Consider the following 72,089-nt stretch of genomic DNA (forward strand, 5'->3'; position numbering starts at 1 on the left):
GTAACTTTTACGCGACAAGAGTCACCTGAACTTCCCGTAAAACATTTTTTCAGCCAAATGTGAACTTCGGAGTTCCATCTTTAAGTAAAAACGCGACTATTGGTTGCTTGGGTACCCTTTTCCTCCTTGCGATAGCTCAAAACGGAGTTCGAACTGCGAATTCAAAACTTATCCCATTCGTGCTATTTTTGCTGAACCGCATTTTGGGTAGCTACGAATAAAGGCATAAAAAAAGTTCAAATTGGAATTCGGTTGTCTAACTTAGTTTTGAGTATGCTTGTCAGAACATAGTTTTTCGATTGCCCAGTCAAACTCAAAGTTGAGTGCTGCCACTGCAGTTCTGTTTTGACCGTGGTCAAATCATAGTTCGGTTGTATGAACTAAATTGAGTTCCAATTTTCCTTTTTGCGATGGTTCAAAACAGAGTTCTAATAGCGAACTAAAATTAATCCCATCCCTCTTTGTGTATGTTGAACTGAAAGTACTTAGCGAGTTCGGCTACCGAACTGTATTTTGAGTAGTAAGTTCAAATTGCAGATTGGCTGTCGAACTTAGGTTTGAGTATGCCAGTCAGAACTTAGGTTTTGCGATTGCGCAGTCGAACTCAAAGTTGAGACTGCAACTGAAGTGCTGTTTTGAACCAAAACAATTTAATTTTGAGTTTAAAAAGGAGCGTGTAACAATGTTGTCAATTGACGCGATATCAATTAAAAACCATCCCAAATGAAGAAGGTTCTAATCTGAGTATTTTTACATAAAATAAAAAATAGTGACAAAATCGGGTCAAAAATGGTGACAAAATCAAGGGCAGACATATTCGGTGCGTGACGAAATCGGGGATTCACTGTATTTGTTTTTATATTTTGACAATTTTTTTTTGTAATTTTTGAGTACTTTGTATTTTTACTTTTATTTTTTGTTTTTGCAGTTTATTTTATCACCATTTAAGAACGTTATATCATATTCATGATGTTTGTCTAAATTATATTGGTCCTGACATAGCGAAAATTATAAGGTCATGTTGTTTCTAAAAACCGTTCGATTTTGTCACCAGTGCCTAAAAACTAACGGGGTTTGACAAGCGTCCAAGCCAAGCGTGGTATTCGAAAGGTCAAATATGCTCCCTTAAACTCAGAACGGATCGTAACTTAAACTTCACAAACACTTGCAGTTACAATTTATTTTTCTAAAATTATAGACTTTTTTTTTTGTATGACTAAACTAAACTCTGGTACTGCATTCTTACTTGAAATTTTTTTTTTTTGAAATCTGTTTATCACTCTAGCATAACTCAACCCATATCGTGACCTGCATGATGAGCCATTCTGGCACCAAAAACAAAAACGCAAGTGTCAATAACCTCTCAACCTGCTGGGGATGCTAATTTCGGCATCCACCATAACCCGTCTTCCGTTTCGAGTTCCCTTAAAGCTGCCAATTTTCCTGACAGCATGCCACTCACAGGTCAAAGAAAAAAAAAATCCGTTCCAAGTTTACCGCACCACGATCTACCTGTCCGGTGGATTTTGGCTGCCGGGAGATTTTGACTCCTGAGCCAACTCACAGGATTTACTTCAAACTATGCGGTGGGTAAATCGGCAGGGTTTCACATGCCCACTGCACCCAAATTAAGTGTATTATCATTATTAACGTCCTCTTGGGAGGATTCCAAAGGAATACCGCTATTGCGTCACAGAGAGAAACAAAACGAACTCATTTCTGGAACTAGTTCACGCAACAGGATCATGCACTGAAAAAAAACAATTAAAACCATTTTGAAAATTCAATTCCTTTCAAAATGATCCCTAAGCTTTGAATGTTTAAAAAGAATAATTTTATTTACAAACCTGAGTTTGGAATTATTTAGATGAAATTATAACTTAAATATGTTTGAATGAGTTAAATGAATTCATTTTTTTCAGTGTATCCTTAACAGGGACGTTTCGACAACAAAAGTTAAGGAAATGAGACAGTTTTTCCGTCGGGCGGCCGCCGGGTTGCGTGCTGTCATTTCGCAAAGTGTTTTTCCATCTTTGGCACAAGCAGCCCCATCCGTTGTTTTGGTAATTGTTTGCAATTATGCTTGTGGTAGGAGAGGTATTGATTTTCTTACAAAAAATATTCAAGAAAACAACAATACTTCAGCCATAGACCATTGTTACGTCTTATCGAAGCAGGCTGCTTGCATGTTTTCCCCCGATGTACCAAAATAGGATAATTTGTAGCCGCCAAAGCGTCCAAAGGCGACTGCGATTGCTGATGCGAACTTTTTTCTTGGTTTTGTTTTTGTTTTGGGTTTTTTGACAGACGATGCCGCCCCGGACGAAAGACGAAGACGACGACTGTTCCGAAAATTGTAATTTGTTAAATTATTTTCACCTCGCCATCGAAGAATATTTTTTATGTTCCCACTTATGAGCCGAGATTTCGTCTGACTGAAGCGTTTGCTGGTCGCCTGCGGGGCTGGAATACAAAAAGCGTGCAATTGAGATGGTGTTTAAGACTCCTTCTTTTTTTTCTGGCTAGTCGGTATATCAAGGAAGGACTCATATCGGAATCAGATAAGCCATCCGGTGGGAAGCTACGGTTGACAGGGTTGAAATGTGGGAAAAAAAAAAGGGATTCATTTGGGGTTAAAAAGTGCTATTTTCAATACAAAAGAAACAGTTTTTAATTGATTTACGTAGAAAAAAAAACATTTGTCGAAAATTCTGTGCAAATAGCCGTTTTTCACCAAAACTTCTCGAAGTTTGAAGAATTCTATCTTGGGTCCATGGGTGCATTTGGTCGACTCTAGATAATATGTACCCCTACGTAATAAAGGCCACCTGGGGCCTCTGGCCATAATCCCATCCGGACCTGGAACTTTGGCTACACAAGTGATGCGCTTCTGCGCTTATTGGCTTTGCTTGGTTGCCACAACCATCGTGTGCTCCACCTCTTTTCGAGTCCACTGCTCGAAACCAGTGACCTCTCATCTATAGAATTGAGTTCTTGGCTGCGATTGGTTTGGCTAGAGACACTCTCCTTTTTGCCCGTCCGTGTGCTGATCTAGAGCAGCTTATTCTGGACACGCGCCTGTCACAGCACACGATGGGAACTTTACGAAACTTCTCGGATGATTCCCGATGAAGACCAACTCGATTGACTCACCTGCTGACGACAACGTGAAGTCACTCTATCCGAGAGTTTTCCGCTGCGTGAATACTCTTTTCCCTACGAGTACGATTGCGAGGAAGGTGTCTCAACTATGTCATCGCAGGTTGGGCAATATGGCGAAGCCACATGCCCAAACCCATGGTGATACTGCATGCAGAACTACATAATGCAGAAATCCACCTATTCATGTTTCCGATCCATTCAAATTCAACGTTAGGGATCAAATGATGAGTCCAGCGGCGACGTTTCGAGCTGTTTCACTGGTGCTGCCAGTTGAACATCGAGGCCTCCTTGGCATGTTTTCACACGTCAGACATGTGCCTATGTTCGTATCAGAAGATATCTTCCTCTAGCAAGATCGAAATCGGCATGACCCCCACCATAACATCAGTTGCTACCTGTTCAATATCCGCTGATAACCCGCAGGATCAGAGCATTTTCAGATTACACTGCCTGCTACAGGCAGCCTTCCAGGCTACCGCTCCGTAGCGGATCGCTGAGTTGTTCGACATAACCCATAGGTTGCTGTTGCCCTTGTCGCTCTTTTGCATGCGTAATCGACATGCCTTGTGAAGTTCAGCCAATCGTCGATCATCACCCCCAGATACTTAATCGTACGCTTGGACTCAATTGCACACGGTCCAGCTGGAATCGTCCATGTTTGTGCTGAATTCAGGTTTGCGATCAGCATTACCTCGGTCTTGTGGTTTGCCAGGCGCAAACTCTCAACTTTCCACTCGCCTCATCGCTACTGGTGGTGAGAAGCTGGACTTCCTCAGTTGATGGGCCCGATGCCGAACCACGTCGTCGGCTAAACTCACTAGTCTCACTCTCGTGGGGAGACGTAGTCCCAGCAGTTCGTCGTAGACGATGTTCAACAACACCGAGCCAAGTATCGATCCTTGTGGAACCCCTGCCTAGACGCTCACTGTTTCTAAACCCTCGCTGGCCAACACTCCACCATCCTGTAGATATATAAATGCCGGCATCCTAATATAAATACGCGACGACACAATTGCTGTTAAAGGCGTTCCGCGTGTCAAGGGTGACCACTGCGCGAAACCAGTCTCCTCTCTTCTTTATCAGCCTGGCTTCGTCTGCTTCTTCGATGACTGGCATCCACCGTGCTGCAGCTTTTCCGAAAACCAAACTGTTTATCGGAAAGGCCGTTCTCGCCCTCGATGAAGAGCTGTATCCGTCTCTGGACCACCTTTTTCAGCACATAGCCAGCCGTGTCCAAGAGATATATCGGACAATATACTATGGGGTTATGAGTCACCTGGTGGCTTTCCCGGTTTTGGCAGGAGCACTTATCGCTGCCGCTTCCACACATCTGGGAAGACCCTCTAATCCACGTACTGTTGCAGTGATGACCGGATCATTTCAGGGTGTTCCATGATCACAGCCTTCACTGCCACGTACGGGATGCCTGCCAGACTCGAATGGGGCTCTCCACCACCTGGTTTCCTCGAAAAAAGGGATTATTAAAAAAAAATCAATGATGATTTTTGTAAAAGAAATTTTTACAATTTTCCAAAAAAAAACCTATTTTGAGGAGTTTGAGGGTCGCCTTAGAGTTGTCCAGTCTAAGTGAAATTTTCTACAGACTGTTTTATTGATAAAAAAATAAATATTAGGGGTGGGAGCTATGAAATTTTGGCTTTCAAAATCCGTCCTGCAAAAGCGGGACACGTCCATTTTTTTTCAAAGTTTATATAAGACAAGATTTAATAAATCGTTCAGTTCTTAGCATTTAAGGCTCCTCCACAAATACCGGACGAACCCGGGCAATATTATTTTAAAACCAGGAAAAATCCGAGCATTTGATTTCTAAATTTTCAATCCAAAATCCGGGCAATATCCGAGCTAATTTGGTGATAATAACAGAATTATTGCAGATAAATTACACTTGAAAATGTATTTTTATATCAAAACATAACAGCAAATTTTCAATCTTATTAAGGCTTTTCAAAACTGTTCATGATTATTTAGATTAAACTTTCTAAAGAAAAATCGTTTTTGGACGCAAATATAAAATAACAAATTTAAGATTTTTTTATCAATTTTGGAATGAATCTGTGCAACATCCAGGCTTTTTTACTAGAGACGGGCAACAGGGCCGGACCAAACTTTTCCTAATTTTTGTTTCAAATATCCGGGCAAGTCCGTGTAAGACCCGGCAATCTGGCATCTTACCATCACCATAACAATTGGGTTCAGTTAAGCGTTTGTTTTGAGCACATTCCAGCTATGTTAATATTTTTCTATTGAAGAAAATATTCTATAAATTGCTTCCAAATGATGATGGCTCAGGATTTTTCTCAGGAAACCTAGCAGAATGCCCTGAATGTTAAGCTTAAGGAAAAAGTCTTATTCCAGATAAAATAGAACAGAACTACAAAGCGGAAAAATACATTTTGAATCAAGCAATGAATCAATGGATGAGCTTAATTAAATAAACTTGGATAATGATAAAAAACGGCTGCTTAAAAAAATAAAAACTTTCTTCAAATTTGGGATTTCAAATTACTCTGAACTGCAACATTTTCGACTGAAGTGTTTGAAGTTTACAAAAATGAAAGTTTTTATAAGAATGCAATTTTTTAAACAAATTTCATTTATCCATATTTTATTACTTTCTATGCACTATTTTAGCTGAAGGAACCTATACATATGTATGGCAATGATCATAAACTTTAGGTTGTTCAGAGTTTCCAATATGTCCCGCTTTTTTCGGCAATGTCCAGCTTTTATTTTGTAAAATGTCCCGCTTTTTTCTGAAAGTATCTGGTAAGCCTACCCTAATGGGCATATTACCCGAAAAAAGATAGCGCACTTAGAAACGCAGCATAAAAGGTGCAATTTTCTCTATGCACTGTTAAATTTGCGGGGAGGCGACTATCATTCTTGAATCTAGGAATTTCGAATATTTCCACAAATTTATTCTTCACCTAAACGAGTACCTACTTTTCGAACTGACGTACAACCAGTGATGCCACATTAAAAATGGTATTATCAAGCCCGAAAAAATCGGTATTCGGTATGAAAATTCCAAAAATCGGTTTTAATACCGATTTTTTTCGAAGGTTTCAAAAATTTATTAATAGTTTTGGTGCTATGGGGTGTGGAAATTTCAAATTTGTTCAGTTTTGGGTAAAATTGATCTTTGATAACTAATGAACTGGTAATCAAACCTGCATGAAAATTTAAAACTCATTTTGAATAAACTTACCATCCTTCACTGAATCATTATTTCATATTTTATATTATTATTATTTTATTATAAATATATAATATATTTTGCGCCTCAAAATCAATCAACACTAGTTCTTGCATTTTTTGTAACATAGACTTGTTGTTAACATAAGAAGTGTATTCGAAATAATATGCAACACTTTGTTTTATGAATAACTTTTGAATGCATGGATGGAAATTTATGAAATTTTTAGTGAAGTAATCTGATAACGTAATGATCACATATAAAAATGTTTGTGATATTCTGTCAAGTGATTTTTTATATAGCGTCCGATGAAAAAAAATTTCGACTTTCATTCTTGGGCAACTTGGCCATCTATAATGCATACCTACTATGAACCACATTTTTTTATAATCAAGGCTACTTTTGATTACGTTTGCTGTTTCCTGAAGCTTAACCATAAATCAAAATTTTGAATTTGGTCGAAGTTATAACAAGTTTAGCTGATTCTTCCCCTTCGGTATGAAAACAACATATTTTTCTTTTTATCACTCCTCCACAGTTTTGGCTTAAAAGTACGATTCCAGATCCAACTTAAACACTGTATTTTTACTGTGAAAACAAATGAAGTGCTTTGCAGAGAAAACGGTTGCAATCGTTATGAAAGATCGAGTAATTTCCGGTTTCCACAGATCTTTAGTCTTATCAAGTACTAGACATCATTTTTTTCAATTGTTCCTCCTTGTTAACAAGCGTAGTCTTGTCAACGAAAAATTTCTGGTTGGAAACCTGCCAGATGATTGCTAAAGAGTTGGTTTACCATTTCATTACGATATTTTTTTTTTTCAAAATATCTCGCCACAATCAGTTCAAATATTTAGCGCACGATTTGAACGCCGTAATTTGTTTATTTTACCGGTAGCAGATTTTCTACCTTATAGAAATGAAGTCAGGCCTATTTATAAGTCAGCTAGAAGAAATAGTCAGAAAAATTCGACTTTTTTATCACTTGCTCTATTCAGTTTTTTGGATTGAGCTTGAAAAAACCTCTAACAATCCTCTTGGTACTAGGTAGCTTCACTACAATTTTCATCAATTTCCAACGATACTTTCAAAAGTTATTCACAAATCAAAGTGTTGCATTGTTTTTTTTTTTGGAAAACACTCCTTATGCTTTGTATCACGAGCACGCACCTCACTTGGATCGTTAGTTACTTCAAGATTTGATTTATTAACGTCTTAAATTCTTAAACTGCTGTAATATTTAATCTATCTTGTTATTTGATGATCAAGATTCGATCTGAAGACAGTTAGCATAGGTGACAAAAATGCTTTCGACTACGCAGGCAGTGGTTCAAAATAAAAAAAAAATTAAAAAAAAAACTGGATTTTCTTTATAGGTGTTTTAAAAAAAAACGAATGTAGGATATTCATAAAAAAAATTTTGGCTGAAAGAATTTTTCAAAAATCGGTATGAAATCGGTTTGTTTTGCCAAAAATTAGTATTCGGTACAGTCCCCCCAAAATCATGGGTCACACACAATTATTAATCACCATACATTTTAATTTCTGATATCTGCTGAACTGAATGAAATGTAATCATTTTATTATTTTTAGATTATCGATCACAGCATCAAAATGAATTGAAAATATTGTGTGTGCGCTTGGTAACAGTAAAACTGCTATTTGAAAAGTTTTTATCATACGTTAACTACCTATTATGTGTTGAACTATCGCAAAAAAATTTCAATGTTATAAGGTTGACATCTTAAACCGTTAAGCCTCTTATGCGAGTGTTTCAAAGATTCCAGCAAAATAAATTGGTCTCATATAAGCACATAGGACGAGTTAACATTTTTAAAATGAAACTGAGCAAAAAAAAATGCAAAATTTCAATCATATTTAGCAAAACAAAAGTGACCCATAATTGTTACAGCACCCACCCAATTCCACACAATTATGGGTCACTTTTTTGCAAGCAAAACAAAACATTTCTTGGTTGCTATAGCTCAACACAAATGCGCCTTGAATGTATACTAGGAATGAATGCCCCTGAATGTTTGCCAGAATATTGATGATTTCCATGTTGATATTCGGGTGTTGCCATGGACTTCTATGTGACTAATAATGTGAACAATTTGACTAATAATTGTTACGGGTTACAATATTGAGTTTTGACCCATGATTGTGGTTTGGAAAAACGTTGATTGTTACGGTAAATTATGCTATTTTTCAACAAAATTGAAAACAAAATCATATTTGAAATCAAAGAAGGAATATTTAATGACTGAAATCCATGCAAAGCTTGATGTTTGGTCCACTAATACCCGAATAAACGAATATTTTGTGGTGGAATGATACGTGAAGTGACTAATGATTGTGGGGGACTGTATAAATCGATTCTTGTTGAAAAATTTCGCAAGAAATCGGTAGAAATACAGGAAATCGATATGTGTGGCATCGCTGCGTATAATATGAGATCCTTTTCTTCCTTGCACACTCGCAGTTTCCGCTCTCTTTCTTTCGTATGTTCTTTACTTTTCGCATCGCTCACGCTCTTCCGTTCAGTGAGAACGTCAATTTAAAAGTGTGATTAATGATTATATCAGTGCAGTTTTTTTATACGGTCAAACATAAATTTAAATCCGGGAATGTTGACCCGCCATTTGACAAAAAAGTTTTCTGGTGTTTTCAGAATCACATAAAAATTCAAAAGTATTTTTTTCCTGTATTTAATTCAAATCGCAAAATGTGAGTGTCAGCTTCAATTTTTATCGTTGAATTTTTTTTTTTCTATTTTCAGATTCAACCCTGAATCATTACCAAGCATAATTTACCGGAAAAATATAATTTCCACATTGCTTCGACAAAGCTGTCATCATTCGTCATAAATGGTCGCCACTTAAATTTCTCGGCCAAGAGTTTGGACGACAGCAGCTCATGGTGGTCCCTTGAAGCTATAAAAAAATTCTTTAGGACAGCCAGAAATATGATTTTTCGATCATGGGCCTCAGCCACCAAGTAGGTTCAACAACTTTTGCCGCCAAAGATCCCAATTGACCGCTCATTTAACACATTTGTGTTACCCCTAATGACGGTTAATTGCTCGCAGAAGAGAGTTTTTTTTTTTTCTTCTCTGAATTTAAATCCGAAAAGCTGAAACGCGTTTTTTTTTTCGATCTGTTGAATGAAGGAATAGCTTTATGAGACGTTCTGCCGGGTCGAGCCCGGCGTGATTTATTGGTTGATTCCCACGACTGGGGATCGATGTAGCTTTGCGTTTGTTTTCGCTTTTTGACCCACGTGGGAGGCTGCTCGGAAATAGAACAATGACGCATCCTCTGACTTAGATCTTGATGGTTTGGTTTAAGTCGTCTTTTAAAACCATCATCGAGGCTCCAAGAACAACGTGGCGCCGCGCCTGAAGGTGAGGGCAGATTTTATCATCCGGATAAGTTTTCTCCGGCCTTTTGTCACAAAACTGTCACGACGTTTTGCTTAGGTTGTTTTTGTTAGAAGTGGGATGGGGATAGTAAAGTGATACGCCGATGATCTTTGACAGATTGATTGTTTGTAAACTTGACAATGGGTGGGAATTTAGCTTATCTGTTGGAGGATAGAACCCAGTTATCGAGATTTGGACGTCCCGGAGGTATCGTTGCGAAAGGTTTTCGAACTCCAAAAGAATCGTTCCAATTCGATCGTTTACGTAACGGTTGATCACGATTAGTTTCGCACGGACATAAATCCAGATCTTGGCGGCAGTTCGTTTTTCCTTTTTTTTCTGTCTTATCTATCTCACTGCATTTAAAGTCACAGCGCCACAGCAACGTGACGCATATCAGTTTCATATCACACCATTCCGAAATCCATGAACCGCAGCAAGCGCGCCGAGATCGTCTGCTAGAGCAGTTAATCTGTAGCAATTTGAAAAATCGCGCGAAACGGCAAGATCACGCTTCGGCACTAAAGATAACGATCTCTGGTCCCGCGACCAAAGCAAGCAGAAGACGCGCTCTTCCTCGTTTGAAGCTTCGCAACAAATAAATCGCAGTAGGCTTTCGCTTTTCATTTCCCATACAAGAAGCAGGCCAAAGCGACAAATAACAAGCTCTCCTTCGTCTTCCTTCGTCTTCATTTCCACCAAGCTAGACTAGCCTAACCTCTTAAAGCTCAAAAGTCCCCATAATGATCACGGCCTACTGTGGCGAGTGAGCTTAGATCGAAATAGATTGCCCGTACACGTGTTATCCCGCTCATATGAGCAAAGCAAGTCTAGCTGGAAACGCCAAACAACGTGAGGCAAGTCCTGTGAGAACCCGCGAGCACTTACACTTAAGATGAGCACGGCTGCCTCCTATCTCTGACCGATCTCCATTGACCCATCGCTTCGGTGCCATGTTTGTAATCACACGTTCATACACACACATTCATACACATTCGAAGACAGGGAGGTCCCCCTTCAAGCCCAGTTGGTCTTAGCAAAAAACCCATCAACCATCGTCACTGGAGATCTAGTTTTAGGTTTTAGAGGACTCAAACCAGACACAGGCAGTCACAGAAATTGTGATTTATGAAGGCGAATTTTGCGGAGCATTGTGATGTTGAAACAATACCGGGGGCTTGTCACGTTGTGGCTTAGTTTGTTGTTTTTTCGTTGAAGCTGATGACAACAACAAAACGACACCAATCCCCCGATTTCGGTTAATGGAAACGGACCAAACCGAAGCGAAAACAGTCCCATTCCCTGCTGCTGGCTGCCGGTTCAGATTTGAGCGTGTTGCCGATTAGGAAACTACGTGAAACAGTACGTATTGTGCAATATGGTTCTGTTACGTAAGAGCGGGTTAACGATCGTCGTTGTTTGGGGTGCCTCCTGGTATCATCAATCAAAAACAAAGTTGGGGAAGTGTAACGGAAAACTAGTCATAGAACTTACCCTTTCTGTGACGCAATCAATGAACTGAACAATACATATGACATGAGTAAGGACTTTCAGATTGTTACAAATTCAGTTCTACAGAAGTTTTTTGTTGTTGTTATTGTATTAAAATCAACGGTGTAGATCCTAATGGGCTTGTGATATAGCTCAGTTGGCAAGTCTGTTGCTTCCTGAGCCGATGTCCGCGAGTTCGAGCCCAAGAGTAAATATCGAACACAGTTGTACTGGATATTTGTCCGCCAACTGCAACGTTGATAAAGTCACGAATGCCATAAAGATGGTAAAACGACTATAATCGAAACAAAAAAGATCCTAATGATTACTTAATTATAGGTTATTATAAATTAAAAATTTACATAAATCTACAGTTCTCTTGACTTGATCAATATTTTTCTACGGAAAATATTTCTGAGAACGCCAAAGGCAATGGTCTCCGAAAAACGGTTAAAGGTTTTAAAGATACCTATAAGAGCGCTGTTAACCCCATAGTTATTCAGCCAAAAGGGAACGTAGAGTTGCAGGTTCTGGTTTCTTAATCCTCGCGGTCAAACGTTGAGAGAAATATATTCCAGCAGCAAGGGACAGTCAATCCTCGATGTAAGGAGATCCGCAACGACCAAAGCAAGTTTAGCGTTTCTTCGGACTTGAAGCATGTACATTGTACAAGTCTATCAGGCGGAACCGATTCTTACAACTAAATAAACGAAAAGGATCTTGCCAGTTCAGGTGTCGGAGGAAATATCGCATGAAACGCCGCTGGATATCTTCGATTCGTTCAACTCCATTCTAGTAGAAAAAGCACCAGACAGTAGAAGCATACTCAAGAACGGGACGGACTATGCTGCAATATGAGCTTTTTAAGCAGTATACATCTTTAAATTCTTTAGTCACGCGAAACAAGAAACCAAGGATTTCTAGAGGCTTTGTCTACAATGTAGTTCGTGTATGTCTTAAACTCAAGCCGTTGATCGAGAATAACACCCAGATTATTGATTTGGTCGACTGTAGAGATTATTTCATCCACGAGAATGTACTCAATATAATGAAGGTGCCGCTTGCGAGAAAAAAAAATTAATCGAGCATGCGATTGAGCGGCAGGCAGTTGTTATCGCTCCAGTCAGCAAAAATGTGGAACTGCCTTTGCAGAAAACCGATGTCGTCTTTTCCATTAATGGTGCGTTACAGTTTCAAATCATCTGAATATGCGAGTTTTGGGCCATCGAAAAGCGAGAGAACATCATTAAAATAGATAATAGAAGGATTCCCCAGTATGAACGGACAACTTTCGTCTCGATAAGTAACTCCGAAACCACTCCAGTAAAGATCCACAGAAGCCCACACGGAGAAAAACAACAGTTGTTCTAATTATTTCAGTTGAATTAAGTACAAAAACGATAGATTCAATTGTAGTGGTATAATTGATTCAACTGTAAATATTATAAATTTAACTACAACTGTATGATTGATTTTAGTTATTCAACTATAAATATAATAGATTCAATTGTAGAGGTATAATTGATTGAACTGTAAATATGATAGATTCAACTGTAGCGGTATAATTGTTTCAATTGTAAGAATGATAGATCCAACTACATATGTATGATTGATTCAATATACTAAATTAAACTATATTTTTGTGATTCATTGTGTGCTACTCAGTTCCTTCTCAGCCTTTGGCAAGATCAGTCGCGTTTATTCGTATTCGATTCTCTCCTAAAAGACTAACACCCCCAAATTTGAATGTGTGCTGAAGTTTAACGCGAATTAGTCATGAGTCCGTCTCCCGGAGACCATCCGGATCGGACATTACTCGAATGGTTGGGCCCGCAGAACCTGCAAGGACGCCTCTATTACCTATTTTTAACAGCAAAGCAAGGACACAAACTACCTAACCCATTCGTCGTGGGTAAATCAATCGAAAAGTAGTCAGGTAAAGTTTATTACTGTAGCTATTTGTTTGTGAACATTATTAAGTAATAAATATGAAAGCCGTGAGTTGAGCACAACCAAATCTCGGATAAACAGAGTTCCCACTGTATTCTGAAAAAGCCAGAACTGAAAAACAAACAAGACTCTGTCATTTAACGACCCACTGCCAGCCGTCATGACACAAGCTAATCGCCACCATCTAACTTCCGTTTTATCAAAAGCCATCATTATCAGATGAAACCCCGAAAGTGCACACGCTCTTTTTTTTAAACTCAAATTTAAGTAGTTTTGGTTCAAAACAGCACTTCGATGGCTTCCCTCAACTTTGAGTTCGACTGGGCAATAGCAAAACTAAGTTCTGATAGGCATACTCAATACTAAGTTCGGCAGCCGAACTCGGATTTATCCTTTTTTTTTCGAGGGTAGCTGATTTTCAGGGAATTAAAGGATGATTAAAATTTGTTGTACTCGGATGTTGCTGTTCCGGTACATTGCAATTACAGAGCGGTGGAAAGTTTTGACATTCCCGGTCAAAGAAAACTTGCGGATGTTCACGGGAAGTAAACAACATCCGGAAGTTTCCGGACATTCCAAGCCGCTCACTATATGATGACAATGACGGACCGAATTTTACGCTGACACGGTGAACATGCATTACATTATGAAGTTCCTTCATAGTCTTCCGGTAATTGTTCCGGAACGACAAAATTTTGGGACGTGTTCGTTGGTTGCTGTTCCGGTTCGGACTGAACTCGCTAAGTGTTTTCAGTCCAACAAAGAGAGTTCAATTTTTAGTTCATAAGGTCGAACTCAGCTTTGATCCCTCGCCGAAGGAAAAAAAGGGATCAATTTTGAGTTCGCAGTTCGAACTCCGTTTTGATCCATCGCAAGGAGGAAAAAAGGGTACTTAACTTTAAGTTCATAGAATCGAACTATGTTTTGAACCTTGGTCATACTTAATTTTGAGTTAAAAAAAAAGAGCGTGCATGAGCCAATTCACGAGTGTTAAGTAAAGTGATCAAATTGTGGCCAGGTAAAGGAATACTCCGTGAAAGCGAACGGAATACTCAAAAGGCTAATTACATTTTAGCTCAATGCACAGGAAAAGGGCATCGTAAAGCGTACAGGCTGGCTATTAATCTCGAAAAGAGCCTGAAGGTAATGCAAACAAAAATGCCAAATCATGTTTCACGCACTACCACCAAATAATTGACAATTATAGATAACCATATCATCCGACCCAAGATCAAGCAGCTAGAAGGCAGCCGTATCACCGTAGAACGGATGCTTGCACCCTCGTACTGGTAAATGATCTGTAAAAATGTATCCTCACACATGCTAAAGCATTCACCCTTCCTTTAGTGACAGCCAAGTAGCGACACCGTCCCGCGCCAAGCAACTTGCCATAACACCAGCTCAGACAGGCCTCCAAAAAGGTAAAACCCCAGGAATGTAACATTTGAATGATACTTAGTTGACTCATATATGTATCTTCAAAAACCAGAAAAAGGTGAACCTGAAGATCGGCCGAGGTTGGAACCTTAGAAAGTGCAGCTTAAGTGGAAGAAGGGCTCTCCTGGAGGTACGCTCATTCATCTCACAAGATAGAATTGCACTTCAATTAAAGTCCTAACAAATTTTTAGGGCCTTTTAAATTGACGCACTCAAAGCCGATAAACCAAATGCGTTGGTGACGTCACACATAGTTCACCATCCATCCACGTGCGCATGAAGCTCGTCAAAGTGTCTTTATGGAACTGAGTGCCTCTTGAAAGCTCTCGTCGGCCAACATAGTGTGTGTGATTCCTTTCGCCACAGCAGAAACCAGTTCGAACTTATTGCCAACTGCGGAAGGTGGCTCGGATCGGTGTCGGCGTCGCCAGGAAAGTTACTGTTTCGCGGGCGTGGATGTTTAGTGAATCCGAATTGCGCATAGTAGCGGAAGAAGCAAAGTGTATCCCGAAATTGCGCCTGTGTCTTATCGTGCCGTATAGATCGAGTGTTGGAAAAAGGGTAGCAAGTGGGCTACGGCCATTCTGAATCCAGCAAAAGGCTGTATGATTCATGAGCTCAGTGTGCGTGAGAGCTAGATTCGGTTCACGAAAGTGTTGCATGTCATAATATGTGAGTGTTAGGCGATGTCACGGTAAATATTGTATCACCACCACTGCATCACTACAGAAATTTCCGATGCAATCAGCTGTATGCACCGGATTGTTTACATTGAAATAGATGACGTTGAGAACTAGGGTGGCTTGACGGGGCAGAAGAGTTTTAGTGGAGAAAACGAATGATTCGCGTGCATGTGGATGCGCCGGTAATGCATGAGTTCCAGAAACAACCCGGGGCCCCGTGAACACAACGGATGGAGTCGTTCCTGTTTGTTAGCAAGTAAGTCAAACTGTTGTTATTAGCTTTATGATTTAAAACGATGGTATCTATTTTTTATTATTATTATTTATTACAAATCAACGGAACACATATTGGTCCAAATGATGACTTAAAATTAATATAAAAAGAGTACTAAGTCTAATTACAGGGTTCTCAATACACTTAAAACTTTAGTACGGAAAACATCTCTCGAAACGTCGAAATCGAAGTGCTCAGAAAAACGGTTGAATGTTTTCATTACACCGATGATAGCGCTATTAGCTCCATAATTGTTCGAACGAATGGGAACATACAATCGAAGATCTTGATTTCTAAGCCCACGGGGTCGCACACTTAGAGGAATGGCTTCTAGGAGCGTGGGGCAGTCAACTCGCGATGTCAAGAGATCGGCGACGAAGGAAGCTCGTGTTGCGTTTCTGCGAGCTTGAAGAGTGTCAATATCTATGAGACGGCATCAATGTTCATAGCTTGGCAAGTGAAACGGGTCTTGCCAAGGCAGGTGTCTAAGGGCGAATCGCAGGAAGCGCCGCTGTATAGCCTCGATCCGTTCGGCCCCATTCTGGTAGTAGGGACACCAAACAGCTGATGCATTAGACTGAGTCGATTTGGGGTCATTTTTGAATTTCCCAAACCCTGGGGTCTTAAAAGCTTCGTCTTGGTCCAAAACTCATTCATGATTTTTTGCAGAATTTTTAAGTAACGTTTACATGAGCAAATTTGAACTTTTAGGTTTGTATGGGAAAATTGAATATTTTGTACTGAAAAATCAACATCGTTTTTGTTTCTTCTGTGGAGCCGAGCCAGCTGATGGCTTTTGTGCCAATTTATCAAATTCCTAAGGGAAATTCTCCGCTGAACAACTTTGTCGAAGATTGTAACTTCGTATCTTATAAGGCAAAAAAGTTATTAGCAGTTTAATAGGGGTATGTCTTTTCGCATTGATAAACCATAAATTCAATTGACATCACTGCTGGAGCCTCACGACATATAGCATGAAAAGTAGTCATGCAGTACCTCGATAGGTACCCTGCAGTGATGTCAATTGAATTTATGGTTTATCAATGCGAAAAGACATACCCCTATTAAACTGCTAATAACTTTTTTGCCTTATAAGATACGAAGTTACAATCTTCGACAAAGTTGTTCAGCGGAGAATTTCCCTTAGGAATTTGATAAATTGGCACAAAAGCCATCAGCTGGCTCGGCTCCACAGAAGAAACAAAAACGATGTTGATTTTTCAGTACAAAATATTCAATTTTCCCATACAAACCTAAAAGTTCAAATTTGCTCATGTAAACGTTACTTAAAAATTCTGCAAAAAATCATGAATGAGTTTTGGACCAAGACGAAGCTTTTAAGACCCCAGGGTTTGGGAAATTCAAAAATGACCCCAAATCGACTCAGTCTACTGATGCATACTCAAGGATAGAGCGAACAATACTGCAATACAAACTTTTCAGGCAATACACATCCTTGAAGTCCTTGGACACTCGAAATAAGAATCCAAGACTTCTCGAGGCTTTGTCGACAACGTAGTTTGTGTGTGTCCTGAATTCCAGCTTCCGGTCTAGAATTACACCCAGATCATTGATGTGTTCTACGCGTGCGATTGGCTCATCTCCGAGGAAGTACTCAGCGGAAAAAGGCTGCCGCTTTCTTGAAAAGCTGATGACTGCACATTTACTGCGATTCAAAGGCAGGTAGTTTATATCACACCAGTGTGCGAAGAGGTTAAATTGATTTTGTAGGAAATCAATATCGTTCTGGCCGTTGATGTTGTAAAATAGCTTTAGGTCATCAGCATAGCATAGCTTTGGACCGTCGAGGAGTGAGAGCGCATCGTTGAAGTAGATTAAGAAGATAATCGGCCCTAAATGGCTTCCCTGAGGCACACCAGAAGAAGCAGAGAATTGTCTGGAGAAAGAGTCCTCCGTGCGAACTGTTAATTTACGTCCTGATAGGTAGCTCCGGAACCAGTCAAGAAGAGTTCCACAGAAACCCAGGCGTTCGAGCTTTCCAATGGCAATATCGTGGTTGACTTTGTCGAATGCCGCAGACAAATCGGTGTAAATAGCGTCGGTTTGAGACTTCGCAGCAAAACTTTCATGCACGTAAGAAGTAAACGTCAGAAGGTTAGTTGTCGTGGAGCGCTTGGGAAAGAATCCGAGCGCTCCACGACAACTAACCTTCTGACGTTTACTTCTTACGTGCATGAAAGTTTTTATGTAATCAATGTTTCCCAGTATAAGTCAGCAATTAATGGTATATTTACGGGTGAAGAATTTAATTTAAAAAGCTAATTGTCTCGCTGCAATATTCTCTCCCATATGGTCAATTAATGAATAAAGCATTGATTCGAAATTTAGTAACAAGTTGAAGGTGCGTTTTTTTAATCATGTTCGGAAATGGTATGTGATCAAACTACGAAACAAAGACCAAGCAAGACATTTGGCTCAGCTGAATCAACTGCTGGACGGAGCAGAAGAAATAGGAAGACACCCAAATCTGAACCAACGCAAGTTTGTGGTAAGATGTCAAGAAGCTAGTGACATGACTGAAAAGGAATTGCTTGTTGAAGAAGCATCCTAAAAAATCACGGAAGTACGACGCATAACAAAGAAAACAGCAACAGGCATAAGCGGAACACCAACTCTGGTGTTGACAATAAATAGCACCGTAATCCCAGAGTATGTGAACTTTGGACTCTTGCGAGTCCGTACACGAGTGTATAATCCTCAACTTTACTGTGTGGACTTTGTTTCACATTCGGCCATCTGATAAAAAGTTGCCCAAACGAACGCAGATGTCGAATTTGCGGCAGCTCGAAACATGACAGCAGCGAATGTTCCGATACGAAATTCTGTCACACATGCAAAGCCTCCGATCACTCGCCATCCGAACGAACTTGTCCCAAATGGATAGAGGAATCTGCTGCTCTTCGTATAAGTGTTGAGCAAAATATTCTCGTCACTGCAGCCCGACAGCAAATCAAAACTACCAACAGACCGCAGAGCTACGCTAAGAATCACATCCCCTCAACGCCTCCCTTCAGACTTCTCAAGTGGAGCAGGAGTTGGAAATAGTTCGTCTGAGAAACCTTCCTCTGCCGCTCTTCGGCAAAATGAAACCACTCATAAACCCATCCTTCCCAAACCCTCTCCTTCATCCTCAAGCCTTTTCAAACCCCCTAGCAATAGTGCTGTTTTTAGGGCTCAGCCGGCATTCCCTGACTTCGGTGGCAAAGTGCAAGCGTTCTCCGGCGATGGGGAAACATTTTTCTTTACCAGTTCCTGGCAGCGCGCTGCAGCAATCGTGCAGTAGGCCGACAGTTCATGGAATTGGGTAGGGTACGAGGGAGGGGGGGGGGGGGGGGGGTAGGGGGGGTACAGTATTTTTTTTCTCCGTGCAAGCGACCTTTATCTTGTGGTTCACTTTATCAAATGCAGCTGACAAATCTATTCAAATAGCATCGGTGTGGGTCTTCCTGGCATAGCTTTCTTATACAAAAGATGTGAACGTCAGTAATTTTGTGGTAGTTGACCGTTTTAGCATGAAATTGTTCTGATCATTTTAAAATAGGTACCAACACAACCAGCTGAAACAATTTTGCAATAGCACACAGAACTGAGATACCACAGTAATTATTAATATCTTTCTTATCTCTCTTTTTGTGAACAGGAAACATATATGCTTCTTTCAACAAAGCAGGGAAGATTGCGCCGTCCAGCAATGCTTGAAAGATATGCCTGATAGGTGTTAGATGATGAGGCATAAACCGTTTAAAAAAAGTAGCTGGTATCCAATCCGGGCCCTTAGAAGTAGAGTTTTTGAGTTTGGCGGTTGCTTTTAAGATAGCTGCATCTTCGACGAGAATACCATTTAGAGAAGAGCCTAGAGGTAAGACATTATTCACAGCCCTAGTCAGTTGTTCTGCAGAAATGGACCCGCTTGTGAAAATGCTCGAAAGTTCCTCAGCGAACAGATTTCAGATTCCAGGGTCAGTGCTAGCAATATCGCCGTCCAGGTACATGTAGCAGAACGAATTCGTTTTTTACATTCTATCTACGATTTTTCACATACAACGAGCTCTGTTTGCTACCTGAAATTCACGTAGGTTCCACGTGATTTCACAATTAACACAGGACGTTTTACAGACAACGACACTTAGCGTTCTTACAAACGGAAAAAGAATTCAAATTTACTTTTTTTGTCAACCGGTTTCGGACTCGATGTTGCTCATCTACAGGACGATGTCCGACAGATCACACGAAGAAATTACTAGCAGGATCGTACTACGAGTGTCGTAGTATTTGTCAAAAGAGTGTTCCTTTATGAATTTTTCCTATTGGAGAAGGTGAAAAGCAGCGACATAATTGGTGGGTCATCTTCATTCATTAGCGGTTTCTCGGAAGTACTAATGAACATCGACTCCCATGTGTTCAAAAGTGAGGCTTTCCCAACACATTTCCTATAGATCCATTTTTCCCAGTTTATAGAGTGATGTATTTCCGCTGTGTGGGCGGCCACGCTAGATTCAATGACCCTGTTGTTGACTACAGCATTTCTTTGTTTTTTAAGTCGAACTTTAAATTTGCGACGAGTTTGGCCAATGTAAACAGCTGGCCAACTCTCACAGGGAACTTCATAGATCCCAGATCTCTCATCTTGTGGAATCTTATCCTTTAAGGAGACCAACCGACCCTTGAAGGTGTTGCCGTTTTTGTATGCTGTTTTCAGATCGTGTTGAGAAAGGATTTTTGACATCCCATTAGTTAGTTTAGGGTTGAACGGCAAGCTAACTCTATAGGGCTTTTCCTTCTCTGGCCTGAAAGGGATTGCATCACTTCGGTACTTTTTTCGGGCATGTTTTCGGAGAATTTTGAGGAAAAATTCGTTGTCGAAACCGTTCAAAAACCCTGCCTCAAGGATTTGGTGCTTTTCCTCTTCAAATTCTGCCTTTTCCACGTGATTTGCCACGTCATTTCCATGTACATTTTCACGTAACGTTCATGTGAAGAGTTCTTTCGGTGTACGAAACTCCGACTGTGTAACGGTATTCTCGCTTGCTTTGATGCTTACACATCACGCGCTTGTCAAGACTAATAGGTATGTGCGCTGCCTAACTATTCGATAGGCCCGACGTTTGTCGTAGCCGTAGGATGCGCCACCATCAGTTTTTCCATAACCTGTTGAATCTCATTCGCGACGACCAAACCACGACGATTTGATCCACGATGACGAAATTTCCTTTTGTAGTGACAGTTCGCAGGTCTTGTCTATAAAATTTTACGAACGAGAAATAGGGTGCGACGAAATTTTTCGTGTAGCTACACGGTCAAAAAATTTAACTCAGAACTCATTTTAAGGATAGCAAAAAACCAAGTCCCATTTTGTGAACTAATTTTAGCGCAGTTTTTGTATTCTTGGCGAAAACTTCTCCGGGAATGTACAGAAAGTTGAAAATTCTCAGAAAGTTCGAAAAGAAGGTTTGTTTATAGAAAGGTTTCCACATGTTTTTAAAACCTTTTTTTTAACATATTTCATCTGGATCAACCCTCATTGCGTTCAATATTCTAGGGCAGCGCTTCTACTTGAAATAGAAAATCCCTTCGATTGTCCAATTGTGGAAGCTTTTAAAGAATTCGAATTGGCCGAATCGAATATCCGAATGCTTCTTATGTAATTTTGACCGGAAGCTGTAATAAATTCACATACTAGTACGATGACACTATTCAGGGACAGAAGATGCAATATAGGAAAATTCTCAGGTAAACGTATTGAAAAAAAGGCTGAAATATTCTAAAATTTTAAGATATATTATTTCGTGGAATGAAAATTACGTCGTTAGTTTAGCTCTTAAATTAAAATCCATTTATTCCAATATTTCTGTTTTAAACTGGTTTAAGAAGTGTATTTGAAAAAAATTCAACACTTTGTGAATAACTTTTTAATTCATGGTTGAAAATTGATGAAATTGCCAGTAGAGCTGCCAGTAGAGTTATATATTGATTACATTTGCAAAATTTGATGACGTTTTGACAGGTGGTTTTTGAGATAGCGTCTTTTATTTTTGAGCATCACGGGTGCCATCTAAATCGTATACTATTAACCAAAAAAGCAACATATTTGAATTTTTATCACTTTCCCACAGTTTTCACGTAATGGCCCAATTCCAGATACGATCAAAACAAAATATCAACTTTGTTAAACTAACTGAAGTGCCAACCAGGGAAAATGGTTGATCATGAGAGTTTTGGTCAAAAACGTGATTTAAAGCTGGTTTGGGATCTTCCACTGGGACTTACCTGAATTTTCGACAATCCTGCCCAAACATTGAGCTTCAATGAGTTTCTTCATTCGGAGCTTTTTAAAACCCACTTGATATATCGTCTCAAAAATTTACACATATTGACATTACATAAAAAGGTGGCATCACTGAAAATTTCAATTATTTCCATCTATGCATTCAGAAGTTATTCACAAAACAAAGTCTTGCATTTTTTTTCGAATACTCTCCTTAATATTCTTTACTCTTACCAGTCTTCTCTTAATATATTTATATGCATTCTTCGACATTAGTTGAGCTTTATAGTTTTCTTTATAACGTAAATTTTACGAGAAACGAAAACAAAAATTTTAAGGAGTTTTCATTGCAATTTTAGAGCTTTTCTCGTTAGAAATTACGACGTTTAAAAGCAAAAAAAAAATCACCTGTTACTTATGATAAAAAACGGTCTTAACATCCATTAGATAACGGAAAATTACCTATTTAATTTATAATTTCTGTTATTCGCGCGATTTGTAATGTGAATGTCGTTTATACACAAACATGTTCCCTTTAATTTTATTTTTTTGTGATGAAAACTCCATCACAAACTTATAATTTTTTTTTTTGATGAATTGGAACAAATAACTTGAATATAAGCGGAAATATTAGATTTTATTGAATTACATAAGATTTTACGAACTATTTCCAAGAATGCTGCGGTGTATCTGGCAGCACTGTCCAGAAGAACACATTTTTGCATCTGTGAAGTAAAATGTTTTTACTTGGTATACACTTGCGGAGGCACTTTAATTATTGCTTTAAGTGTTCCTGTTTGTAAACTTCTGGTGAACAATCGTCTCCTTTCCAAATATATGCTCGAATTTATTGAATTGCATTTTTTGTTTAGAAATTATGAAAGATTCTTTCAAACGTGGGTGCACTACCCTCAGTTCCCCAATCTTGAATCAGTGTTAATAAAATATAAGATTTCAATGCCAGAGAAAAAAAAATCAAGAAGATTGCATGAAAATGTGCTAACGAACATTCAATTCATATCACATAAAATGTTTGAAAAAACTGTCAGAAGTAGTTGAAATAAGAAGGAAAAAAATATTTTTAATACATCTTCAACAACTCCATAAGAAAACATTCGTTTACACTCATACTTTGATGTTTGTATTAAATGTTGTAGGTGAACTTTATCATGGAAATTTAACCATACATTCCTGTTGAAGTAAAGAAGCTATATGAAATGTAAGGTTCAGCATATCATCCAACGTTGTTAGGCAGGTTAATGTGTTTTCAATTTTAGTTGCTCCACTTGCTTGACTGGGTGTTTTATCTTTTAGATAGAAAATGAAGAGCAGTTTTGAAGAAAGAAAAATAAAATTTCAAAAAACATAGCATCCATAACATTGTGCATAGGAACTGTAAAAAAAATTTAATTTTAGAAATAAGTTACAATTTATTCGCCTTTGAAAAAGACTTTACATTCATATTTGTATAACGAAGCTAATCGTACCAATATAATATCGATCCGAAACTAAAAAAGTCCTACCCCGCAGGGAAAGAATAATAATTGAATTATGCACCTTTTACGTGGCAGCGCTGTCTAAACACGAAATTAAACTGCTGCCGCCACATTTATCACTATTCAATTTATGCTGCAATCGCCCAAACCTGACACTAAAAATATCTGGAAAGTCAATAACACAGAGAAAAACTCCCTCCACCCTTTCCTGGGGCCTATCGGATTTCAATCTGAATTAGCACACCCCAATTATCGCCGACTTGGTAACAACGATCAACTCTAAGTATTTACTGTAAGTAGACCCGGCAAGTCCCTTCTAATTGGTTTGCTAGAAGTCAAATGGTTTGCTAGAAGACCTTTTCGGGGAGCAGCAGCTAGATAGTGGTGAGTAATCACCTACCGGAGGAAACCTACGCAGCGTTTCGAGCTTAATCATGCGCAGAACGAGACTCAGCCGGACCTACTAAATAATATTAGTCAATTCGGTTGGAATATTTTTCCAGCTTCCCTAGTGCAGCAAATAGATATCACGAAATGAAAAACATGACCTAAACACCTGCTTAGCTGCTCCGCGGACCCGATCCAGTACTTAATCAGCAGCGCGCGGCGTGTTTCGAGGTTCAAGAAACTTCAACTCCCACCATATTGTATGGAAACCCCTTACGAATAGTCCTACAAAAGTTCGGTTGATTAATTACTCTCATTACCCAACGGAGTAGTTACAGCGTGAATTCTACTCAGCTATCCTGCTTTACTCTAGAGATGGGCTTATTTCACTCAGTCTCACAAAACCCTTTTAGGAAGTTTCAATGAGCTCGGGACTTCACTATCTTCTCAAATTCAGGTTTGTTTTCTTCCTTCTCCTCATCTGGTTGTTTTTCCTCTTTTGATCTTTCTCAGTGTTTCACGAAGCTCTGGTAATCCGAGATAACCGGCGAAGGTTAAGTTTTGCCATTTTTGCCAGTGCGTCCATCAGTGAGTGCATATATGTATAAAAGCGCATTCGAGCAACCTGCTACAACATGCACTTTTGACAACTTTCGTTTCGGTTATGGAGAGTAGACCCTCGATTATACTTCCATCCACCATCCATGACAGATGTGGGAGAAAAATTGGGAAAGGGAAGAGGAGGTTGATTTAAATACCTCAAAGAATAGCAACTGCATCGAAGAAGAACGCACAAAGTACACGGGGAGAGGGGAAATATATCGAATTTCTCGTGTCCAGACAAAGTGATAAAATACTGTGCGAAATGTCTTGTTCGTCAAGCCTTGTATTACGCGCTAAAACAGATGAATTTATGTCAATCATCCCATCGAAGGTAGAAGCTGGACGGAAAACTTTTGATTTCCGTTTCATGTTTTCGACTGGAGGAAGGAAATGCTTAAAAGTCTCCATTGAAGTAGGCACTGGAACGAGTTTTCTCCATCGAAACAAGTAGGCGAACCGATTTATAATTCTGTAATCTTCGCATCGGCTCAAACAGACCTAAGCACTCCAAACATGAACAATACCGTTTGAAAAAAAAAATCAAACACCTCGATCCGGAAGGTTTTCCTCGTTAAGCTTGTGAGCATCCCATTGGGGTTTTTCGAAAATTTTTAAGCAGTACCCAGATGTGTTGGTCAGTTGCAACACACGTGTGGTACCGAACTTTTGTTGAATGATGAAGACACGTGTGATAGAGGAATTCAGTCTTCAAATCTTAACTGGCATGTGGTCATGTTTATTTATTAAAGTTAACGCCTACTGTTGGAATTCATTAGCAGCAACATTTGATTGAAGCAAAACATCAGTTCAGCCGTTTAAGTCTTCTGTTTGAAGCAGTAAGCGTTGATAGCATTTCGATCTAGATTTAATCCGTTTGTATGGACGTATTAAAACGTGTCTTTCTCGGAGCTATTTGAACGAAATAAAAATGCCTTTTACTGAAAATGTAGGTTTTTTATTACACTTTAAATGAAAAATAATAAAAAAAATTATCGCCATGTGGTTTTGATGAAATTTCGAACTTTAGGGATCTAAGGGACCATTTTGTCCCACCATCTCTTCATCCCGAGTCGTCCCACCATTCTTATTCATCTTCTGCTTGACAGTTGTCCAATATGTTTCGATAGGGTGAAATTGAGGGCAATTGGGTGGGTTAATGTCCTTTTCGATACCACTGTAGTACCTCTTTGCTGTAGTGGCAGCTTGCCAAATCTGGCCAAAACTTTAATGGTCCTTTGTCAGATTTTTGTACGGAAAAATGCGCTTTCTCCGGCACTCTTCATTGTAAATTTTAGAGTCCATGGGCTTATTTGTCTCAAAAATCTGGGTTTTTTCGTCCGCAGCAAACAAAACAATAACTACAGAAAAACAGAAAGAGAAGGAAAACACAGCTCTAGTTGAATACATAATAGAGAAAGTACACACTGTGAACATAGAGAAAACAAATAAAATAGACTCAAGTTTCAACAAACACATTATCAATATCCTCAAGATGTGCCGTATTTTCAATACTACAAAAACAAGCAACAAGAGAACTGATGCCCGATATCTCAATTCCATCTTTGCATCCGTTTTAGACATCTCACAATTACAATAAGACCGATAATAAACTTGTCAAAAATATCGATATCCAGAAAACAACGCAAGTATAAACTATTCTAATCAATTGCACGTAAATGTCCTTATTTTTGTTCAGTGTGAGAAATTTAAAATTTAAACTTGAATGTAAGTCGAACTTTTTATCATAAAAAGGCAACCAAAAACATAATTTTACCAATTCTCAGTAAAACTCCACCGCCTCACAAACGGACAATACGCTTTTACTAAAGCAATTAAGAATCAACTATTTTGTGAGTAACGCTACACAGCGAAAAATTTCAAACAGTATACGGAATCTTAAAGATTGTTGACCTATTTTTTCACAAGTGTTTTAAATTGAGAAAAGATGTAATTTTCAACTCCTTTTGATGTAGTTTTAATTGCCGAATTGCGAATAGAAATAAATTGTTTTGCTATAATTTTACATTGCGTGAGCGTCCAAAGAAATTTATATCACAACCAGTGTGAAATTATATCTGTTGGGTTTAATTCCTGTTGGGTGCCATTTGCCAGCCAAGTCATTATTCGGAAACCTACACAGCAAGAAAATTTTGTGAAATTTTGACCGAAAACGATGCACGAAAACGGAACATCGATTTTGATGTAAAATTCTATCCTGCTGTATTTTTTGTAAAAATACACAGGGATGTAATTTTTAAGATTTATTATCGTAAATATTAGAAATCTTTACTATGTATTCAGGTTTTTTCTGTTGTCTATGATTTAAAACCCCGATTTAGCAATTTAAATTTCGCATATGTTTCCAAAATTAACCTGAAAAAAAATACCCACCCTCACGGACAGCGTCAGTCTGGAATTTTTGTTTCATCCAATGATTCCCAGGACGATGGTGAGATTAGCGTCTCCAGGATCTTCAATTCCTCCCAGAACATCATTATTTTTCGGTTAATGTCACCTGTGCCTGACGAAAATTTCTCCGGAAAATCATTGCCGATGTAAAAATCTGATCTTTCTGCAATGGAGAGAAAACCGATTAATTTCAACAGCATTCTTTTTTCGATATCACATTTTATAAACCTGCCAGCTTTTGAAGGATTCCGGATGTGCTGGAGATCCTACGACTCGTTTTCGAATAATTTACTTATTTGTTTACACAGAAAAATCTTTTGACTATTACGTGTCACTGAAACTGCAACCTTTAAAATAAATCAACCTGTAATTAACAAAACCTGTAATTTTGAATTATTTTCTTCATCTTCCTTAAAGAATATTCATTTATTATTACAGCCAATGTCCAGTAAAAAAGTTGTACACGAAAAATTAAATGTCACGTAATTTGTTTTTCGACCTGTGAAATTACGGTAAATGTCCTGCTCCTTTTTGTTACAGGACATTTGCGTAATTTTAAAAGAAAAAAATTTTGCTATGTACTTAATATCCGACGCGCACAACACAAGTTAAACATTTCCATTTAAGTTTAAATCTAGCATACACAATTTTACACTGTTTGTGATATGCGCTTGTTCTCTACATCAAGAAATGTAAAATTGTAGCAAAACGATCTATTTCTATTGACTTTTTGAAAAAAGACTAGAATTACAGCAAAAGGAGTTTAAAATTACATCTTCTTCGATAAACACTAGTGAAAATCTACTCGTGTTTTAGGTTCCGTATAAGTTCAAAAATTTTTAGCTATCAAGGTGTATGCTTTTTCCTTATTGATTTTTTTAAATATTTTTTTTTATTTGTGGTTCTCCTAAGACGGCTAAGACCAGAAAGGTCCAACTTGCACAAATAAATGGTTCATAATAGTAAATCATGTATTTTTCTTTTCATAACACTCACAATATCTGAACATTTCATAAAACTGAAAATAACCTTAATTAAAAACTTAAATTTTACATCGCTGTATTTTTACACGACAATATGCTGTTTTCTCTCCGTGCATCGTTTTTTTTTATCTAAATTTACACGCCTGATTGTAACGATGATGTAATTTTAGATTAACAATGTTCCGTTTTCGTGCATCGTTTTCAATCTAAAATTACACTTATTTTTCTTGCTGTGTAGAAACTACAAAATAAACATACATTATATATTACACTTATTGTTGAAATAACGTATTAATTCTTCTATTTATAGAATTCCCAAAGAATAATATTACAACTTTTTCTAAAATCATTGAAGAAAGTCTTTGATAATTGGATATGAGGAATCGAAATTCATTCAACAACTTTGTTGAAGACCGTGAAATTATTTAACTTATGGTTTTAACAATATCAAAGATTCAATTTAGTTTAATTTTCCTTCAAATTTTCGAAAAAAAATTCGAGATTTTGAAACCATGCTCACCATCTCAATGCAGTGATTTCATAAAAAACTTCAAATAAAAAAACGCCGTTTATAGGCAAATAAAAGGCTTTACGACTAAATTTAAATAAATTTAGAAAAAAACTTTTCAAAAATTGGCACAGAAAACAGTCCATGAAACTTTTAAATGGAAGTGATGACAAAAAATACCATCGCATCGGTTCAAACGAAAAAGGGTTTTCTCAGAAAGCGATTCAAATCTTTCTACGATCCATAGAAAGACTTTCGAAAAATTTTGTTTTTAATAAATAAAAGGGAAGTGGATCATGTTTCCTTTTTGCAAAAAAAAAATAATAAATTCGCTAAATATTTAACATCAACTAAAACATTTAAATTATTGCTGAATCCCCATAACATCATAGTCCCAACCAGAGATGCCAATGTGCCTGATTTTTCAGGATTTGCCTGATTTCAAGAAGCTCAGCCTGACAACCTTATAAGCCATAGTTTTTTCCTGATACAGTAATACCTCGAAATAAAGCAACCTCTTTTTAAAGCAACCTCGATATAACGTAACCCAATATAAAGCAACTTTTGCCTCTATATTACGTAACTTTTAAAAATGTTTCTAATTTGAATAAATATGTTTAATTTCAATACTTTTTTGTCATAAAAATATAATAATGTTGTTTATGAGCCATGCGGTAAATTCTCAGAGGCATAAAGAGCGAATGAGCGCAAGCGTTGAAAATGTAACTCCAGTAGGTACTTTCAGTATTGTGATAGTCGCTTTTGTGCTTTTGAAAATCCAGCCTAGAACATGTATCTCCATTTGAAAACTTAAGGAACGGTAAGAAATCTAATGATGCGTGAAATTCAAGGTCGAGGTGGAGAGTTCGACGGAAACATAAATAAAAAAATAAACATTAAGGATGCAATCTATTGGGTTGCACTCTTTTGAATTCCCGCAGAAGCTATCCGGGAGTCTTGGAACTTGTTGTATAACCCTTCTGAAATTGAGAACGAGTTACCACTGTCTGGTCTCAGAGAAATGTGGAACTGAATTGCAGCGAAACTTGCTCAGACGGAAGATATCGACGAAGAAGATGCTGAATACGCGACGTTAAATGATGACGAAATCGTTTCTATCCCGCATCCTAATCATCCAGACGAGGATAACAATGTGGAGGGTTCGCAGTCAACAATAAACGATGCACCGCAGTCTTTAAGTTTTTAAAAATCTAATTTTTTTTAAACCTTGATATTGTTATTAACAATAATCGTAATTTACATCTCAAGATGTCATTTACAAGAAGATGACGATTATTCACGAGGGTCAGAGCAGTCTGCTTTAAACGGTTTTTATGTGGCTGTCAAATATGCAGAGCAGAACGGTTGGCTGCTTAAGATGCAATGTTCATTCCGGCAGATGCGGTATAAAGTTATGGACAGAATAGTAGAAGAACAGATTGAACGTAATTGTAGAAATGTGAAAAATATGAATGTTTGTTGGAATCTTCACACACACACACACACACACACACACACACACACACACACACACACACACACACACACACACACACACACACACACACACACACACACACACACACACACACACACACACACACACACACACACACACACACACACACACACACACACACACACACACACACACACACACACACACACACACACACACACACACACACACACACACACACACACACACACACACACACACACACACACACACACACACACACACACACACACACACACACACACACACACACACACACACACACACACACACACACACACACACACACACACACACACACACACACACACACACACAAACTTTTTCACATTTACGATCACTATCGATGCTCCAAAGGACCATTTTTAGTAGTGTTTCAATATAACGTAACTTCGTTATAAAGCAACGAAAAAAAAAAATTCGTTGCTTTATATCGAGGTATTACTGTATTTGAAAACTGCCCTGATTTTTTTTGTGTTTTTGTGAATGTGATGAAAATCGATGATATTGAACAGCATAAGATACCGCTGAAGGAGGTCAGAATGTGGAGCGCCGACCAAAAAAAGGTCCTCACAATGACAAAGATTTCCGTTTATCTGATGTACTCAGATTTTTATATCATACATTCCTAAAATCTGAAAAAAAGATATAGCTTTCATTTGACCGTAAGTAGCGGCAAACCCGAAGCAATCGACCGCTCGGCTGTAATCACGATTCGATGGGTAGTGATCAGTGATGACCACCTTCCAGACTTTGTCTGGATCTTCTAGACTTTTTGGACTATCGTCAAACATATTTTTGGGTTTCCAGACTTTTGAATTTGTTTATGAAATTTTTTACTCAAGAGTAAAAATTCAAAATTTTCGTGATAATATGATAGAAAATTGTTCGAATAAGTAATTGAAAAGTGAGGAGATCTCCGAAGATGAACGTTAAGCAGGGAATTTAGCATAGAACGTAGTACTTTCGATACTTCAGCATGTGATGGTGTTAGGCATAAATAATGTTTTAGGATATATTGACAGTTCTACACGAACATAAAAGGTTTTTACCAGATCAACAAATCAAAAAACACAGAGCCATTCAAATACAGAAAAAAAAACTTGGAAATCGGGATGAAAAAAAAACAAAGAAAATATTGACATGAAAACAGGTTGAAGAATTTGGCCGTCAATCATGATATAAAAATGTTTGAGTTAATTTTTTATGATTTTTTTTTAAATAATTCAATTTGTATGTTTTGAAGTTTCTAGTTTCAAGATTAATGGATGACAAATTATTGAAAGTAAAATTTGGTATCATTTTGGAACAATTTCAAAATTTGGATCTCATTTTTCATATACGGTTACTTTGATAGATACGAGTATAATTTCCATTGAAACCCTAATGATGCCTTGTGTTGAGGGCATAACGATGTCACTTTTAGGTATAGTTTACTGCCAAAATTTGGCATCGTTGTGCTTTAAAAATTTTGTCAAAAGGATGTATTAACAAGTACATATTAATTGTACAAAAAATTCGCCATCACTTTACTATCTTCCAATTTAAAACGAAACCAAAATTTTGGAACTGTGTCACCTTTATTCTTGCAAAATTATACCCCAAATTTAACATTCAGGACATGACTGCATTAGAACCTATTATTTTGCCAAGGATTATTTGAGCAAGCTGGTTCCTACAGTCGTATTGGATTATTTTTTGGGACGTTACATATACGATTGTAGCGAAAATTTTTAAGAGAATGGCAGGAATTTCGAGGGAAAGAACGTATTAGAAAGAATATGAATTCCGATTTCATTTTGACTGTGTTGTAAGGTCTCTATTTGATTATGTTATGACGTTTGTTGGTCCTTCAAAGATTACATTATGTATTTTTCCTATTGATTGCAGTATCATCTTGAAGCTAACACGGGCAAAATCTAAAACAAAAACAGCATTTAAAAGATCTAGCCAGGCAGTTATTGAGTGTTCAACTGATTGTCATGATTTTAATCTAATCGTTTTGCCATAAAGTTGCCAGAATTTTTTCAGCACTCATCTGGGCTGGTCAAATCCGGGCAGTTTCATCTAAAACCTGGCAAAATTCGGACATTTGGAAATTGTCGCCCAAAATTCCGGCAACATCTGGGCAAATTTCGAAAAAAATCTGAGAATTATTCAACAGAAATCAAGAAAAAAACTTCAAGAATTTTTTTTTTAAATGAACACGTATCAGCCGATTTTAAATCGTATTTTAAGCTTCCTAAAAATCTTTTTTTTTTTTTTTTACAATTCGTTTATTTGAAACGGCTCAAACCTTTTAGTTTCACGGAGCCGAGGAACCTTTTTTTTTTAAACACGAGTGCTTAAGTCTAATTCACAAAGTATTTTTTTTCACACTGTTTTTCATTTTAAACGGTCCAGATCAGCAATGACAAAATGTTAAGTTTTTGTATTTACAGTTCATTATTTAAAACTACGATAGACAAAAAAGAAGATAAACAAGGGAAAAGATAGTTAAAGACGGAGATCGATAGATTTAAGATAAAGGTATAATTCGAACATGTAGTCCAGGTCTACGGCAGCCAACACATCCCTCACTGGAACATTAGGTGGTTTACCTCGGGCCCGAAGGGAATCAATCAAATTCGCTCTGGCGATAAGATGGTCCTCACACGACCAAACAATATGCTCGATGTCATGGTAACCTTGGCCACATCTACATAAATTGCTGCTAGCGAGATTCACACGAAAGAGTAACGCGTCTAAGGAACAATGATTGGACATGAGACGGGAAAATGTTTTAATAAAATCTCGACTCAGGTCCAATCTATTGAACCAGGGTTTGAGGCTTACCTTTGGGATAATCGAGTAAAGCCACCGACCCAACTCATCTTCGTCCCATTTGCGCTGCCAGTTGACAAGAGAGTTCCTTCGGACCAAAAAGTAAAATTCGTTGAAGGCGATTTGCCGCTGATAAATGTCGCATTCAGCCGCGCCCACCTTTGCAAGTGAGTCTGCCCTCTCATTACCCACTATTGAGCAATGTGATGGCACCCAAACAAAGGTGATACAAAAACAGCGTCTAGATAAAGCACTCAACATAACTCGTATCTTCTCAAGGAAGAACGGTGAGTGCTTCCCAGGTCTTATTGAACGAATAGCCTCAACAGAGCTGAGACTATCCGTAACAATATAGTAGTGTTCAATGGGTCGTGCGGATATACTTTCCAGTGCCCAATGTATAGCTGCCAATTCGGCAATATACACGGAACATGGAGATTGCAGACTGTAAGATGCACTTGTAATTTGGTTGAACACTCCGAACCCGGTACATTCGTCTATCAGGGAACCATCAGTAAAGTACATTTTATCAGCATCGACGTGTCTATATTTTGCATCAAACATCTTCGGAACAATAAGAGAACGATGTTGTTCCGGAATCCCACGGATTCCATGCTGCATGGACAAATCAAACTGGACAGAGGAAGTGGCATAATCAGGGTGAAAAACACGAATGGGAGAGAACGATGAAGGGTTAACCTGCATAGACATGAATTCATGATATATAGTCATATATTTTGTTTGAAGATTTTGCTCTAGTAGCTTTTCAAAATTAGCAATCACCAATGGGTTCATGACTTCACACCTGATGAGAAACCGGAGAGATAATGAATAAAACCTATCTCTCAGAGGAAGTACGCCTGCCAAAACCTCGAGACTCATAGTATGCGTTGAGGACATACAACCCAATGCTATTCGAAGACACCGATATTGAATACGCTCGAGTTTAATGATATGTGTTTTAGCTGCTGATTGGAAACAAAAACTGCCGTATTCCATCACTGAAAGAATAGTTGTTCGATATAACTTGATCAGATCTTCCGGATGGGCTCCCCACCAGGTGCCGGTAATGGAACGGAGAAAATTGATTCTTTGCTGGCATTTTCCTTTCAAATACTCAATATGAGCTCTCCAGGTGCATTTGGAATCAAACCAAACCCCAAGATACTTGAAACATCTCGATTGAGTGATCGTTCTGCCTAGGAGCTGGAGTTTTGGTTGAGCTGGTCTATGTTTCTTAGTGAAAATCACTAACTCTGTTTTCTCTGAAGAGAACTCGATCCCAAGTCTCAATGCCCAGGATGACAATCTGTCTAAAGTATCTTGTAAAGGTCTGTGCAGATGAGACTCAGAAGATCCTGTGACAGACACCACGCCACCATCTGCAAGTTGTCTTAAAGTGCAGCCTTCAGAAAGGCAATTGTCGATGTCACTTACATAAAAGTTATACAAAAGAGGACTCAAGCATGAACCCTGAGGTAGGCCCATGTATGAAGTCCTTCTAATTGCAATATCTCCGTGAGCAAAGTTCAGATGTTTCTCACAAAGCAAGCTGTATAAGATGTTGTTCAATAGAGGAGGCAGACCTCGGGAATGCAATTTGTCTGACAACACCTCAATTGAAACTGCATCAAAAGCTCCCTTTATGTCAAGAAACACTGAAGCCATTTGCTCACGTTTTGCATATGCCATTTGTATCTCTGAAGACAGCAAACCAAGACAATCGTTTGTCCCTTTGCCCCTGCGAAACCCAAACTGAGTATCTGAAAGGAGGCCATTTGTTTCCACCCACTTATCTAAACGAAACAAGATCATTTTCTCCATCAACTTTCGTATACAAGACAACATCGCTATAGGGCGATAGGAATTGAAATCGGATGCTGGTTTTCCCGGCTTTTGGATAGCTATAACTCTAACCTGTCTCCAGTCTTCGGGAACAATGTTTTGCTCCAAGAATTGATTAAATAAATTTAACAAGCGAAACTTTGCAGCATCCGGTAGATTTTTCAACAAGTTAAATTTGATTTGATCAACTCCCGGAGCTGAGTTGTTGCAAGAGAGGAGAGCAAGTGAGAATTCAACCATCGAAAAGTTTGAGTCCATTTCACTTCTACCTGCTGGCACATTGCGAATAATTTTTTGCACAGGTGCTGAATCAGGACAGACTTTTCTTGCAAAACTGAAGATCCAACTATGGCTATATTCCTCGCTTTCATTAGTTGAAGTACGATTCCGCATGCGTCGTGCCACATTCCACAAAGTACTTAAGGACGTTTCGCGTGACAAACCTCCCACGAAATTGCGCCAATACGCCTGTTTTTTTCCTTTTATCAACTTTTTGAATTGATTTTCAAGGGAACAATACAATTGGAAGTTGTCGAGTGTACCATGCTTTCGGAAGGCTTTAAATGCTTTAGATTTTTCGGCATGCAATTTGGAACACTGGCTGTCCCACCATGCATTGGGGGGTGTTCGACGAACCGATGGGTCTGGGATGGGTTTCGTTTGAGATTGAACCGCACTTTCATGAATCAAGCGAGCAAGAAAGTTATATTCCTCCATGGGTGGTAAGCCATTTACTGAACCTAGGGCTGTAGTAATTGCATCCGCATATTTCTTCCAGTCGATGTGTCTTGTGAGGTCATATGTTATATTTATGGTATTCGAAAAGTTGACCCCATTGGTGATTGTAATTTCGATAGGCAAATGATCACTACCATTGGGATCGAAGATTACCTTCCACTGGCAATCCAATGATAGTGAATTTGAACAGAGTGAGAGGTCAATTGCACTTTGTCTTGCAGGAGGTTTGGGTACCCGTGTTTTTTCACCCGTGTTCAAAACTGTTAAATTGAAACTGTCGCAAATGTCATAGATAAGAGTAGAACGACTATCGTCAATTTGTTCTCCCCAGACAGTTCCATGCGAATTGAAATCACCCAGGATCAACCTTGGCTCAGGTAAAACTGAACACAGGTCCTCTAGATGACTCCGATCCACTGCAACCCTCTGAGGCCAGTACAAACTGACAATGCATAAGTCCTTACCTCTTATAGTTGTATGACAAGCAACAGCTTCAATTCCGCCTGATAATGGAAGATGAATTCTATAAAAGGAGTGGCGCTTATTGATCCCCAAAAGCACCCCTCCATAAGAATCGTCACGATCCAGACGGATAACATTAAAATCGTGGAATGAGATGTTAGATTGAGAAGAAAGCCAAGTTTCAGACAACGCAAAAATATCGCAATTAGTTCTATGAAGCAAAAAGTTGAACGCATCCAATTTTGGAATAAGACTACGACAATTCCACTGTAGAACAGTGATATCTCTGACCTCTCGTGCTAAATTAGCCATCGAGAGAGATAAACACTGAAAGAAGGGGCCAAGTTTGCATCAATTGCTGAAAAAATGTCTTAACAATGGGAAGCAAAGAGGTTACAATACTTCTGACAGAGTCAGAAACATCAAATGATGAGAATATTCCGTTTATAATTTCAGACAATTTGAAAATCCCCGATTGATTAGTTGGTAATGATGTTTCCACGTTGGATGTTGGTGTTTTTGATGTTCCCGCAATTACTGGTTCATTGGATTGTGAAATTTCCGCACGGAATCCAGGAGGAATTTCGCCTTGTTTATCTGATACGGTGGGTTTCTTACCAAATCGGAAGGCAGGGGTAACCGGAGGGATTTTTCTTCGGATTTTTGCGGAAGACGCCTTGGTGCGCTTCCTGGAGTTTCCTGTTAAAACGAATGAAAGCCCTTCATCGGCCGAATCTGTGTCCGCGACGTCAACTGGCAAAGCAGCAAAAACATTGTGAGATGTAAGTTGGGTCGGGGGAGAAGCGCTCTTCAAAATAGCGGCGTAAGAACGATTGGATCGTTCTTTCAAAGAGCGCCTCTCCTTATCCCAGCGACTCTTAAAAGCCTCGCACACAGAGATATCATGAGGTGAGCCCCCGCAATAGATACATTTCTGTTCTACTGCTGAGCACGCTCCTTCCTCATGATTATCTCCGCAACGAGAGCAGCGTGCCTTGTTGCAACAATGTGATTCAGTATGCCCAAATTTGATGCACTTTTTGCAACTCATTGGGCGAGGCACAAAGAGTCGCACGGGAAGCCTCAATATTCCGTCTATCGAAACGTAGTGAGGGAGAGCGGTACCCTCAAAGGTCACCCGAAATGAGGCTGACGGAGAATACTTTGTGACTCCCTGTTCGGTGGTGGCAAAAGAAAGTTGGCGGCAGTCCAGGATTTTGACCGAAGTCGAATCGAGGTTCTTAAATTTGCCCACCCCTTTAGACACAATGTATTCTTCCGTCAAACTCATTTCGGAGATCACGCCCTGAATCTCTACGTTTCGAGAGGGGATAAAGACTTGATACTCGAGCTTGAAAAAGTCGCTAGCAACAATTTCATTCGCAGCTTTTAGGTTAGCCACGACAGCCCGCAATTTGTTTGGTCGCACCCTGGTTACCTCGGTTACGGAGGACCATCTTGCCAAATCCTTAGTGATTTGAATCACATTAAGCGATTTACCATCAGTTTTAGGCCGAAAGTAAACCACCCACGGACCAGAAAAAGTTGGGCTCTCTGGGTAGACCCTGAGTCGGGTGGGTATCTTAGCAGCCTTGGTGGAGTTCTCGGCAACATCCATCAAAACTGCTGAGTTGTTCCCCCCGCCTTCGCTCATATTTTACTACGGAGACCAATCAGTCTACCGCAGTAAAATCTGAACGAAGCCACAAATGTACGATTATATTAAAGATAAAACAATAGATAAGAGAGAAAGAATAAAAATAGAAAAAGAATAAATAATGAACTAATAAAACAAAACTCAACTTAAGTCTCCTTCACTCGATTTATTGGGGCTCTGCCTTCTCCTCCGATGATCTCAGGCAGGAAACAATGGCGGCTGCCACGTGGTGCTGTTGGCTCTGCTTCTCGCGACGAAGACGCAAACGACCAATTCAACGTAGAGTTGGTATGCCTTAGGTACCCGCGGCAAACAAAACCGGAGCTCTGGGTTCCTGCCCCCACGGATTGCACAGCCGAATATATCGGAGGAACAAAAGACACTCAACCTTTGTTGATGGCCTTGGCGTGGATGGTGATGACTGTTAAAACTGTTGCACACCAGCGTTAGAAAATTGTTCTTCTCGTCACTGAAGGGATTCGGCAATGGACGACCGAATTAGCACAAAATCACTCCGGCTGACAAACTTTGTAGACCAACTCGTCAAAAGTTTGCAGCAATACTTTGCGAGAGGAAAAAACACACTCCGGATGGGCAGCGATAAAAAGCACATCCACACTTGCTGAACGTCTGATATGGAATGACCTAAAAATCTTCATAATTATAAAACTTGTTCCATAAACCTAGTATTGGACGCATAAATAAAAACTTTTCTCAACACAATTTGTTTCCTATTTGTATTGTTTCGAAAATAAAGGGAATAAACCCAAGCTAAATCCAGGCTTTATCCAATGAAATACGGGCAACCTGGCTGGATTTTTCCCAATTTTGGTATTTAATATCCGGGAAAACCAGGCCATTCGGCAACCTTAGTTTACCATATACAATTCTTATGCAGAACAAAAATGCAACTAGAAGATTGGCTTCGTTTGACAATGTTACCTTTTGATTACTTTTTTGTAATAAGGAGCTAGAACTTAACCAACTTTAACATTTTCATGGAAGATTTTGAACTAACTCTTAACTTTGGAAAATTTGAATTGGGAAAATCAACTATTTTGTCAAGCTTCCATAGTCTTTTTTTTTATAGAAAATTAATCGAAAATCAAACTTTTTAATACCGATCTTGAAGAACAAGAACACTTTTAGAATAAAATTCCAGCAGATTCTTCGAATAATCAACGAAAAAGGGAAAATTTCCAAGTAAATAAATAGACTATCGTGAATAGGAAGTCAGTATTCTAGAGATATGCTGAGAATAAACTTAACAAAACCGAGCAATCTAGAATGCAAAAACTATGCAAAATCTACATTAGCTTTTCGGTCACCATTTTTGAAGTTTGCGTTGTTTTATTCACTCTTAACCTTTTTCCTTCCTTTTTTTGAAAAAAATCCAAAATTCCAAATTTTAAAAAAAAACTTGTGCTGCTTTAATTGAACCACAATCGGCATAACTGAGTTTCTCTATAGAATTTCCATTCCAATTTCAGTCTTAGAATTGGAAATTGAATTGAAACATTTACATCTGATTTACTCGAAGTTTAAAGCACATCTCTTTTAGAACTAACCGCTACTGAAGTAAATATCCTAAACTCAGCACATCATTTTCCAATCAATTGAATTATTTTTATCATAAAAACGGTCTCAAAGTTCAATTTTGAATTCTATTGAGTGATTCTCTAAACATGAAAATTTCTAAGATTTTCATCTTATCTTTTTTCCAGATTCAATTCATTGTTAAAATTTCCAGCCTTGTGTTTTTTCTTCAGTAACTCAAGTTCAATTTCATGATTTTGCTGACTTTGAGAACCCTTTCCTTGTTTTTTTCCTTTGATTACTGTTTTGAACATTTAATCTACATTTTGAATTTATGATTTCAAATATAACTTTTGTTACATTTATAAGAAAAATTTGACAAAATTGTCTGTTTTTTTCTGACGAAAATCATAAGCTTAATTTAATATTGTAATCCGTTTTTCATTTTTCAATTTTATGTTCTAATTTTTTTTTTAATTCAAACAAATATTTGGATTATGAATTATAAACTCCCTCCTCTGGATCTGATTATAACTTCGAGTTTCAATGTTGAATTTGTATTTTTTTCACAAAACTTGATTTGAATACATGATTTTGATTCGAGACACTGAATGGTAGCTCTGAATAAAATCTGATTTTTGGTTTATTATTTAAATTTGTATTCTTGTCTGAAATCTTAATGAAGCTTCCCAATTGTCCTGACGAAAATAGATATTTATTCTACTTTCGATGACGCGAATACCAAGCGATCAATGATGAAATGAAAAACATTTTAAATGCTAATTTGAAGGCAATATACTGAACGGATTTCAAGTTCCGTTTTTCAAGTTCAAGTTTTTTTTTTCGTTGGGGTGGCATATGAAAAAAAATATCGTATCATAGGGGCCCCCGAGAAAAAATGCAAAAATTGAGAAAATTTGATTCATTGGTTATTTAGAAGGTCAAATGCCAAGTTTTAGCATGATCTCACTACAGGAGAAGGTTGCATTGAGTCTTCATTGTGCATGGGATTTGGAGGCATTTTGCTTGCAAAAAGAAAAACAAACTGGAATTCAGTGAATAAATTTCTTCTTCGCCGACCAATTGCTTTTATTGATTAATTTTCATTAAGCTCGAGTTAACCCGTGGACCACATCATGATTGTAGATATGATAGAAAAGTTACTGCGGTTTAAAGGGTAAATCTTGGTCGTTTTTTTTAGTTTTGTAAGTAAACAAGTGTAATTTGTTAACAACAGTTTTGAGATAAATTACCAACAAGCTGTTACCTTCGTCGATTGAATGTTCAAATTAAACGGACACTTAACAAGATTTGATAAACGCAAACGGATCAACGGTTTACGATTTCTACCAGCAAACCAATTTTCATTTCCTGATCTAAACCGACTCTACCGGCGCGACCTTTAACGTTTCCTCTAGTCGTTGAAGTCTCTCGCTAAACAGCGACGACGAACCTGTTTAGGTCAACCAAACAGGCACTCACCAGACCCGCAATCGTGTTAGGTCAACCGACAGGACTCTCGCGAGTGCCACCCGGTTTGATCGGTGGCTCTCACCTAACGGTGGGTGACCATTTTCAAGAGAAAGAAAAACTACGAGAAAGATGCTTTTACAGAGAGAAAGAGAAAAATTTCCACCCGATCTCACCGCACCGGATCGTGTTTTTTTAGCTCATTCCTTTTGGTAGCTAGTTTTTCTCGCGATGCCGATCGTTCGTCCGTCCGTGTAAATCTCTTCGCCTAACGATCCCCGCGCATAATCGGCCAACTAAGCAGAACCAACAAAGCCGGATTAGAAGGAGGAAAACCAACGGTTCTTGTTGTAAGCTCGTCTCGGAATCAGAAACAAACAACGAATAGCAGCAACAACAAAAACGACATCAACACGGAATCACCGCAGCAAAGGCTAAGCAAGCGGGCAACATTTCATCCGTGCGTTTTCTCCCTAGCAACGACGGCAAACGAAGACGACGACGATTAGGTAAACGACGAGGAGATTCATTGATCTTTGGAAGGCTGTGGAGTTTCGTTTGCTGTTTGGTTGATGTTTGTGTTGTTTACTGGAGCGACTTCTAGAGTTCCTCCTAAGCAGCCTTGGCGATTTAGCAAAGGCAGCGGTGAAGCACTTGGTGATATTGCGCTGTTTTTTCGGTGTTGTTGTTGTTCGGATTCTTGCCGGTTTGCACACAACCGGTTGACCATCGTCGGGATGATGCTCTTCGGGAATGGATCGGGAGAGACCTTTAGTCGAGCGCTGTTTAGAGGAAAGCTATTATCTGTTGCTGTTGATGCTGTTATTGATAAAGAGTTCTAGCGCTTGGCCGCTTTCCATTGCTGGTCCAGAGCTAGTTTTGTAGTTTGTGCCAGTGACATAGAGAAAATCTCGAGGAACCGGTTGTGGCTAGCGTGTATTTGCTGCGGTTTGTGGAGGCGGTCTGATCGTCTGAGTGTTGTGTAGAACATGTGGAGTTTGAGCATCGTGTTGGGATAAAATGTTGCTGCTTCTACTCTTCCCGAGTTCGGTGCGGGTGTATTTTGATATGCATTGTGGATATTTGTGGTGTGTATCGGGATAACGGAAAATGAAATTTAGCCGGTCATCGTTTGATTGACGGTGTTGTCAATCAAGTGGGGTCGTCTCAAGGCGATGGCAAACGATGATATAACTGTAAAATGAAATTCAAAATATAATGCTGTCTTGGTTCTGTCAATAATCAATTTTCTCTGTCAATCTGTCAAAGCGAAAGTTGTTGGTAGGTGTGTTCTTATTTCGGAAACAAGAACTTTGATGCAGGATTCTATAAATAAAAAAGCAAAGGGGAGATACGGGCATAATGGCCACCTTAAGGAAAACGCTAATTGATAGCTTTTATCTATGACGACACATTGCAATTGTTCAGATACTGTGCCAGTCATGGATGTGAACTTTCACACTTATTCCGCAAAATCTTTTGGAAGAGATTATTTCAAAAGATTTTGTGGTGGTACTATTTTTTTCTCTGTGCTTTCAATTTCAAGAGCGAGGAAAGGCGCTATATTCATATTGAACGACCAGATATGATAATGAAACATGTAGTTTGATTAAACGTCCAGTGAAGTAATTAAAAAATACAATTTGTCAACTGAATCAATTTATACTGCATTTTTTTATTTCTGTGCAGAAAAACCTCATTTCCACCCATAGAAGGACGAACTAACAAGGACCAACGTCAAGGAGCACAGTTAATTTTAGCAAATTTGCATCCAACGTGAATATTTCAAACGTTTTATAATCATTGAAACGTATGGTACTGTTGTCCACGTTTCTTCCTCCCTGTGTTCTAGTTGTCTCTGCGTCCAATACTGCACAGTGAGCCCGGCTGACTTAAGATGAGTAGTAAATGTACTTTTACTAATCACCGCGATAGATCATGACTGATCAGAGATGACATTGAAAAGAAAAATTGATGACGCAACTTTTTACCTTTTAAATACTTTGTTTTGAATTCAGTTTCTAAAAACCATCAAAGTCTTTTTCGAATTTCTCTGTAAAACTGATTCGATTTCAAAATGGTTTCTTTTTCTTCCCCTTCTTCTTTTTCTTTTTAATAATGCCAAAACTTGTAAGTATCCTGGAAAATGAAAAACTTGCGTTCTTCATTTTTCTTTTCAACATAACATCTGATACAAAAAACATGCATTGCAGATACGATTACGGCCAGGCCAACCATGTGATGAATACGCTAAAGATACATGAGCAAGGGAGGAGTGAAGGGTGGAGTTCCGTGCCAAACGCTTCATATATTCATATAGGATTTTTGTAATTTCATAATAACTAGCTGACCCGGTAAACTTCGTTTAACCCGTTACTGAATAAATCGTTGGAAAATGTTTACAGTTCTGTAACTCCTTCGTGCTCGTGAATCAGTTTTCATGAAAATCGTCTTCAAGTTGTTCGAGTTTTGTCCTGATTCTAGTTGATTTTGTATAGAAGCCCCCCTACTATAAAAAGTAACAATCTCGAAATTATTATACAAACCATCTCTGGCCCGAAAAACTCTAGGAAATCAAATTTCACTTAATTCCGACCGACCCTGTTACAAAGAAAACGCCTCCATTTTATATATAAGAAGATGTGGAAAAGAGATAATTTTCTCTGGAGACCCCCCTTCCATTAAAAGTGAGATTCTTGAAACTATTATTCAAACGACCTTTGGCCCGAAAAACCCTCGGATGCCAAATTTCACTTCATTACGACCGACTATTCATACGTGACGATGGTTTTTTTGTATGGGGACCCCCCTTTCATAAAAAGTGAGATTCTTTAAACTATTATACAAACCATCTCTGACTCGAAAAACCCTTGAATATAAAATTTCATTTCATAACGACCGACTATTCATACGTGATGGTGTTTCAAAGAAAACGCCTCCATTTTAATATATAAGATGTGGAAAAGAGATAATTTTGTGTGGGGGGCCCCCTCCCATAAAAAGTGAGATTCTTGAAACTATTATTCAAACGACCTTTGGCCCGAAAAACCCTCGGATACCAAATTTCACTTCATTACGACCGACCATTCATACGTGATGATGGTTTTTTGTATGAGGACCCCCCTTCCATAAAAAGTGAGATTCTTGTAACTATTATACAGACCATCTCTGACCCGAAAAACCATCGAATACCAAATTTTTCTTCATTCCGACCGACAGTTTATTCGTGATGGCGTTACAAAGAAAACGCCTCCATTTTTATATTTAAGACTAGCTGATCCCGTACGAACTTCGTTTCGCAAGCAATCATAAAAATGTGATGGAATAAGATTATGTTTCTCATACAAAGTAAAATATTCTCTATACTGAACAAAAATTACCTTTTCAGTATCAGTATTCTAATTGAAAAGTTGGAAAACCACCCCCCTTAACAACGTATCTGTTTTTTCCAAAATCCGCTTTTCAATTCGTAGGTTTACCCGTATAATTTCCATAAATGTCGCGAAAACTGTTGCTGATTCATGGAAATGACACTTTGCCGTTGCCTAATTATCCGAAATTGAATACCCAAAATTCTCAATATATAACTTTGCATAAACTTATCGATCCTATGCATGAACTTTGTACTCACAATTCCATACGGATCAGTTCGTCTGACCTCAAAAAACCCCCGTGCATTAATTTTTACATTCACATGATCGCCTGTTACTTTCAACCACAAGTTAATATGGACGACCCCTTCTGCAGACCCTTGACACCAATATTGCCGATCCCTGCCCCGTTTGCTGACCCCTGCTAATTTTCATCTCATCTCGTGTGCTAATTTTCATCTCAATAACGTAAATATTGCAAAAAAAAAAACAGTGAACAGGTAATATGGACGCTCCCTTTGACCGACTCTTTTTACAAAATTTGATATCTGAAATCGATTATCCATCTCTGAAAAATTCCGTGTGCCAATTTTCATCTTAATCCAATGTATAATTACGTCAATATCGTAAAAAGATTCAGCAGGTAAAATATGGACGACCCCTTTTTTCGACCTCTGCATCAAAATTGGATGCTTGGAATCAATTGTTCATTCCTTAAAACTCCCGTGGCCCAATTTTCATCTCAATCCGATGCATAATAACGTCCATATCGCGAAAACAGTGAACAGTTAATATGGACGACCCTTTTGGCCGACCCTGTCCAATATTTGAATACATCATTGGAATCAATTGTTTGTCCTTAATAATTCCTATGTGCAAATTTTCATCACAAGCCGATGTATAATAACGTAAATATCACAAATATATTGAAAAGTAATATGGACGACCCCTTTTGACGGTCCCTTTCACTAAATTCGTTACCTAAAATCGATTGCCCGTCCCTCAAAACTCTTGTGTACCAATTTCCATCTCAATCCGATGCATAACAACGTCAATATTGCAAAAACAGCGAATGATTTATATGGACGACCCCTTTGGCTGGCCTCTGACTCCGCATTTTCTACCTGGTATCGATTGCTTGTCACTCAAAATTCCTATGTGCAAATTTTCATCTCAATCTGATTTATAATAACGCCGATATCACAAAAATATTAAACAGTTTATATAGACGACTTCTTTTGCCGACCCCTGACCCAAAATTGAATACCTGAAACCAATTGGTCATCTCTCACAACCCTCATGTGCAAATTTTCATCACAATCCGACGAAAAATAACGTCATTAGAACGAAAACAATATTTGCCTTGTATGGACGACCCCCTTCAGAAGGGGTCATCAGAAAATCTGAAAACATTTTTCATCATTCCTGGTCCTAATGAGCATTCATGCCAAATTTCAGCTCTCTAGCTCTTAAGACGGCTGAGTCTATAGAGGACAAACAAACAAACAAACAAACCCACTGAAATTGCTTTTTATGTATATAGATGATTAATTTATGAAGTTAAAATCAGAAGATGGAAAAAATGGATTGATCTCACCCGAATCTTTCAGTGTTTGACGCTTATTGAAACAGGAAATCCAATCTTGTTAACAATTAAGCATTTTGCAGCCGGCTGGGATTTGTAGGCAGCTTTTCTCTTGCAGATATTTTGTTGATCACAGTCTTTAACCTTTCTTTTATTATTATTTTTTTATTAGAGAGAATCTTCAAACTGTCCAATTTCATGGAGAGTTCACTTTCCAACACAATCTTTTACTTTCCCTAGGCTCCACCCTTTCATCTGTGATGTATTTACTTCTGATGTATTTAAAAATAATAGTTTTTTTTATTTGACGCACTCTTTACAGAACTCAAGTTTACAAAAAAAAAATTCTTAAAACAGACACGCATCTTAGCAACCTAGAATTAGATTCCAACAAATTCGCCCCGAGCAAACTGTTTTACTCAACTTCTACGACGCACCTCTATAAAAAACCGTTTGCGAACAAGGACCGATCGGATACACTTTCTTAAAATCTGATTTTACCGCATTAAATCAGATTTCCTCGGCCGATTTAATACCTTCCCTCATTCAGAAGACTTTACCTGACACTTTTCACATTTAGCACGTTCCTCCTCAAGAACCCAAATTTTACCAGGCAACAAAACATTAATTTTTCACGCGCTTACGCAGCCACCCGGTTAACAACCCAGACAACCATTTGGTGGGTATTTCAAATTTTCAACGAAAATATACGTGCAAATATACGTGTAAACATATCGTATATAATGTAGCAAAACCATATAAAATATATAAATTCAAGGGGATTTGCTTCAAAGGCATTAAACCAAAAGCAAATCGTATATTTCTATAACTTGAATCTTTTAAATCGTAGATCACGTTATCGATGATCTGAAAATAGACCAACATTTTGAAGCCTCCTTTAATACGATTCCAAACATCGATGTTCCATTATCATAAACAATATTATTGAATTTTTTTGTATTCTTTTACGATTGCCAGCAAATACGTTTTACGAAAATCAGACATGCGAATTAATTTGCAAAGGTATACGATTGCATGCACATTATTACGAATCAATGCAGTTATATACGTTTTTATTTCGAATTATTTTATGCATAGCACGACAAAATCTCTCAGTCACGGTTGATCACCGTATATCGGTCGTTTCAAGGATTTATTGCGAATTGTCGTACACAAAGGTCGAGTTCATATGTACATAAATACGAGTCTCTTTTCTTGTCGTAATAAAATCATGCAATGCTTTTAAATACGATAAAGAATATGCATGGACCGCACATTGTAGGTGCAGATATACGAAAATGAGTATAAATAACATTCTATACGTTGTAATCTGTAAAAGAAAATACGACTTCTGGTTGTCTGGGAACTGCTTTTATTAAATTGTACTTATTTCAACGAGAATTCACCGATAATTCGATATACACTTAAAAATAGCCATCACTTCAAAACACTCTTTGACATATTCTAATCGTTTTTACAATGTAATATTCAACATTTTTTAAATTTTTCGCTGACGAACAGAAAAACGCGTGCGATTGACAAAAAACATCGCCTACTCTTCTTGGAACTACGTAGAAACGTTTAATCACAAAACTCAGAGATGCAGCACGACTACAAGTTGTTTTCAAACGTCCGCTTGAAAGAATTGTATTTTTTTTTATTTTCGCAAAATAAATTTGCACCATTGCTTTCTGAGTGACTCTATTTTTTTTATCAAGTTTCAAAACAGCAGAAAAAAAAACTTTTCAAAAAATACACTTTTTTGTTGAAAACGCAGGTTTCAGAGGTGGAATAGAGTTAATCTTTATTCTCATTCCTCGTCTACTTGTTTCAATGTTACTTGTATCGTTAGCGATAACTTATTTGTCACTATTCACACTTAGATTCCCTGACCGGAAAAGTACTCATTTCTCAATGAATAAAATTATACTTCTACCCAGAATAACTGGAAACGTTCTTGTGTTACCTCGAGCCTAATTTGGGTAGTCTCGCTTAACCGTGTTAAGATCAGTGTCATCACAGTCACTATTCTGTTGTTCGGCAATCATCAATTGCGAACTGCCCAAAGCATGCGGTGAACCAAATCAAACAATGTTTTGTTTTGCCGACGCAGTGGAAGATTTCTTCTGCTGATCTGGAAGAACGTATTTCCTGGAGGATCTGAAAACCGTAAGTTCAACACTTTTAAATATCTGTATAGAAACATATTTTTAAGCAATAATACCCAATGGTTAATTTTGTGTAGCGTTTAGAAAATTAAACAATTATTTTAAGGAAATCAGATGATACCATTTGATAAACATATAAACAGTTCGAAGAGAAACACATACAGGATCTCAATGAAACTTAATATTTCCTTTTTCCTAACTCTAAACGTACATCTTTCTAGGGTATGATGGCTAGCATCTTACAAATGCTAAAATCGCCAAGCCACAGAAAGTGTACTATGTATGCCGTGATCGGGATTTAATCTCATTCCCGCTGCCTTAGAATACTTGAAAACAATCCTCTATGCCACGGGCTGTGGCGAAATATATGGATTGATGCATATAAAATGGACTGCTTGCATCAGTCGTCGAGTTGTTCCAATATTTTCAAACATAAGTGACTAACATTTTTCGTTATGAAATTATCCGCTTCAATATTGTAAAAAAAATCCGGTTTCTTTATAACTAAAATGCACCATACAATAACCATTTCGAAAAGCTTTTTAATGAAATAGAAATCGCAGGTACTACTTTTTTGACAAAAAGTTCGTTTAATTTCAACAGCATCAACGATCATGAGAACTAAGCCAAGTAGTCGGTATACTTTTTTGTACCATCAAATACTTGTGGTGTGGAATGGTCGATAAAAAACGATCATTGATTAAAAATTTAGAGACAAGCTTTTCGTGATGATGCTTGTCTCTAAATTACTATTAAAAATATTTGATGTGTATTCTACAGGTTTGGGTCAGGTCAAGGTTCTGCTTAACTATCGCCCAATATTTTTCGATTGGGCGAAATTTTGGTGTGTTAGACGGGTTCTTATCTTTGGGCACAACCTGAATGTTGTTAGCGTCATACAACTACATGACATTTTTTCCATACTGGCAGGATGCCAAATCTGGCCAAAACAGCCCAGATAAGTCATGTATCTTCAGAAAAGGCAGAAAACACCTTTGAAGATACTTTTTGACGTTAATTTGCTGGTTGACGGTCTCGGTCTATCGAAGAGGTTTTGATATACAAAGAAGTTAAAGAAAATGAAAAAAAATTTGGAACATGTCGAAAAAATTACTGATTGCACTGCATAACCCACTATGCTACAGGAATAAGTATTCAGTATACTCAGTGAATTCGGGCAAAATGTCAATCTTGCTCAGACAAACAGAATTGTTTCACAATTGCTGATCTGATCCTTTTTCTCAAGTCTTCCTATGATCTCTACAATGAAATGGTAAGTTTTAGAGTTAAGTAAGATTTTTCAGCATACAATCATGATTTATTCATCCTCTAGTTATACATATGTGAAGAACTTGAAGCCAGAGGGGTATGAAGGGTGATACGGTCAAAATTTGGTCAATATTAACTTGATGTATTTATTTCAATTTTGCATTTAAAAAACCTGATCACCCCTCATTTTGAAGGTGTGTGTGTGTGTGTGTGTGTGTAGAATGTTGCTCCTGTTTTGATTTTGGAATTCACTCTTCAGTCGTCAAAATGCCGTCCAAGAAAGAAGAGAAGCGTATCAAAATTTTGCTCGCGCATCGCGAAAATCCGAGCTATTCGCACGCAAAGCTGGCAAAATCGCTAAAAGTTGCCAAATCAACTGTTACAAATGTTATTAAAGTGTTTGGGGAACGTTTGTCGATAGCCAGGAAGTCTGGATCGGAGGGAAGTCGAAAACCGGAAGCCGCTGAGATGACAAAGAGAATTGCCGGTAGTGTCAAGCGAAATCCTAACCTCTCTCTCCGAGATGCCGTAAATAAGCTGGGTGTAACGTCTTCAACCGTGCATCGAGCCAAAAAACGAGCAGGACTATCGACTTACAAGAAGGTAGTGACTCCAAATCACGATGATTAACAAAATACGACGGCCAAAGCGCGATCCCAGAGGCTGTACACGACGATGCTGACAAAGTTTGACTGCGTGGTAATGGACGACGAAACCTACGTCAAAGCCGACTACAAGCAGCTTCCGGGACAGGAGTTTTATACGGCAAAAGGAAGGGGAATAGTAGCAGATATTTCCAAGCACATGAAACTGTCAAAGTTCGCGAAGAAATATCTGGTTTGGCAAGCCATCTGTACTTGTGGCTTGAAAAGCAGCATTTTCATAGCTTCCGGGACTGTCAACCAAGAAATTTACGTGAAAAAGTGTTTGAATAAACGTCTGCTGCCTGTCCTGAAGAAACACGGTTGTTCCGTACTGTTTTGGCCGGATTTGGCATCTTGCCATTACGGTAAAAAGGCCATGGAGTAGTACGCCGCCAACAACGTGCAGGTGGTACCCAAGGACAAGAACCCTCCCAACACGCAGAGCTCCGCCCAATTGAGATATACTGGGCTATTGTCAAGCGGAACCTTAAGAAGACCAAAAAAACTGCTAAGGACGAGCAGCAGTTCAAGGCAAACTGGCTTTCTGCGGCGAAGAAGGTGGATAAGGTGGCTATACAAAATCTGATAGCAGGGGTTAAGCGTAAGGCCCGGCAATTCGGATTTGGAAAAGCGGAAGCCTAACTGAATATTTTTCCTGAATTTTATACAAATTAAACTTGAAAAAGAAATTTAATTTGATTTTTCAAATAAACGATTTCACCGATTTACACGCGTTTTCCCTTGACCAAATTTTGACCGTATCACCCTTTTAGTGCATAAAAATTAATTTAGAGAAAAAAGCACTTGAGCCTCGTTGTGTTCCAGTAAATTCCATAGATTTTTTTTTCTTACCTGTTTTCATTAGAATGATCTTTTTAAATGGAAACAAAGCATTCTAAAATACTTTCCCAAAAAACAAAGTTTATTAGACGTTAATTGAGGAAACACATATTTTTTTTATTTTTGCACTTGTACCCCTTTACCACCAAATAAATTCATTTATACCCCTTTTCCACCAACAAATTTTCACATTCAGGTTTTTGATCTTGTTGATATGGATTAGAAAATATTAATATTTATTCCTGCAAGAGTCAATTAATTTTTGTTTAAGTTAATTTTTTGCTGTTTGGATGGGAAATATACTACGGTACAGTAAGTAAGAGATTTTATGTCTGAAGATCGACCTGGCCTTGTCAACTTCTAGTCAATCACTTCAGAATACGATTTTTCATCAAGATTAATTTAATAATAATTCGTGTAACGTATTTTTCCTCTGAATTTTAATCACAGCATGTTTTGTGCACCTTTGCCTGATCAATTGGGCATTGGAAAGGGATTTGCAGTCACTACGAGTTGATTTACATTACATTTGTTGTACTTTTCAAGCTTTTGTTTAAGCCTTAAATCCGTGAAACATCCCATATACCCAGAAATCAGAAATTTGTGATCTACTCATTGGTGGTTAAAATAGAAGTAATAGATAATTAAATTTAATAATATTTTGTCCACCACAATTTTCACTTAATGCAATCAGATGAATCACAGTTGATAGTTAATTTTTTTTTTAATTTTTTGAACCGGGAGAAAAAACACTTCTTTCTGGAAATCACGTTAGGGTTGGTGGCAAGGGGTATAAGTACATAACTTAGAGGCACTTTGGAGGCAAAGGGGTATAAGTGCTGCACTTATACCCCTTTGCTTCCAAACAAAACGTGGCTTTCAGTTAGTTGGTTTTTTTTCACTGAGATCAAACATGTGAAAATAGTTGAATAAAATTATGATTTAAGTGGGATATGATGTTTGGCGGTCATGGATTCGTTCTAGATGCTTATCTCAGTTTTTTTTTCAATTTTGTGAATTATACCCCTTTAACTCCAAGGGCCTCATATGTAGGAAGTAAGGTTAACAATAGAGAGATGAATTACAGATCTCCGCTCAATTATCATCAACTATTAATTAATTATATGAAGTACACTTTGAGACTCATCATTTTGTAAATGTGTGAATTTTTACATCTTTAACATAGAGTTTACTCAAATATTGTTGAGATAGTATGAGCGTGTAAGATAGGAAAAAAGGTCATTCAGTAAGGTAATGTTGTGAATGATAGTCGCGTTCGTTCTCTTTGTAAATTGAATGGTCATTAAAATTGTGATAACTGTGAATTGTGATTTCGGGTGATTGCAACTCTAAACGCAGTCACTACAATGGCGCAGTCAGACAACCGGAACGCTCTAGAAATGTAAGTAGGAACAAACAAATTTATGCAACGAAGCTGATGAAAAACTGAAGAAGCTTCACAATTAATCAAGATGGCGATATTAGAAAAAGCGAAGAATGATAAAACACGATTGTGAGAGTATTACAAGAACAGGTAAACGATGTTAAATCATGTGGTGAAAGTAGTAGTAGTATGGTTATAAAGTAAATTAATACCGTATTAAATACGTTTGAAATAATTTTGTTATCTCCCCTCGGTCAGTTTTGCGTTCAACCCGATAAAAATAAACACAAATTGTCATCAATGTATTGCTACCTAATTCACTCCCACGCGCATCCGCAACACGGATAGAATTTACAGTGTTCTACCGTCCACTTTTTGGTGTACCCCCAGAGCAAAACTGAACGTATACATAAAAACGAAAACATCACTAAATGCACAACTGGTAGTGACTTAGTGCAAAACTGAACATCCAGAACAAGAGGTTAAAAAAAATAATAATAATAATAAAAAAAAAAAAAAATGACACGTATCTTGCGAGAGGACTTGATACTGTTAAAAACTCGAGCGAGAGGTCTCGAAATAAAAAACAAATCTCGAGCGGGAGGTCTCGATCTATAGATATTTGAAAAAAAACTACGTATCTTGCGAGAGGACTCGATACTATTTAAAACTTGAGCGAGAGGTCTCAGATGAAATCATTAAACCGAGCGAGAGGTCTCGATCATTGATGTATAACAAATGCCACGTATCTTGCGAGAGGACTTGATACTGTTAAAAATTCGAGCGAGAGGTCTCGAAATGAAATAATATTCTCGAGCGAGAGGTCTCGATTTATTGATGTTTTGGAAATCCACGTATCTTGCGAGAGAACTCGATACTATTTAAAAATTGAGCAATAGGTCTCAAATAAAATGATAAAACCAAGCGTAAGGTCTCAAAATGCGATAAGGTCTCGATATTTGATATTTTAAAAAAAAACCAAGTATCTTGCGAGAGGACTTAATACTGCTTAAAACTCGAGCGAGAGGTCTCGATCCAAAAATAAAAATAATAATAATAGCTAAAAATAATAATAATATATAGAATTGAGTGACATGTCCCGTTAACAAGAGTCAAACAAGAATTCTCGATCTAGAATAAATAAACAAATAGAGGCGAAAGGTACAACAAAATTCTGAAATAGAAGAAATGGAAGGGTTTTCTATCAAAAAAAAAAAAACGAATGCATTGATGCTTTGATGGAAAACTGTTTGATTGATAACATTTATTTGGGGGATACAACTTAAATTCTTCAAACTTTTTGTAACAGAGAAAAGTGGAACGTTTGCCCTTTTCCTCGAGTACTTCTTATACAAAACACTATTTGATGTCTCGAGAAATTATGCTTAAATAATAATTATTAATCGAAGAAAAATATGTTATATGCGTCATGATTAAAATGCTTCATTCAAAGCTGTGTTTTATAAAATTCAATTTAAATACCTACATGGTTTGATTAAAAAGAAGAAAAAAACATTGCATGAACTGAAAATATTGAATTTGAACTTTATTATTAAAATTCTAACTCTGATTTTACGACCAGATCTGCTGTAAAAATTGGAGTCTTAAATAAAATAAAATGACATCAACATCTGGAAATTGTAGATGAAATAATCATTTGAATTCTAAAATTGATTTAGAAAAACTAAAATCTGGCATGATCAACATAAACTCAAGGTTTAAGCGAGCAAACTCCAATTAAAAAATTGCATATTCACAGTAAGAATTTTGTTCATAGGGAAAGTATTGATTAGGCAACTTTTTTTATTTGAACTCTGAAGAAGCAATCGACCCAATAACTGAAGTCCAAGACTATAGTTTGGAATCCATTAATTGAAAACTCAATGTGAGTCTGCATTCTAAAAGTGTCTTAAGCTAGATTTTGAATGTAATAATTGTGGGTCGTGGCTGTAATCTTATAGTTGAAGTAGTAAAGTTCCAAAAAAAAAAAGAAAAGAATAACAAAAATCTGATATAAATTTTAGTTCAGTTTGAGAATAGAATCGCTTATTATAGTGTGATTTTGAATTAAATTCTACATCTTATAGGAGCTTTGAATCTTAAAATGAAGTGCACTTGAAATTTCGATCTGAGATCATGAGAATTGAGAATAGACGGAAGAACGAGAAATTAGAAATATGATAGACAGAGAGCATATTTACTGGAACCTGTTAATTCCGAACCTAACCTAATTAAAAAAATGGAAATTGTGTCTAGTAATATGTTATTTAAGCTCTAAAGCTAGCTTGAATTGGCGCCGGATATATGAGTCCGAAACCTCACAACTTTCGACTCTTAAAACAAAATTTGAAACCTAAACTTGACTTCAAACCTGAGAGCAGATTAATTCAAATATTTAATCCGCACATTTGATTTTGAACGAAAACCTAACGCTTTTCGAAAGAATTAGAAACGAAATTGAAGTGTTTCTACGGGTTTAATTAGAATTTTGTTAACAAATTACAAATCTAGAGTTGTTACCGAATTTGCACATATTATCCCAAAATCTTGGATCGTAATCTGATCGAAATGTCAACATTACAAATCCTAGTCTAAAAAAAAAAAAAAATAATCATCGGTAACGAATATCTAAGAAGTCGAACATACTATCGTTGCATTTTAAATTTAAATATGAGGTCTTACATGGGACGTGAAAATAGAGTTGAGACAAAATAAGAAAACATTAGCCTGAGGTACTAGAGTTTGAATCTATGTTTGACGAGAGAATTCCGAATGAATCCAAGTCTCAACAAAAGTTATAAACTATGAAGTATGAGGTGGTGAATTTTGATATTTAGAAAAGGGATCTGATCATGTAACTTGGTACTATTTTAAGCTTGGTATTATCTGAAATCTGTTCTAATATCCAGAGGCGAGGGTGAAATTTGTCGGAATGCTGATGATGAGTTATAAATAGCATATAAATTCTGAATTTGAGATTTTAACAACAGGAGAGGCTCGATTTGCAAAAATGGAGTTAAAATTATGTGGGTTTTTTCAAATAAATCTTAAACTGAATGAAGAGCTAATCTGGTAGCCTAATATTATCCTGAAGCATTCGACATTTTTCGTGAATTTGCGTCACAAGGACTTTAAATTGGATTTTTGGAAACTGGAATTTTGTGGTGGAAACTTTAATACAACTAGCGAAGTTCTGCATGGACAAAGTTGTGGACGTAGATGTAGAAACGTATAGTCTTATTTGGTCCCTAGGAAGTACGAAAACTTCAATCAAATATAGAAAAGAAAAAGTGTACTAGCTTGATCAAATCTTAGCTGTTGTAAAAAGTAGTAATGAAGACTTCAGATTGTCAGGGAAGTTAATTCTTATTTCTGGGTTTACCTGTACTGACTTGATTTCCGATGTTAATTAGCAATAAATGTTTCGTACGATGTGCTCCGGTGAAGACAGTTCAGGTACTGGGTCCAGGAATGAAAGGCAACATCCTTCGGAAGGCATGTTGAATCGATGCTGATAAGAAGATTCGTATGTGAAAAGGCCTCGTAGACTGTAAGTTGCAGTTTCTCCGGGATTGAGAGTTGGTCAGCGATTATGGGGAAGTTCGAAATCATTCTACGAATTTCGTGGTCACAAATTCTGAAATGAACATCCTAATAACAGGATATTTTTTTCGACTGCTTTCCCTCTGGTAAATTTGTTTTCTGGTGTTTTTTTGTTTCACATTTGACTAATGCAAATCCAGGGCAGCATTGAAGGGGAAATGTTTCGGCTAAACAATAAATACACGCTCGAATAATTTTACCCAAATCGTCACTTCTTTCAAAGTTGAAAAATACTCACATTTAGTGTAAGACATGCTAGTAGAACAAAGCTACTCAGAACAGTAGCACAAGCGATTACATAAAATCTCAAATGCAATTGAATTGTTCTGAAATTACTCAGGTACACTTGCTCGCGTGTTCGGATGAAAACGGTATAAAAAAAACTGCCTCCAGAATTTCAGTGCAGGAAGCGGAGAGCAGTCAGACGAATATGGTCGTTTCGATGTTGATAATTCCAAAAGCCAGAATTTTGTTACTCATATTACCAGCAGCATATAGGACTATTCGGGTGAGTTTAAGTGGCATACTGACATGCACATACAGAAAGATTCCCTTCGCGTACATAAGGTCGATGTATTCGAGTTTTCATAATCGAAAGTTGGTTTTTGCGTTGATTATCACTGACCACGTGAAGTTTAGGAATATGTTTATGTTGAGTTTATGTATGGATATGTATGAGCGCGTTATTATACCAACAAATTGTAGTCGATTAGTTAGGCTAAGCGGTGGACAATTATTATTCGCTCTTGAGAAGCGTATTGAAATTAAAAAAAAAAGAGATGTAAGCCAGAACAAGTAGTGTGAAATTATAATAATTCAATTAACTAAAATTTGAAACATTTGGTAAAGTTAAAAAAAAAACCGATAAACTATAGAGAAGAGGGATAATGTAGGAAGTAAGGTTAACAATAGAGAGATGAATTACAGATCTCCGCTCAATTATCATCAACTATTAATTAATTATATGAAGTACACTTTGAGACTCATCATTTTGTAAATGTGTGAATTTTTACATCTTTAACATAGAGTTTACTCAAATATTGTTGAGATAGTATGAGCGTGTAAGATAGGAAAAAAGGTCATTCAGTAAGGTAATGTTGTGAATGATAGTCGCGTTCGTTCTCTTTGTAAATTGAATGGTCATTAAAATTGTGATAACTGTGAATTGTGATTTCGGGTGATTGCAACTCTAAACGCAGTCACTACATCATATATGATAATATATGGCCCTTGGAGTAAAAGGGGTTAAAGGGGCCTTCACTACTTAGAAATTTGAAGTAGTGAAGAAGAAAATAAATTGAGATATATTGGGGTAACTTTTGAAAAATCCAACTCGTTTATTTCTTAACGAAGCCGTTTTGTTTCCTTCAACATTTTAAATAAGCGTTTTGAAAAAATTTTATAATATTTTGCATAAAAAACGCCATTTGTTTACAATAAGGACTTAAAATTGTTGCTTGGGAAAATTCATCATTCAAGCTCATATTCATTATTTGGATAGCAGGTAAAAAAACTTGAACAATCGAACATTAAAAAAGTTATGCGTTCATTCTGTGTATACACATATCTTAGAATATCGTAACAGATAGATTAAAGTCCATTAAAAATGTTTAATGAATATAGAATTATTGTTAGGAAACAAAAAAAAAAAAGAAAAAAATTCTACAAATTATGTAAATTCCGTTTAATGATGTGAAAGTAAAATTGACAACTCATCCAAATACAATGTATAGTTTTAATTTTCGGAATGTGGCCTGCCATACCGATTTCAGTGATAAAAATCCAAGATAACAGCGTGATATAAAATTAACCTGCCTAATAAGTAATACGTTCCGGCATCCAAGATCGTAGGCCAACGAAATCACGGCTGCACCGATAACATCTCACGGTTCAATTAGAGTATATTCATAATTTTACTTCCCTCGGAAAATTCATAAATTTCTTCCGGGTGGTCCAACCGGGAGCGGCATGACAGTTGTGTTCTTAACTCAACGAGGGTCTCAAACAAACAAACAAATAAACAAACCACCAAACGAACCGCACCAAAATGCAAACAAAAACGCACAAAATCTCGGACACCACAGAAAAGCGCAACTGTCCCCCTTGATAAATCGCAGTCATAATTTTATCGGCTTTCCGTGCTCTGGTCCAAGTAGTTATTTTCAGTTTTCTGAGTTGTTGAGGTGGTGGCAAATTGTGACCACATTTGCATCCGAAGAAGTCCTCAACCGAGTTTTTTTTATTTCGGTACAGTGTACAGTTCGGAAGCCAACAACAAATAATCAAATGAAAGAACGAACGCCGGTTGACAATCTGCGAACGATATTTGTCAAATGCATTGTTAAAACGTCATCGGGGTGCCACATGGTCGAAAAAAAAGTAACCAGACAGCTTCTGGCGAGGCCTGCTGAGATTGATTTTTTCCTTCGTTTTTTTTTCAAATCTTCAATGCTGCGATTTTTCTGCTGAATAAGAGTTAAATCATTTAACCGGGAATGATCGATGATTGACCATTTGTAAGAACCGTCTTACCACTTCCGCCGGCGTCTCAGAGACTCCCTTTTTTTTGGCCTCAGGGCGGCACGCTTATCCTCAAAACAAATCACAGGGAATATAAAATTACATGCAAAGAAAACTCCCAAAATAACTGCGCTTCTCATAAACGATATATTACCAAACTTTTGCACTGCTGAACCTCCCACTTTACTTATGGCTATGATCTGACCTGGAGGGCATAGCCCTTGCTGGTAATGCTGGTTGGTGGTACCACCGTCGACTTCCGTCCGCTCGAACCTTCCGGTAGACTTCCTCGGGTGGTCCTGGGTCTAAAACGTTTTCCTTCGACTCCCGTGGTAGTTATGTGACAGCCCAAAAACGTGACTGCTTGTCCCGAGCTCAATATGGCGACGGAGCTGGATTGCTGACAACCGGTTGAGGTCGCGCTGGTTAAGGACTATAAGCCAAAGACAAAAGGGTCCTTTTGTAAGGACAAACGCTTGTTAGGGTAAGTTTTCTGGGCGAGGGCAACGATGAGTTTTCGAATCACGGCTTACCTGGCGTCCTCTAGCAACACTTTCAATCGCTCTTCTTTTAAATTTGGTTTATGCGGTAACACCTGCACTAGGGTTTTGAGATGTGTGCACTTTGGTGATTTTTTGAAGAGTGGACGAGGATCAGCCAGTATACTCTGACCGGCCTTGAACCGATCGTTCGGGTCGTTGCCCTCGTCTTCGCGCCTTAACGAGTTAGTGGGCGTCGTGATCCAGGCGTCGCTACCACGGGCGTCGCTACCAAGAGTTGGATTGATGGCCATCTGGTGGTGAAGTTCTCAAGCTCGAACAGTCTGGCAGCTGTGTTTGGCAGTAGGTGGCTAGGTCTGGTGAAGGCTTTGGAAGAGAAAACTAAACATGCAAATGACACTCACTGCGATATTGAAAAACTACATTTAACGCGACCATTCGGTGAAACCTCGTTGGAAGTGTCATCTGGCGCTTACACTCTCCCTCGGACCGGGGAAAAAAATGTTTGCATAGGAATACAAGTAAATCCTAGCAAATATTTTTTTTCGCAAGTCGCAACATATTACGTCTGAAAGTACGCTAGCAACGAATACCATGCTGAACCTTTCCTTCGCGATTTAAAATCCGCTCGGTCAATTTACGCCGTATTTACGTTAGCTTAAGAGAAATTCACCAACAATAAAAGAAGAAATGACATCCAATTCGGAATGAAGCACGTATGAATAAAGCAAGTATAAGCCCTGGAGTATCGGGGTCATAAGGCATCAACGTCGTAATCGACTCCGCTCTGTTTAAAGACTAGGTCTTTACTGGCCATCAGCGTTACTTGAACTCCAGCCTCCAGCGATTAAAGCCAACTAGGGACACCTCCTGTTATACCGCCCATCCATTAAAACCCTTGAAAGTGTGGGAATACTAATAAAACTAATAATTCTAAAAACTACTTTAAATTTTATAAAAAAAAAATTAACATAAACATAACAAATTCAAAAGATTTTTTTTTATTGCCTACTTTCAATTGAATAATAAATAAACCGTACACATTCGATATATATAGTAATAATAAAGTTATTCTAATATTTAATGAACTATTTACATTTCAGTACGTTTGGAAGAGATCCCTGAACAGTGCGATTGTAGAACTGTCACTGTCGGAGTGGCGATGTTTTTCTTTATTATCATATCAATGTGTGAGTGAAATTCAACGATCTGTCAAACAGTGTAAAGAAAGGGAAGGAAAAGGAGAGAGGTAATGAATCAAGCGAGTCGATGCGGTCGATGCATGTGCTAAACCAAGGTAAGTTTTCCATCATTTAAAATTTTAGGGGTTTTACCCTTCAATTAGTGCCATTGGATAGATATTCTGGATATATAATGTCGACTTCGAATGGAAATTAATGGTTATTGTGGTTTCAATTTAAATCGTCTCCAGGAGTTATTAAATCATTTTTCTAACCTCAGATTTCTATTGATGACCTTGACCGTGAAAAAATATTCTGTTTACTTTGAGAGTTCATTGAACCTTGACCTAGATAAAGACATATCTCTTTCAGTTATTTTTTTTTTATTCTACATTCGACTTTCCTTTGAATGTTCTAATTTTTTTTTTGATTAATACAGCATGAACGAATTGGCTCTAATGAGTAAATTTAGTCTCAAATTTAATCTTTCTAGTTATTCAATAATTTCCTTTAACGTTTTTACAGTGACATACATAGCTACAAGGAAAATATCGGTAACTCATTGGACGGAGGGAACGAATTTTGTTGTGAACGAGGTCATGGCTGTTTTTACCGATCACAAACTGTTTAGCCGAAATTTTATCACCCAGCAAGCTGTACTACTGGGCTTCATCTATCACAGCTCTTTTAGGATGATGTATAAGCTGTTCGGAGATCTACTTTTATGGAGTGAAGTACTAGATCTGATATTCTCTGGAAGCGCGACACTAGAAGGGTCGTATGGATGACAAGCTCAATGCCAATGCCATGAGAGCATTAAAGAAACCGACCCTAGGATTTGGTGGTTCCGAAACCCGTTTCTTATTTTTCCACCATGATAAAGATGAATCGACCATCTGGATACCTTTGCCATGTATTTGTGGACCTTCGAACGAATGAGGCGCGGCTTTTCCAGTATCGTCCCGGTTTTGGCTGATTAGGATACCAAGGTACCCCATTTTGAATATTTTTTTACACGTTAGTGTTAATCAAAAAGGAAACTTTTACATGACGTTTTTTTTTGATCGGGTTCGATTTTAAACTTTTTGTTATTGCCGAAATAAGCCCGTCGAAACTACATTGCTTTCAACGATTCTTCTACATTTTTCTTTGGGGCTTGTTGAAACGTAAGATGCGGTTGGGTTTCTTACTCACACTTCTCGAACATTCTCGTGGCATAAAACATGAGTAAGTAAATGTATTCAACAGTATGTTGCTGAGCCGATATTTTGAATGGAAAATCTCAAGCGTTTCATTGAAGTTCAACTGAGCTGTTAACGAACCATTTACCTGAAACTATTTAGCCACCCGAGAGAGTACTGGATTTTTTTTTTTAAATCGTTTCTTATCTAATTTACTCATAGCAGAGATTTGGATGACGCAATGAGCAAGGGCATAAGGCTGAATATGTTAGTTGTTGGACTCCGAATCAGATTTTTACGCTTTGAGGTCTGCTGCCGAAAAAATCCCCAATGATTTTCCGTTTAAATCTGATACCTCATATGAACTTGTTCCCTTTTTTTTAATGATTATGCACGGGACGTACTGTGGGCCCAGTTTGGCATTGTAATTGTTGGCTGCTGATGATAGACAAAAATTTCTTTTGTAAACCCGCTGCCCTATGGTGAACGTGGGTGCATATCTTTTATGCCGAAGATCATAACGCCTCTTATTCTCGTCATAAGCTTGTTTAAGGTGTTCGCCTACGATTTCTCCCACCTTTTTACTTACTCCTCGCCACCGTTTCATTCTTTCCTCTACAGTTTCTTCTCTATTGGGCTCCAGTTTATGATCCGAGCCTTTGGATACTATTTCATTGCCGAAAACTACACAATGCGGGGTAAACTTAGTCGTGGTATGAATCGTATTGTTCAGAACGAATTCCATTTCTGAAATTTTAGAATCCCATAGCTTTTGATCATGTTTTACGTATGATCGAATCATGCTGTTTATGGTTCGATTGAGCCTTTCAGCGGGATTCGCCTGACTATGATGTCGAGCGTTCGCCCAATGCTGTACTTCATATCGGCTCAACAATGCTTGGAAATCTTTGGACAGGAAGGAGCTCGCGTTATCCGATATGATGATCTGAGGAACCGCGAAACGTCTAAACCATAGCTCTTCCAGGTGTTTACATAGGATCACACTCGAAATCTTTTTCACGGGGATCAGCTGGCAATACTTAGAAAAGATGTCTAGGACAACTAACAAGTGAGCGTTTCCCTGCTTGCTCCGTGGCAAAGATTGAATGTAATCTATGCAAATCAACTGAAAGGGCCTGGTAGCAATTCTTTGTTTCCCCATCTCTGGTATGCTCGCTATAGTTGAGTGCTTATTCATTTTACAGCTCTCACATGTAGCGATATATTTTTTTATATCGCTACTCATGCGAGGCCAGTAGTAACGCCGTTTGATTTTCTCCAGGCATTTGTGAAAACCGATATGAAGATTCTCGTCGTGTTCTTGTCGTAGAATTCCGTTTCGCGCGGAAGCCGGAACACAATGTTTCCATTCGAAACTATAATCCATTGTGTCCGCTTTGGATGTCACAAATTTCAATAACTTCCCGTCTACAACCCTGAAATCCACATATTTCTCCGGATCCGCCCTTACGGCCGATAAAAGATTCTCATACCACCCGTTCTCGGACTTAGTATCCAGTGTCTCGATAGAACGGGATAACGCGTCGGGTACTACATTGTCCTTCCCCTTACGATGCCGGATGTCCATGTCAAATTGCTGAAGTGTGATACTCCATCTACTGAGACGTGAAGACGATCGCCATTTCGCGCGCATTATAAAAGTAAGAGCAGCCGAATCAGTCACTAATGTGAACTTAGTTCCTTCAACGTACCCTCTAAACTTTTCTATACTGCGAAGCGCAGCCAAACCTTCTTTCTCAGCAGCGTGGTATCGCAATTCAGCTCCCTTCAACTTTTCGGAGAAATACGCAATTACCTTCTCCTCCCCGTCATGCGTTTGCGTAAGAACACCGGCGATCGCGTTATCACTGGCGTCCGTTTGGATCACGAAAGGAAGTGCGAAGTTAGGGTTAGCCATGACCGGGGCTGCAATTAACCGTTCTTTGATAGCTTGAAATGCCTTACCGGCTGCCTCATTCCATATCACTCGCTTTGGCTTGTTTTGAAGTAGATCCGTGAGCGGCGCAACAATACTACTGAAGTTGTCGATAAACCTGCGGTAATAATTTACCATACCGAGGAATCGTCTCAGTTGTCGAACTGATTTGGGTACCTGATATCCGATGATCGCCTGAATACGATCAGGATTAGGTCTCAAACCGTCTTTGGACAAAATGTATCCTAGATAAGGCAGTTCCTGGCAACAAAACCTAGATTTTTGCAAGTTAATGCAAAGGTTGGCTTCCCCCAGACGTTTGGCTAACTCCTTTAATTTGACGATGTGATCCTCGAACGTCAGTGTGGCTACGACAATATCGTCTAAATAGACAAATATCGCCGGTTCTAACGCACCATGACCTAACACACGGTCCATGCACTTGCTGAGCGTGGCTGGGCTTCCAACTAGTCCCATCGGACAGGATTTATATTGGAATAAGCCACGACCCGGAACCGAGAACGCCGTGTATTTCCGAGACTCGGAATTCAGTGGAATTTGCAAGAACGCCTGTGAAAGGTCAATAGTGGTCAGAAATCTTACCGGCCCTAAGTGGCTTAGGATCCGGTCCTGGTGCGGCAAAGGATACGCATCACGTTTGGATCGTTCATTCAATTTACGCGCATCTAGGCACAACCTAACCTCGGGACTATCTCGCTTGGCCACCGGAATAATTGGTAATGCCCAATCAGAGTCCGATGGTTCGACGATATCGTCCCGAATCAAGTTGTCTAGAGCTTGCTGAACTTTTGCGTGAATATGTGGACTCCAGGGGTAGGGATTTTTTCTGACTGGGTCCATGTTCTTGCATTCTTCTTTCAGGTGGATGAAATGCTCAATGATATGTGTTTTTGTAAACCTCCCGGGTCCAGCAACTATGAACATCTTTTTTACCTCTTCTAGCTGCTGTAATTGCTCTGTGGTCAACTTTTCTTCCTCTTCTGGTCCACCAGAGGCCTCGTCATCGAGAACATCCATGGGCTGATTTCGAATACTTGGACAAATTCCGAAACGCAACCAAAAGTCGTACCCCAGCACACATCTGCGTTGGAGTCTTGGTGCAAACAAAACCGTTAAAATCTTTGTAGAGCCGTTGAATGTGACGGGGACTTCCGCACATCCAATTACTTCTAAAGCATCACCTGAAGCAGTCTGCAAATTAACGGTTGTTGGTAATAACTTTAGAGCCAAGGATTTAATAATTTTGTTAGCTCCAAGACCCAATACAGTTCTGGCTGCTCCGCTGTCCAGTAATCCGATTACTTCTATTCCCATCAATTGGATCTTCACAAATGGTCTGGCGTCTCCGCTAAGCTTGACAAGCATTGGAGCTATCTCATCAACCTCAGCAGGTACTTCCACTTTTGAATAACCCAACTGATGTAAAAATATTGTTGGGTCGGAGTCTGAAAGAGCTTGAGGACTTTCGAGTTTCTCTGGTTGACTACTCGGCCTCACTGAGTAGTCCCTTTTAAGTTTTTTGACTCACAGTAGGGACACTCCGACGTCGCGAACCCCGGGAATCCACAAGACCAGCAGAAGAAATTCCTTTCTTTTTGACAGTCTTGAAAGTTGTGTCCCGATTCATGACAGTTGAAACATACTCCATCCTTGATCGGAATGTACGCCCTAACTATCCTTTGTAACGCATTGGTTCCACTAGGACCTGGTTTGGAATCTTGATAGCTACTGGAATTACCCATCGATTGTTGTTTCGGTTTTTGATAGCTCTTGGGGACTCCCGAGGAACGTCGATTTTCTTTTTGAGACCCCGACTGTTTGGATTTTGTGTCTGGTCTATACATCGAATTATCGTTATATCCTCCGTAATTTAGCTGTCTACCTTGTTGACCGGAAAATTCTCTACGATTTCTTTGCTCTAGTTCCTCGACTTGAGCAGTAGAAGTTCCTCGACCTTGGAAGCGCTCCGATCTTTGAGCGTAAATATGAGCATTAATTGCATCGAATTTCTTTCCATATTCTCTCATTGCAGATATGGTGTCCACTTTAGCAGCAAGCATGGAGTTTTTACAGTCATCTCTTGTATTTCGGAACAGGACGTCGAACTTTTTCTTTTCATCCCACTGACACGACATGTGACGAAAAAGACGGACCACATCGAGATAAAAGTCCTGAAACTTTTCTCTCGGCCCCTGTTTACGTGCGTTCAGCATACGCTCGTATTGGTAATCTATATCAACGGGTAGGAATTCGTTTTTCAATTCGCAGACTAAGTTTTCCCACGTACCGAGTTCGTTGTTCCCATTAATTTCCATGAACCATGAACGAGCCCTTCGTGTAAATAAGTAGTGTGCAGAAGCAAACAGCTCTGTGCTTGAATATCCTTCCGACCTTGCATTAAACTCTACTTCCTTTAAGAACTCGTTCAATTTTCGCCCGTTATCCATCCCATCGTAGCGCACAGACCACTTGTGAATGGGCAGATGATGTTCTCTTCTAGAACGACCAAATGCTTCCTCCCCCAGCTGGTTTGCGCTAGCGTGGGAGGATTTCGGCCTTAACTTGTCCTCAAAACTTTCCAATGAGCTACATCTACCTTTAAGCCATTCACAAAAATCTTGAGTTGGTTGAGGTGTTTGAGCAATCTTGTTTAAACGAGGCGGAACCTGGTTATTAATTATTCGCGTGCTATTCGATGATTTAATAGGTGCATTTATCGTGTTATTTTTCGGCTCCTGTTTAGTTTCTAAAGCCTCAATGCGCTGTAAAAGCTGGCTAACCACAACTTTAAGTCGTTCATTTTCTGCTGCTAATTGAATTAAAGTATTATCTCTAGATATATTCATCATTTCTTGCTCCTCTTGTTCATCTTTCTCCTCTTCATATTCTCTTTCCGTACCTTCCTCTTCAATTTCCTCCAAAATTTCCTGTCGTTCAACTAATTGATTATTTTCATTTTGATCTGCGTTTCCTATTTCTCTGTCAATTTCTATTTCGAGTTCCTTCTGAAAACTTTCATTAATTAAGCTGAGTTCTGTTTGTCTTATTTCAGCAAATGGCGATACTATTGAATAAAATTTCACGAGTAATCTCAGGCACTCAACTGCGATTTTTGTTAATTGATTCAAATTTTCATCTTTTTTAATGTGATGCTTAATACGTTCCATTCGGAAAAAAATATGAACAAGGCGGGATTTAAAAAGTTGGTCTGGAACTTTTTTTGCCTTTGACCCTTCCAAAATATCTTTTATTATTAGCAGTTGTTCATTGCACCAAGTTAGTTCCTCCTCAATTGTTTTACAACATGGAGAATAATCTGTTTTCATTTCATTCATTTCAGACCTCAGCAAACCTCGTAGCAAACGTTCCCGGCTGGACCTAGAATCATTTCGATTAAATGCCTCTCGAACGTGTAATTCATGATGGAGTTCATCATTCGAAAGGTGACCCGTGTTCAAAGTTGAGTATATTTTTTTTAATTGCATTAAATCCATAATGACAAAATTTAAACTAGTATGAACGAGAAAAGAAATTGATTTTTAAAATTTAAGTATCTCTAAAATTCACACGTTGAGTAAGTTTAAATAAATAGCACAAGAAAAGAAAATTAAACAATAAGATTACACACACCTAATCTATTAATTTCAAAAAATTGGTAAATGTTTAATGTTAAATTTAAGTTGAAATAAATCAATTTTTTTTCTTGTGTTTTTATTTAAAATATCACATCACTCCACAACCCACAGAGATATTTTTTCCACGTGTAGTCAATTTGATCGAAGCTTTGAATTTATGCCCTACTATATCAATCGGTTTATCAAATTAATTAAGACTTAGAATTGATTCCCAAAATCTTTTAAGCGATATTGTGCTTCAAACTTCCTTGGACATCAGAACCCTTTTATTGAATAGTGAATTTTTAAAAAGCAGTGCAAGTATGGTGTAAATTGCCATAAAAATAGCAAAAATTGAATTGAGAAGGCTTGGATGTTTTCCCAGAGACGTACGCAAGATGCTAGTTACTCTCTGCAATATGTTACGGTAAGACCATAGAACGTTGGGCGCCAAATATGTAAGAACCGTCTTACCACTTCCGCCGGCGTCTCAGAGACTCCCTTTTTTTTGGCCTCAGGGCGGCACGCTTATCCTCAAAACAAATCACAGGGAATATCAAATTACATGCAAAGAAAACTCCCAAAATAACTGCGCTTCTCATAAACGATATATTACCAAACTTTTGCACTGCTGAACCTCCCACTTTACTTATGGCTATGATCTGACCTGGAGGGCATAGCCCTTGCTGGTAATGCTGGTTGGTGGTACCACCGTCGACTTCCGTCCGCTCGAACCTTCCGGTAGACTTCCTCGGGTGGTCCTGGGTCTAAAACGTTTTCCTTCGACTCCCGTGGTAGTTATGTGACAGCCCAAAAACGTGACTGCTTGTCCCGAGCTCAATATGGCGACGGAGCTGGATTGCTGACAACCGGTTGAGGTCGCGCTGGTTAAGGACTATAAGCCAAAGACAAAAGGGTCCTTTTGTAAGGACAAACGCTTGTTAGGGTAAGTTTTCTGGGCGAGGGCAACGATGAGTTTTCGAATCACGGCTTACCTGGCGTCCTCTAGCAACACTTTCAATCGCTCTTCTTTTAAATTTGGTTTATGCGGTAACACCTGCACTAGGGTTTTGAGATGTGTGCACTTTGGTGATTTTTTGAAGAGTGGACGAGGATCAGCCAGTATACTCTGACCGGCCTTGAACCGATCGTTCGGGTCGTTGCCCTCGTCTTCGCGCCTTAACGAGTTAGTGGGCGTCGTGATCCAGGCGTCGCTACCACGGGCGTCGCTACCAAGAGTTGGATTGATGGCCATCTGGTGGTGAAGTTCTCAAGCTCGAACAGTCTGGCAGCTGTGTTTGGCAGTAGGTGGCTAGGTCTGGTGAAGGCTTTGGAAGAGAAAACTAAACATGCAAATGACACTCACTGCGATATTGAAAAACTACATTTAACGCGACCATTCGGTGAAACCTCGTTGGAAGTGTCATCTGGCGCTTACACATTAATAGATTAGCATACCTACAAACATACCGTCAGCTGGTGTTGCCGTTTGCTTTCTTGGGTGCGAATTTTGCAGATCCAGATAAGAAAACGGTTGATAAAAGTCGTGGGCATCGTTGAAAAATGGACTCGGTAGCCACTCGGAGATGATTGATCGAAAGTGGATTGATATTGAAGGCGCGCTTTGTACTGACTGTGCAATTCATTTACGATACATGACCATTGCAAATGTTTTAATGAGATTTTATTGGCATTTAGATGATTGTCAGACTTTAAAAGGCCCTATCAATAGACACTAATTAATCCATTGTGTATGATATTGAAAATAGAATATTCCAATTAATTAAAAAGACTGTATTGAATTTGAAACTTAAAGGAATCGGATAAGATAAAATTAGAGCAAAAATTTAAATCATGTATCGAATTAATGGTAATTGTCCAAATTGTCAAAATTGTCAAAATTGTCAAAATTGTCAAAATTGTCAAAATTGTCAAAATTGTCAAAATTATCAAAATTGTCAAAATTGTCAAAATTGTCAAAATTGTCAAAATTGTCAAAATTGTCAAAATTGTCAAAATTGTCAAAATTGTCAAAATTGTCAAAATTGTCAAAATTGTCAAAATTGTCAAAATTGTCAAAATTGTCAAAATTGTCAAAATTGTCAAAATTGTCAAAATTGTCAAAATTGTCAAAATTGTCAAAATTGTCAAAATTGTCAAAATTGTCAAAATTGTCAAAATTGTCAAAATTGTCAAAATTGTCAAAATTGTCAAAATTGTCAAAATTGTCAAAATTGTCAAAATTGTCAAAATTGTCAAAATTGTCAAAATTGTCAAAATTGTCAAAATTGTCAAAATTGTCAAAATTGTCAAAATTGTCAAAATTGTCAAAATTGTCAAAATTGTCAAAATTGTCAAAATTGTCAAAATTGTCAAAATTGTCAAAATTGTCAAAATTGTCAAAATTGTCAAAATTGTCAAAATTGTCAAAATTGTCAAAATTGTCAAAATTGTTAAAATTGTCAAAATTGTCAAAATTGTCAAAATTGTCAAAATTGTCAAAATTGTCAAAATTGTCAAAATTGTCAAAATTGTCAAAATTGTCAAAATTGTCAAAATTGTCAAAATTTTCAAAATTGTCAAAATTGTCAAAATTGTCAAAATTATCAAAATTGTCAAAATTGTCAAAATTGTCAAAATTGTCAAAATTGTCAAAATTGTCAAAATTGTCAAAATTGTCAAAATTGTCAAAATTGTCAAAATTGTCAAAATTGTCAAAATTGTCAAAATTGTCAAAATTGTCAAAATTGTCAAAATTGTCAAAATTGTCAAAATTGTCAAAATTGTCAAAATTGTCAAAATTGTCAAAATTGTCAAAATTGTCAAAATTGTCAAAATTGTCAAAATTGTCAAAATTGTCAAAATTGTCAAAATTGTCAAAATTGTCAAAATTGTCAAAATTGTCAAAATTGTCAAAATTGTCAAAACTGTCAAAATTGTCAAAATTGTCAAAATTGTCAAAATTGTCAAAATTGTCAAAATTGTCAAAATTGTCAAAATTGTCAAAATTGTCAAAATTGTCAAAATTGTCAAAATTGTCAAAATTGTCAAAATTGTCAAAATTGTCAAAATTGTCAAAATTGTCAAAATTGTCAAAATTGTCAAAATTTTCAAAATTGTCAAGATGGTCAAAATAGTCAAAATTGTCAAAATTGTCAAAATTGTCAAAATTGTCAAAATTGTCAAAATTGTCAAAATTGTCAAAATTGTCAAAATTGTCAAAATTGTCAAAATTGTCAAAATTGTCAAAATTGTCAAAATTGTCAAAATTGTCAAAATTGTCAAAATTGTCAAAATTGTCAAAATTGTCAAAATTGTCAAAATTGTCAAAATTGTCAAAATTGTCAAAATTGTCAAAATTGTCAAAATTGTCAAAATTGTCAAAATTGTCAAAATTGTCAAAATTGTCAAAATTAATAAAATTGTTAAAATTGTTAAAATTGTTTAAATTGTCAAAATTGTTAAAATTGTCAAAATTGTCAAAATTGTCAAAATTGTCAAAATTGTCAAAATTGTCAAAATTGTCAAAATTGTCAAAATTGTCAAAATTGTCAAAATTGTCAAAATTGTCAAAATTGTCAAAATTGTCAAAATTGTCAAAATTGTCAAAATTGTCAAAATTGTCAAAATTGTCAAAATTGTCAAAATTGTCAAAATTGTCAAAATTGTCAAAATTGTCAAAATTGTCAAAATTGTCGAAATTGTCAAAATTGTCAAAATTGTCAAAATTGTCAAAATTGTCAAAATTGTCAAAATTGTCAAAATTGTCAAAATTGTCAAAATTGTCAGAACTGTCCAAATTGTCAAAATTGTCAAAATTGTCAAAATTGTCAAAATTGTCAAAATTGTCAAAATTGTCAAAATTGTCAAAATTGTCAAAATTGTCAAAATTGTCAAAATTGTCAAAATTGTCAAAATTGTCAAAATTGTCAAAATTGTCAAAATTGTCAAAATTGTCAAAATTGTCAAAATTGTCAAAATTGTCAAAATTGTCAAAATTGTCAAAATTGTCAAAATTGTCAAAATTGTCAAAATTGTCAAAATTGTCAAAATTGTCAAAATTGTCAAAATTGTCAAAATTGTCAAAATTGTCAAAATTGTCAAAATTGTCAAAATTGTCAAAATTGACAAAATTGTCAAAATTGTCAAAATTGTCAAAATTGTCAAAATTGTCAAAATTGTCAAAATTGTCAAAATTGTCAAAATTGTCAAAATTGTCAAAATTGTCAAAATTGTCAAAATTGTCAAAATTGTCAAAATTGTCAAAATTGTCAAAATTGTCAAAATTGTCAAAATTGTCAAAATTGTCAAAATTGTCAAAATTGTCTAAATTGTCAAAATTGTCAAAATTGTCAAAATTGTCAAAATTGTCAAAATTGTCAAAATTGTCAAAATTGTCAAAATTGTCAAAATTGTCAAAATTGTCAAAATTGTCAAAATTGTCAAAATTGTCAAAATTGTCAAAATTGTCAAAATTGTCAAAATTGTCAAAATTGTCAAAATTGTCAAAATTGTCAAAATTGTCAAAATTTTCAAAATTGTCAAAATTGTCTAAATTGTCAAAATTGTCAAAATTGTCAAAATTGTCAAAATTGTCAAAATTGTCAAAATTGTCAAAATTGTCAAAATTGTCAAAATTGTCAAAATTGTCAAAATTGTCAAAATTGTCAAAATTGTCAAAATTGTCAAAATTGTCAAAATTGTCAAAATTGTCAAAATTGTCAAAATTGTCAAAATTTTTAAAATTTAGTGGTATGAATAAGGTTTAGCAATTGCTTCGGTAGCTTTTACTTTGCTCGAAATCAAGCAAAGCAAAAGCCCTAAGCATTTGCTTAGTTTGGTATGAATAAACATTTGCTTAGCAGATGTGTACTAAAGTCTTAGAACATAGCTTTTGCTTCGAAAAAAGAGCTATCCAACCAGCAGAATCTGAAATTTTCTAAAGTAAAATGAAAGAAGACGATCAAAAAATTGAAAAGTACGGCTAAAATAGCCATGAAATCGACGATGCGGGTGGTGGGTGTAAGAACGACCGGAATTTTTTGTTAATGCGTGCTCGTATGTTGATGTTTAAAGAAAAATGAATACATATTCGAATATTGTCAAACAAAAACTGGCCTAACTTTAATATTTATCATAAGCTCTCCCACATGTATTCGGATCGGGATAATCCGATGTATAAAAAATTGGCAATAGGCGCGCATTTTAATTTAGATTTTTTTTTAAATCTTAGGATTATAAAAAAATTATATAAAAATGAGAGATCTGTATAATGTTTTAAATTATTACAATTTATTTCGTACTTTGAGCCAATTGGGACTTCTTCCACTATAGCCGGATTTTTTTTAATTTGAAATATTTACTAATTGATTTATTTATTGTCATCTTAGACGAATGATTTTATACAACGACAGGAATATGAAAAAAGTTGGGTTATCACTTCGACTTTTCTTTATCCATGTTGAAAATACCTTTGTGAATTGTTTTGAAGTGAAATATTGCTAATTTGATAAGTTCATGACGTTATTTAAGAATTTTTTATTGGAAAAGTCTGCTACCGAGCATGCTTTGAAAATAAAGCAATTGCTATGAGATTTGTCGAGCAATTGCTTCAGATTTGAACTTTATTCATACCAAACTAGCTTGTTCTAAAAGTAAAAGCTCCTGACTGAGTAAACAGCTGTCAAGAAAAACTTTATTCATAACAACCGAAGCAATTGCTTTAAACGACTGCTCGACTGCTCGATTCAGTTTAGCAAAAGCAATTACTAAGTTTTTTTAATACCACCCATTGTCAAAATTGTCAAAATTGTCAAAATTGTCAAAATTGTCAAAATTTTCAAAATTGTCAAAATTGTCAAAATTGTCAAAATTGTCAAAATTGTCAAATTGTCAAAATTGTCAAAATTGTCAAA

Source organism: Uranotaenia lowii, chromosome 3 (genome assembly GCF_029784155.1).
Source record: "Uranotaenia lowii strain MFRU-FL chromosome 3, ASM2978415v1, whole genome shotgun sequence".
NCBI lineage: Eukaryota > Metazoa > Arthropoda > Insecta > Diptera > Culicidae > Uranotaenia > Uranotaenia lowii.